The 71,824-nt window shown below is 41.0% G+C and overlaps 1 protein-coding gene across 7 annotated transcripts; it reads left to right on the forward strand.

Annotated features, from left to right (window-relative positions):
• Positions 1-3,326: 3,326 nt before the first annotated feature.
• U2SURP (U2 snRNP associated SURP domain containing) lies at positions 3,327-50,557 on the forward strand. Of its 7 annotated transcripts, none has more exons than XM_080349308.1 (28): positions 3,327-3,479; positions 10,896-10,943; positions 15,817-15,915; positions 16,989-17,103; positions 17,508-17,641; positions 18,783-18,824; positions 19,587-19,654; positions 21,195-21,289; positions 21,377-21,412; positions 21,520-21,602; positions 21,921-22,086; positions 23,190-23,401; positions 24,342-24,385; positions 27,661-27,765; positions 28,840-28,910; positions 28,999-29,158; positions 30,254-30,416; positions 30,916-30,995; positions 32,036-32,123; positions 33,475-33,597; positions 34,697-34,853; positions 35,186-35,281; positions 35,865-35,931; positions 36,966-37,128; positions 44,402-44,512; positions 46,934-47,052; positions 47,915-48,091; positions 49,295-50,557. In XM_080349308.1, exons 1-28 carry the CDS (start codon positions 3,435-3,437, stop codon positions 49,431-49,433), a joined length of 3,006 nt encoding a protein of 1,001 aa, XP_080205434.1. In that variant the 5' UTR covers positions 3,327-3,434; the 3' UTR covers positions 49,434-50,557. The 7 variants fall into 7 exon arrangements, with proteins under 7 accessions (XP_080205434.1, XP_080205435.1, XP_080205438.1 ...); XM_080349309.1 differs by having other exon boundaries at positions 21,377-21,409; XM_080349312.1 differs by lacking the exon at positions 44,402-44,512.
• The last annotated feature ends 21,267 nt before the right edge of the window (positions 50,558-71,824 follow it).

Raw genomic sequence — 71,824 nt, forward strand, 5'->3', positions numbered from 1 at the left:
GCTCTGGCCTGGGTGAGAGCAAGGGAGAGATCTCTGAAAAGTGGGGAAAAAACAGCCAGAAAGACACGTGTAGTTCACCACAGCATGTGGTTTACTTAATGTAGCTTAGTGTTAATTATTTATGATAATTCATTATTTTCCCTAGTATATTGCCTAATGATATCTGTCATTGTAACAAAAGTTAATAAACAACTCCCAGGTCTGCATGCAACCAGACCTACTGCATTATAATGAAAAATGTCTAATATTTCCTTTTTAATATTATGATTAGCTTACACTTCCCAGCATTAATTCTCCATAGATCTCTGCATCTTGCTTTGTCCTTTCTTTTTCTCTTTCCTCCCTCCCTTTCCTCTCCCATTAAGCCCAAGACACAGACGTGTTGTCACTCACTAATTGTGTGTGTGTGCTACTGTGCTATTGCAATGTGTTATAAATAGCACAGATGCAGGGATACAGTTCATTCTGAAAAATTATCTTTAAAGATGACCTTTGAAACTCTAATTGTATCTTTCCTGTTTTTCACAGCATGCTCTGGATCATGGTGCAGTTAATTTGGTGCAGTTTATTAATTACAAAAGAGTATAGAGGCTGAGCAGTAAGCAGAGGATTTAAACAATGAAGTAGATAATTAAAAAGGATTAATGAGGTGGATTAAATAAAAGGATTGAGGTCAAATGGAGCACAAATTTTCTAAACAAAACTCTAGCATACAAGGGTATGTTCCTCTTTCCAGCTAGATGTTTGCTTTTTATCCAGAAGCATCAGTCTTTCTTTTGTACCAGCTTTATTAACGCAGTCCCAGGAGAACTGACCAGCATCTACTGTCTCCTTGCATGGCCTTAAGTGCCCCTTCTATCCAGTACAACTTCCCCAGCTGGTTTACTTCCAACTCATTGCTGCACCTGTTCTGCTACCATGTAAAAAAAAATTCCGAAAGCAGGTCACAGATGACGCTAATCCTGTGCTTCTGTAAACTGGTGAAGTGCTTCTCAAGAAAACAGTGAGAAAGATGGGGGAAAGCGGGGCCTGACTTGAATTCTGAAACAATAAGATCCTGCCTAACCCATCTCTAACGCTCCTTGGCCAACATAATTCCTTCCTGGGGAAGGGCTCTTCTATGGGCAAGTTTGGAGCTCTAAAATTCCTAAAAAGATTGATGGAATTGTCCCCAAATGAAGTGGTGGGCTTTATTTCTTCCTCCTTCCCTCCAAGCCAGCAGTGACCCCACTTCACATCTGTGCAAAGCCTTGAGGTGCCCACAGAAAGCTGTGCAGGTGGTTGCAGAAATGGAGAGCTGTCCTCCAGAGTGCAAGGTGAGATCCTAGACGGTAAATCATGGCATCAGCTCTAAGTATAGAAAATGCTTATTGTTGTCATTGCTTATTGCTGAAGGGAGCTCAATAAACATCTAATCTCTCTTGATCCTTAGCTGCCAATCCATTACCAGAAAATTTTTTCATCGTTATTTTGCAAATGGTGGAAGGAGGCTTGAAAACTAGGGAGAAATGCACATTTCCGCCACATTACCTGTCCTCGCCTACCTCACCTTTTTCTATATTGCAGCCGCATTGTCTGGCCAGCCACTTATTTGACTGCGGTGTAAAGCAGTTTGGAGAATGAGTATTATTAATTTGCTCTTTTTTGTGTTACTTACAAATCCCGTCACGAACGTGACCCCGTGCGGCGCGGAGGGCACGCGCTGAGGCGCGCGGCTAGGGCGCGCCCGCCCCCTGCTGGAGCCCGCGCGCACGGCGCCGTTCCCGCGCCGCCCCGCCCCGCGGCGGGGGCCGCTCCGCGCCGCGGGAACGGGAAGTGCTCGCAAGGGCTTGTATCCGTGTCCGCGCTGCTGCTCGCACGGATTCATCCCCGTTTTCTGGCTTTGAGGGAGACGTTTCTCCTTCGCTCCGGCTCCCGACAGGCTGCTCGTTTTCACACGGCTGTGGCGTTGCTTCCGCTGACCAACCTGCTCCGCCCTGTCGTGATCTACGTGACAGCCAGTGTCAGGAGCCGCACGGTGACAGTGGCCGTGAACACTGACAGCTAGACTGTCCCCCTAAGGACAGCTGCAGGCAGAGCCACACGCTCTGTCAGCACATCTCCCGGCAGAGCTGAGTGCAGGTTTCCTGAGGGTTTTGCCCTCCTCTCTGAGCTCCCAGACCTCTGCATTTGCCCCTGCCGTTCTCACTCGCTTTTTGCCTCCTTTTTGCCCCTTCTGGAAGCTCCCACTTCCTCCTCCACTTAAAAATGTGGCTGTTGGCATAGGCCCCGCTCCCTCCTGTCGCTCACAGGGCAGGAGGTGTCAGGAGTTGGTGGATTTAAGCTTTCATTCTTTTCTGTGTATCTGCTGTCTTTACCTCAAGTATTACCTCAACCCCTGCATCTTCCATGTTATGATGAAAATCCATAAAAGCGCAGGAATGCAAGACCCGTGATAAATGTAATGTGACCTCTGGTTATAACGTCAATAAAGAAAGTGGCTGTGGTGGTATGCTACCAAACCCAGTACCAGAGAATTCTCTGTGCTGCCCTTTTCATTATTTATTCCTGGGGTTTCTCTCCCTGATGGAACATTTTGATGTTGTTTAAGACAATGTTCTTTCCATTTCACTTTGCTAGGTTCAGGTGCAAGCCTCCAAACTGCATGACCATGCACTGCTCGGTGCCCGTGGGAATGGACAGAGCTGTGCAGAACGGCCGAGGCGCGGCACCCGGCAGCTGCACAGCTCTGTCCGTCCTGCCCAGCCCGATCCCGGCTGAGACTTTCCCGCCTGGAACACACTCTGGGCCCATGGCGAGCACACACAGGACACCCACCCCGCAGCCTTCCCAGTGCCACACGCCTCTGCCGACAGCGAAGAGCTTGTAACTGGTTAACTGGTGGTGAGCCTGAGCTGTCCCCAGCTGTCCCCTGCTAGCGTCTTGTAGGAAAACAGGCACTGCGGCCGAACACCGGCCCCTGGCGCCGGGGTTTCTCTCGCGGGGCCGCCTGGCCCTCACACGGACGGCGGTGCCTCCTCACGGCCCGGGCCGGGAGTGCGGGTGTCGGGTGGGCGCGGGTTCCCGCCGCTGGGTTCCCGCCGCTGCCCGCCTCAGCGCAGCTGGTTGCCAGGCAGATTTGGGTCGCCTAGCGACTTCATTTGAGTTTTATTCTGCTAATGTGCGAGCAGGAGGCCCAGGAGGGACGCAGGCCCCGGCCAAAGCGGGGGACCGCGCAGCCGATGTCCCCGGGGCTGCCCCCACCGCTCCGCTGAGGAGAGGGCACGGGCACGGGCACGGGCACGGGCACGGGCACGGGCACGGGCGCACGCCCCGCCCCGGCAGAGGCCGCCCCATCGGTGCCTCGGCCATCGGCTTTCCGTCCTCCGCTCGCGGGCTCGGTGGGATCGGCGCTCGCTTCCTCGCCGCTAGGGCTGAGCGAGGGGAGAGGCAAGATGGCGGACAAGGCGCCCAGCGGGTCGCAGAAAGCCAGTGGGAAGGTGAGGCCGTTCCGCGGGGCGGTCCGGGGCCCTCCGCTCCGCCGCCGGGGGACGTGGTTGCTGCCCGCCGGCGCGGCGGCGGGGCTTGGGAGTGGCGGGGCTTAGGAGTGGCGAGGCGCCGAGGCGCGGGCGGTGCGGCCTGCTCCGTCCCTGGTCTCTGCTCGGGGTGACTGCGGGCCCCGGGAGGGGGTGGCGAGGCGGGAAGGGGAAGGCCTTGGGGGATCGGGCCCCTCCCGGGGTATCCCCGCTCCCCGGGCCCGCCCTGGACACGTCTCTGTCCCGGGCTGGCGGCAGCGGCTTCCTGGCGTGCCCGTGGGCCGCGGGGACGAGGAGCGGAGTCCTGGCGGAGCGCGCTGGATACGCAGCGCGGGCCGGCCTGTTCCAACCGGCACATCACCGGAGTCGGGTGGGTACGGTTCGCTAACGGCCAGGTGTTACCCGTGCGCGTTTCATTTCTCCTGTGCTGGGAGCCCTGATCGCCCCGTGGGCTGGAGCCCGCGTGGAGTTCCTTTCCAGCCTGCGAGTGTGAAAGAAAACGATAATTTGAGGCCGAGTCACTTCTTTTGATTTGCGATGAAATTACCAATTTCACAAAATCTGTCGTGGTGTTCTCCGCTCGTTTCACTGTACCAGCTCTGCTGGGGTGGGAGCTGGGCGAAGTTCTCAGGGCCGCGCGGGGGCCGGTGGCTGCGGGGGGAGCAGCGCGGGGCTGCCCCGCTCGGAAACCTCCCGCCCGGAGCAGGTGAGACGTGGTCTGGGGGACCCAGCGGCAGCTGACGATTGAGGGTTAGCATAAATGGCACTCGCTTTCGCTCAGCCTTGTTGCAGGTGCTAGGCCAGAAGTAAATCTTCCAACTTTTTAAACTTGATTTTGTGTGTGAGTGTGTAAGTCAGTCAAGGGAGAAGCCACGTTTTGGCTCAGGAATTTCCAGTGCTATATAGATTAATGATCTTAACTCGTTTTTGTATTCAGCTAAAACTGTTTTGTTTTTTTTGTTTTTTTTTTTTTCCCTGTTTGTTTTTTTGGTTTTTTTTGTTTTTTCTGTTAGGAAACTAACTGAAATGTAGTTACCAAGAGCCTTTGCATGTTTGCCCAGTTGGTGTTATTAGAGTAGGAGAGTTTTATTTTTGTTTCCATTTTATGGTCTATTATAAGTACTGCCAGGAAACTTTGGGGTTTTTTTTGCATCTTGCCTTTGGCTTGGAGCTGCAAATAAGAGCTGGACAGAATACTTTAGTAGTAAAGTAGGTCTTAATTTATGGAGAATGTTTTCCAGGGAATAAGACATTTTGGGATTTCAAGAATAATTAGACATAAGATAATAATTAAATTGTCGATTACTGCAACCGATAACATGGTACACAAAATCAACCCAGATGTGGTCTCTTTCTTTTCACAGTTACATCACAGACTTTTTTTTTTGGTCACTTACTGTTTCTGTACTGATGACATTACTTTTTAAATATACAATAATAATTAGTTTATAATAATTGTTTTCTGTCCTAGTTCTCAGTTCTGCAGAGGTATGTGCAGACACTTAATTCTTCACACTAAGTCATCCGTCCCACTGAAGTCAGTGGGACTACCAGAGAATGTAAAGTCAAACCTTAGTCGAGGCCTAGTGAGGAGGTTCTGTGTTTTGCCATCTTTGTGCAGTTGCCCCGCACCGCTCCAGTTCCCATTACTCTGGCTGTATATGCTGTGTTTCCAGTAGTCTTTTTCCCTTGATTTACATTCTAGATCTTCGTATTGTTTCGTATTGTCAATATTATTTTATGTACCAAAGAAAATAATGATAGTATGTACCTGGATCCATTAGAATGTTTTTTCTGGAAAGTGAAATAAAATAAGACATGCCTGGCTCTTGGGATTTATTTCCTTCAACATCAACATTCTCGAGGGGGGCAGGGTGTATGTGGTGTCTTTTTTTTTGCCATTTTATGAATGTTTGTGAAATGTATATCCATACAGATACATCTTTCTGCATACATCTGAAAAATATAGCATAGCAGCACTGAAATAAGTAATATTCTTATTTTTTGTAATGAATTTATTAATGCAAGGATAAAAATGTGTATTTTTAGTTGAGCCTTTATGAAAATGTTTATGGTTTAATAATCTAAGCAAATAACCATTTTGCTCAATTTTTAAGGTTAAATATAAAAAATTCTGATTTTTTTAATCATTTAAGATTCATTTACTTATCAAAATGGAAGTTTTAGGCTCAATTTGTTTTGGTGCATTGTATTTGCAAGTTGTAAGAATAATTGTACTTGCAAAACAAATATATCTTGTAGGCTCCATAGGTTATGTTTCAGTGGCAGTTCCAAGATGTGCCTTTCCTGGCTTCTAGCCTTCTTCCTGGGAAGAATCTGATTCACTATTTGAAAACTTGTTGGAGGTGATCCAGGCCCTGGTCCAGGAGCACCCATTGCCTGTGTCACTGTGGTGGTAGCTGCTTTTTATGATACTGGCAGCTTCTGAATAAGATTGAGAGTCTCCGATGTGAAATACGTTGCAAAAGCATCATCTGTTCCTTTGTCACTTTGAGATTAGGATTAGGATAGCGAGATACATGGTTGAGATTTCCAGAAATCTGAATAGGAAAGAAGGGCAAAATTGAGGAAGAGAAAGTGGAGATTGCTTCAAGACTGCACTGGGGGTCAGCGTAGGGTATGATTCTAAAATGGCAGATACTGATGATATTCCGTTATTATCCTGATGTAATGAAATATTAGTTGCTTGATGACTCTGACATTTTCTTATTTTAGCTTCTGAGAATAGTGATTATATTGCATGTCCACTGCTCTTACATATTATACTGTAGAAATTTGGTACGATGTGGCAGAAGAGATTATCCACTGTGACCAAGCTGTAGCTTTCCCGTTTTTCATTCTAAAGCATTTCTTAATCTTACATGCATTTCTCAGACTTTTGAGTAAGTTATGTGTTAATTAAATATTGAAAAACAGTGATTGCTTGCTTATGAATGGGCAACTTTCCTTGGTAAGTTAAAGTGTATGAAGAGCAGCAATGTAAAATCTCTACAGGTTGTGAACTCCAGTTAGATGTAGCATTCTGCAGGATCATGAAATTCGTGATCTTTAGCTTTCCTTGTATTGTTCAGCTGCTGACCAGGAGGAGAGGCTGAAGCATGTTCCTCTGTCTGTTGAAACATAGAAGATGTCTTCCTTGTTTCCTCTGTAGCAGTACAAAGTTAAATGTTCGCAGCTCGTGTTCATCTGAATTTAAGGATATAATGGAATAGCATTCCTTGCAAGTATTTTGAAAAAAAAAAAAAAAAAAAAGTTTGCATTTACTTTGATGCCTTCAAAGATGTCTATTTAAATAGTGAATAATATTATGATGCATTATTCCAGTGAATTTAAAGAGTAGGTGGATTATCTATAGAATAATCTGGAGGTGTTGCAAGCATTTATTTTCTGGAGAGTCTGATAGGGAATGGAAGAATAAAAAGGACAAGTTAGGCTGGAAACCTCCCTGCTTTTGCTGCATTTTAGCATCTTAATTAAGGCTGTGATTCCATTTGCTTTTCCTTGTTATCAGTGCTGGAACAAACCAGTCCCAGCCTTACCTACTTTTTCCTCGCAAACATTTTGCTCCTTAGTTGATTTGGCATGATTTGGGGTGGGGGGAGCCTGCTATGAATTGGGAACTGGTTTGGCTGAACCTCCTCATTGCTGTCTTTCCTGGGTGACCAGTTAGATTGGGAAAAGTGATCGAGTTCAGTGTGAGCAGCTGCCCACTATGGGAGCAGAATCAATGGAAGGTGTTGAAACAGGGCAAGAGTGTTTTACACAAGAGTTTCTTGTAAACTTTACCCTGAAGCTATTGCTTTTTGCAAAGGAAGGGCTTTTATTTATGTTTAACTTGTAGCCATTACAGTTGTAAAAATAACATTCAGTATTTGGAAGGCCATGGATTATCTCCTGGATTTTATTGGCAGGTTTTGTTGCTCTTTTTTAAAAAACAAAAATGATGCTGTTTAGTAAAACAACAAAGATACTTGATTATGTCATACAGCACATTTTAAATACTTATGAAATAATGGCATTGTGTCAGTTTTACCCTGAGATTGTTAAATTTGGAGAAACTATGAAGAGCTGAATTTGTGGGCACTTGCGCTGCTGACAGGAAGGAAGATCTGGGAGAGCAGTCATCTCTTCTGTGTTTTCTTTGGAAGTTGCCATGAAGCTAAAAGAAAATACAAACATCAGAATGTGCTCTCTGCCTTGGCTTTCTGATAGGAATTTGTCATAAATCTCAATAATTTGTATAGTCCTTTGGTGATTTTTTTTTTTTTTTTTTTTCCCCCTCCTCTCAAAGACTGAGTAAACTTGGCTAGACTCAATAATGGAGCTTTGAGCGACCTGACTTCCAAGACTGTGGTTTGACAGGGCTATATTTTACTGGAATGCCATTTCCACAGCCTGCATTGCTACTTCAGTTGTGCTGGCACAATTCTTTGAGGGACCTCTGAGGTGAAAGAGATTGGGAAAGTGATCCAGCTGGAAAATAATCTGGTTTAGAAAAAAAAAATAGGTTTCGCGCAGAGTCGTAGAGGCAGTGAATTATGAACAAGAGGACATTTGTAGATTGTTTATGCTGATGATCACTGAAAGATGGATCCATTGCATTTTTTCTGTCAGTGTTTTGAGCATGAATGAGCTATCCTTATGTCTTAAGACATCATCAGGCGCAGGACAGAGCTTTGCAGATGTTTCTTTCAAAAGTTAGTTCAGTTGAGCTGCTTAATATGATGAGGAGAAAATAATCATGTTCCAGGTTTCAACACAGGTGAGCTCCTCCGAAGTGCTCCTCTTTGTGAATGTTAGAAAGACACTGTGATTGTGCTGAGCCAACTTGGCTGGTATTAAGGAATCAGAATCGTAACAGAATTGCCCCTTTTGCCGAGGCAGTGCAGATTGATGTGAAGTGCAGTACTTTGAGCATTAGTTTTTTTAATAATTCCTATTTAGAAACTGGCAGATAGTGATGCGTAATTTTGTCAGGAATCATTTAATGTTGTGCTTCATGGTGCAGTTTCTTGGATGGTCAGAAGCAGTGTCAAAGGTATGAACTAAATTTATAGATGAAAAGACCTTAAAAGTAAGGGCTGTTTAAAAAGGGTAATAACGTGGCTCTGCAAAGCTGCTCGTTGCTGTGCGATAAAGTTGGTCGGAAAGGCAAAACTGCTCTTAGAAGTTTTCAGAGTGTACCTTAGCAGAAATTCTGTTGATTGGCTAAAGCTCAGGATGGGTTGCTCCACAGTGCTGTCGTCTCAGCAATGTGGGTTGGGGAGCTCAGGGACCTGCAGACATATTTGATCACTGGCTGCTTTCCCGCTTTTAGTCAGCAGAATCTCTTGCATGCCGCCATGCCTTGAAAGCCTTTCCAGGCAGTATCATCTGCTCTGTTGCTGGAGAAACGAATTTAATGTCTGTTACTTTTTTATGTTCTTCCTCAGGATATTATGTCTTAAGTGTCATTGTACTGAGCATTGGTTCAGTTTGTTACGCTATGTGATGCCTTGTTTTTTGTCTTCCCTGTAAGCAGCTTCAGCACCCATCCCTGTTGGAAGGTGTCGCTTTCCAAAACCTCTGTAAATTAAAAAGATATGAAGAATTGAGAATTAATCATTTCATTCTGCTGTTGCCAAACAGCCTCCTTCCCTCAGGCAGTGCTGGTCTTGACTCTGTCGGTATGCTAAGGCGGATGGTGTTATATCAGTCCACCTTTGAGATTTTTGATTTTTCTTCTTAACCGCAGGTCTGTTTTGTGGCAGCTTTTTCTTTTTTTTTTTTTTTTTAAGGGTGGAATTGTAACTGATATGTTGATTGCCACAGGGTGGCACCTGGCAGCAGGAAGAATGTAGTTTTTGAACTCTGAAATGCTTTTGCACAGTATCTATCTTTTATCTGTGTGGTGTGCTGTACATCCATAAATTCTGTGGGGGAGGGCAGGTTTCCCTAGGCTACATTTTTGCAGTATGTAAAGCTGTGAGTGACAGATTTGAGTGCCATAGGCAGTTGTGAATCACAAAAAATCCAACACCAGATACAGAGGACAAATTTGCAGGAAGTGGTATTAGTAAAAGATGCTAGTGATATTTGCTTCCACGTGTATTTTAATGAATTGGTATTGGTACACGTGAACTGAACTTTCTTTTAACTTCTATGCAAAGATGTGCCTCGTGAATGCTGTATAGTGTTGCAGGTAAGTGGATTTGGGAGGTCTTTGTAAGTAAGGCATATTTTTTTTTTCCCTGTTTGTTTTTTCCCCTCTTTCTCATTTTTAAGAACACCCCAAGCATATATTCTTAGGAGTCTTTTGCTTGTCCCTTTTAAGGGTTGTATCTTTGTGTCTCTTTGCCTTTGTGGACCTAGTTCTGGTTCTTGAAGTGCTGTCTACCATTTTTTCCAAATTGATTTGACTGCAAAACATAGGAATATACTTGTCCAAAGATAAACGTTGCTATCTTAGTTGATGAAAAACTATTATGTGAAATGAAAACAAGGTCTAGTAAATTATCTTGTAGAGTAGCATTTGGTGCTTGTCTGTTTTGGAAGACTGAAGATGAGCACCTTATATTACTATTTCTGGTGGAGGCTATAAATTCTTGTAATAAGGAGAAATGCTAATGTTCTGTAACTAATGGACAGATTTCAGCTAATGCTAATGTTTTATTTTGAATGAAATTTCAATTTAGATATGAATCATGCATCATATAGTTGTATCTTTAATAGTAGCTGTTATGTCAGTGAGGATTTCTGGAATTTGGGCATTACATAATTTAAAAATGTGTTCAGTCCTGGTTTTTGTTTGTTTTTTTTTTTTTTTTTTGAAGCCTGTCCAAATTTTTATATATATTGGTTTATGTGTTAAAGTTCAGTTACAGTTTAAAGTAATAAGGTTAGTTAGTACATACAAATTGGACTTCAATTAGTGTTCTTGTGGTGGCCAGCTTCCACCTATGCAAAACATACTAAGAGCAGTTTTGGAAATGAATTTATAGTAAGGCAAATATTATCAAGCACTTTATGTGATCCTTAACAGGTTTTGATGAAAATTCCTGCAGATACAGTGTGACAAATTTAATATTTTTTGCTTGCAGTGGTGTTAGTGGCATGTTTATAAAATCCAGCTGTGGAAATTCAGATGTTTTTAGTGGTGGCAAGAACAGTCTATCCTTAATCCCTTGTTTGCCTTATTTTGACATTGTTCATGCTGTGACCCTGTTCAGATATATCATTAAAATACATTACATGTATCCTTGTGTATTTGGATGTTGAAGTTGAAATAAAAATCACATTTGAAGAACTGAATTAAAAAAACAGAGGTTATTTGACTGTTTCTTTTTTCTGTGCCTTACCTCCTCTTCATTCGCTCTTCAGGTCAGAGCATCAGATGCAGTACACACCACTGGATCTGCTGATGCACATGTAAGTCCAAAATATTTAAAAACAACAAAAGAAAAACCCAAGCAAAAAAATCCAGCCAAACCCACAAACTCAAAATACGCTTGTTCTCTAAAGAAAACTACTTGCTGCAGGCAGAGTGATGTATTGGGTATCTAATCTGTAGGTGTTTGTAAATGAACCATTGATTTTCATGTTTAAAAATTTTCCTTGAATCTTTCAAACCACCACAACTGTAGGAAGCTCTACTGCATGATATTGCATTCATAATAGATACTGGAACAGCAAGAAGCTGTAAGGACTCTGTATATGTTTGTCTCTTAGACTAAGAAACAGTTGAAACTACAAGGTGATTATCACAAGAGTCACTGAATATTAAAGTGTCTTTTTGTCTGCAGTTGGCTTCTCAAAAATGAGATAGTGCGGCCCTAATTTCATCCTTTGTATTTGTTTCTAATAGAATATCCTTAAAGCAAGAGGTAAAATAATTACTTAGTTGGTTTTTTTTTTACCTCCCACTGAGGAGACCTTTGTGTGGTCATGTGGTTGGTACGTTGCTTGACGGTCCACATATTCTGAGCTAAAATGAAAACAGGCAGCAAGAGCCAAATAGTGTTAATACCAGACAATTCATTCTGTGGTTTTGATTTTCTTCAAGATTTCAATTTGATTTTTGTATATGAAGAAGTCCATTAGCAGCTGTTAAATTGCTTGTAAGATAACATTATTCAAGTTATGATAGCAGAAGCTTTTAACAAATGGGTAGGTCCTTTTATTGATTTACTTTACTTGCTACAATTTGGAAAAATTACTCTTAAATTTCTTTTGAATATTTTGTGTTGTTCATGGAACTGGGACTTCAGTACTTTGTGCCTTCTTATAGTCAATACAGCATTATGTTTAATAGGAGTTTGCTTTCATACAGTCATTTCATTACTCAGCTAAATGTTCTCTCTTTGCTTCTGTCATTTGCTTTACCCTTGTCGCTTGTCCTTTTCACTGTATTCTTTTCCATCTTTTGAAGGAGGAAGGCCTTCAAGTTTTTTATAGCTCTGTTGCTAGGAGTTCTATGAAGCTACATGTAGTTAATAATAATGTTATAATTGCCTACTGGAATGTAACTGACAGGCATAAATTAGTTCAGTTCTATTAACTTTATATTGCTCCAGCCACTTCAAACGTGTGTGTGTGTTTGTTTGTTTATTTTTCCTGAGACCCTTTCTAAACTGAGGAGAACTTAGTGCTAGAAGTCTTGTTATCTTACAGCTGCTTCCCTTGTGTCACTAGAATACATATATTCATGTGGCTGATCTGCAGGTATCCTGTAACGCTACTGTGAGATATTATTTCCTGATGACATGATAAGCCTTGGGTAGGAGTGTGGTGTTTGTTTTGTCTGCATTGCTGTGCCATAGCAATATGCCCACGTTTTGCTAAGATTATATATTGTTTGTCATGCTGAAATATAAATTGTCTTTCAGACAACAGGAAAAACTGGATTTTATTAACTTTAAAAACACACATATGCATGAAAAGCTCCTGATAACCCTGTCACAGCAGCTGATACTGACAAACATAGTGCCGTAAAACAGATAACTCCACAGACAATGCTGTATTCATTTGTAACTGATAGTTTTCCTTTTTTATGATGAAGTAGGGAACATTTTTCAAAGAAATACGAGCTGTTTTGGTCATATGCATGGCACAGATGTAAGAGGTTATTTGTGATACTAAACAAGGATTATAAACTGAAGGTATTTCAAACAGTTGTTTTTCACAGTGCTTTTTTGTATGTAAAAAATTTTGAATATGAAGCTGATACTAGAAATAAAACCCTTTACAAAGAAAATTGCTGCTAGAGGAAACTCTTTTTGCAGTTGGCATCTGAATTTTTTTAATAATAGGACAGTTAAGTTGTTCACCTTATTTGTCTTGATATTTTGCCAAATTGAGCTGATTTTTATTTTTTTTTAAGAACTGTCATTGCAAAAGCGATAGTTTTAAGCACCACTGTGCCCTTTGTAAGAGCATCCAAAATATTTTGAAGATAAAGGCTAATAGCTTATGTTTTGGTCTTTGGGGGCTTTATTTTCATGGTCTGATTCTTTATGAATTACTGTGTTAAGCTAGGAGTTCCCAGATGAGTTTCTTGTCTTTGCTTTCCTTTCCTTACCATTGCTCATGTCTTCAGAATGTGGTCTTCATCCTGCTGTCTTCTTTATGTTTTACTGTCTGTCAACTACCTAAATAGAATTTTAAGAATTCCAATTCCATATTCTCAAGAAATGACTGTTATGTGAAGTCCTTCCTTCATCAGGGTTTGAAGAAGGGAGGAATGAAGGTTAGGTTACCTAAAATAGAAAGAATCTAGGAGCTAAATGTGAGATCTTTTTGTTTTATTTATACCTCAAGAACACATTTTCTTCCTCAGGGAAAAATACTGTATTTAACCTTGAAGTACAATTGAAATTTAGCATCCATTTTGTTCTTCAGTTACACCTGTTCAACTGTGCACAAACATTCTTCTGGCCAAACAGTCAAAAGAGCTTATAGAACATTTTGTTTTTTCGTCTTGAAACTGCAGTGATCAAAAGGAACTGTAGTGCAAAGCATGTATTTCCAAAGGTTTAGGAAGTGTGTGTTGTGTAGCAGTAAGATCTCCAGGCTCTTAAAACAAGTACCCTTCAGATTTCAGCTGTGTTTGAATAACTTATTAAAAGCTTTCTCATTAAACCAAGTATGATTTGTTTTTAAAAAAAACATGGATTTAATTTTTTTGGTTCTGTTAGATAATGGTAAGTTCACAGAGAAGTAGAATCACAGAATCATTTGGTTGGAAGGGACCTTAAAGATCATCTAGTTCTAACTCCCCTGCCACAGGCAGGGACATCTTCTTCTAGACCAGGTTGCTCAAAGCCCCATCCAACCTGATCTTGGATGCTTCCGGGGATGGAGCACCCACAACTTCTCTGGGCAATCTGTTCCAATGCCTCACCACCCTCAGTGTGAAGGATTTATTCCCTGTATCTAATCTAAATTTCCCCTCTTTCAGTTTACAGCCATTACCACTCGTCCTATCACTACATGCCCCTCCCCCCGCTTCCCGCTCCCAGCTTTCATGTAGGTCCCCTGTAGGTACAGTAGGCTGCTGTAAGGTCTCCCTGGAACCTGGAACCTTCTCTTCTCCAGGCTGAACAACCTCAACTCTCTCAGCCTGTCTTCAGAGGAGAGGTGCTCCAGATCATGTTTGTGGCCTCCTTTGGACTCATTCCAGCAGGTCCATGTCCCTCTTACGTTGGGGGCCCCAGAGCTGGATGCACCACTCCAGGAGGGGTTTCACCAGGGCAGGGGGGCAGAATCACCTCCCGTGGCCACGCTTCTTTTTATGCAACCTGGAATATGGTTGGCTTTCTGGGCTGCAAGCGCATATTGCTGGGTCATGTTGAGCTTCTTTCCAACCACGTCCTTCTCCTCAGGGCTGCTCTTCATCCATTCTCTACCCAGCCTGTATTTGTACTTGAGATTGCCCCAGCCCAGGTGCAGGACCTTGCACTTGGCCTTGTTTAACTTCATGAGGTTTGCCCAGGCCCACCTCCCCAAGGCTGTCAGTGTTCCTCTGGATGGCATCCCCCTTCCCTCCATTGTGTTGACCATACCACACAGCTTGGTGTTGTCAGCAAACTTGCTGAGGGTGAGCTCAATCCGACTGTCCAACAAAGATGTAAAACAACAGCAGTTCCATTACTGACCCCTGAGGAACAGCACTCATCACTGGTCTCCGCTTGGACATTGAGCTGTTGACCACAACTCATTGACTGAGACCATACAGCCAGTTCTTTATCCACTGAGTGGTCCAGTTTAGAGACAAAAATGTTTTATGGGACAGTGTTAAATGTTTTGCAAAAGTCCAGGTAGATGACATTAACTGCTCTTGCCTTATGCACCAATGCTGTAAGCCCATTGTAGAATGCCCCCAAATTTGTCAGGCGCGATTTGCCCTTAATGAAGCCATGTTGGCTGTCACCAGTCACCTCCTTATTTTCAACGTGCTTTAGTATGGTTTCCAGGAGGATCTGCTCCGTGATCTTGCTGGGTACAGGGATGAGACTGACTGACCTGTCGTTCCTGGGGGCTTCTTTATTTTGCTTTTCAAAACTGCGGGTTGTGTTTCCCCTTTTCCCATCAGCAGAAACTTCACCGGGCTGCCATTGCTTCTCAAATATGATGGACAGCGGCTTAGCAACTTCATCTGCCAGGTCTCTCAGGACCTGTGGATGCATCTCATCAGGTCCCCTAGACTTGTGCACCTTCATGTTCCTTAGGTGGTCTCAAACCTGATCTTCTACAGTGGGTGGTTCTTCATTTTCTCAATCCCTGCTTTTGCCTTCTGCAACTTGGGTGGTGTGGGTAGAGCACTTGCCAGTGAAGGCTGAGGCACAGAAGTCATTGAGTACCTCAGCCTTCTCCATATCCTGGGTAACCCTGTCTCCTGTTTCTTTCTGGAGGGGGCCAACTGTTTCCCTCGTTTTCCTGTTATCACCACCATACCTCTAGAAGCTTTTCTTGTTGCCCTTGGTGTCCATGTCCACATTTAATTTTATCAGAGCTTTAGCTTTCCTAACCTGATCCCTGACTGCTTCGACAATTTCTCTGTATTCCTCCCAGGCAACCTGTCCTTGCTCCCACCCTCTGCAGGCTTCCTTGTTGTGTTTGAATTTGTCCAGGAGCTCCTTGTTCATTCATGCAGGCCCTCTGGCTTACAGGAAGCCTTTTCTTTATTTTGTTCAGGTTAAGTCACTTGAGGCAAACAGTTTCTGGTCTAGACCAAGGTAAAGAGTAACAATATTTTAGTTGTTTTGTAAGAAGTCTAATGTTTGTTTTCTTACACCTTTTGCAGCCTCTAATGGAAAGCAAGCTTAAAGCATTCAGTATTGGCAAAATGAGTGCTGCCAAACGGACTCTGAGCAAAAAGGAACAAGAAGAATTAAAAAAGAAGGTAATGGTATATAATGAAAATTCTGTTTTGTATGCAGAACTGAAATGTTTGCTTTTAGATTACAATGCGCTTTATCACGGAATTGCATTATTCCAATAATTGTAACTGTCTAAGAATGAAAGTGAGTTGTATTTTACATGTTTAATTTGTTCTTGGCACCCATGGCATTAAGATTGAGAGAGGATTGCTTCTTTTTCTCTTCTGTGTGAAAAATCAAGTTCTTGGGCATCCGGAAATTCTGAATTATGGCAGTCCGTTGGTTGTTGTATTGCTCAAAATAAAGACAGCCATCACCTTATGTTATTTTCTGTTGTTTGCCTTATTATCATTGGATTTCAGTAATTAAAGTATCTATTATCTCTGAAATTCTTTCCATATGCATCCTTGTTATTCTGTAAAACGTATTTTTGTTTAATGGCTTCTCTTGGAATTAATAGCAACATTAAAATTGATATTGAATTTTAGGATACTCAGGAGCATCCTAATTTTAGGAAATATGTAGCTTATAGTTGATAGGTAGAAGTTTGAAGATTTTGGCCTTTGAACTTAACACACACAACTCTATTTCAGTGGGATATCTCTTGCTAAGTTGTTGGGAAGAAGTACTAGCCCAAAGAAACATGGTAGTGGTAAATTTAGTGCCTCAGTCCCTCATTGAATTAACTTTATTCTCTGAGAGATGCATGAAGGTGATCCTGTTGTTAATCCCCTTCAGTCACGTGGGTTGATCGTAACAGGTAAGATGTCGTATGTGCTGTTCTTTGATGCTTAGGTCAACAAAGCTCCAGTCTCACAGTACTGGTCTTTCACATTATCTTTCCTATTAGACATTTTTTGAATGTGAATGAACAGTCATATTTGAGCATACAGGCCTTGTTTGTTTTACATGTTACAAGCTGCGTTCTTCCCACATTTCTCAGAAATCTGAATTCTTCTGTCTAAAGCTGAAACTTATTTGATGCAGTTTGTAGCATGAACTCTAGAAAAGGAATGTCACATAGCTAATTTAAGAATAGCTGTCTAGTGAAGGTTGTTCTGTAATGATAGTAAATAGATTAACATTTGCTATGTAGGAGGATGAGAAGGCTGCTGCAGAAATTTATGAAGAATTCCTTGCTGCCTTTGAAGGAGGTGATGGTAATAAAGTGAAAACATTTGTAAGAGGAGGAATCGTTAATGCATCTAAAGGTATAGCTAACCTTTTTTTGTGGGTGGCAGTGGGTCATTTGGCTTTCAGTAAAGATTAGGATTGGCTTTGAATTACATTTTAAAATTAATATGTTGCGTTAAAAGCAGCAAAAGAGACTTGGTGCTAAAATCTACTTTTATGATTTGACTTAGTACTTAGTGGCATGATTTGTCTTTTAAATTTCAGAGGAAAAATGCTTTGTTTCAAAATACCTGATATTTTTAGTTTTTCTTCATGTTCAAAGATGTTAAATTATGGAACATTTGTATTGTCACTTCTAAAAAATGAAATAACATATTGAGTTGAATGAACAAAACTAAAGAACAGAAGCGTTCTTTCTAATAAACAGTATTGTGTGGTATTAGTTAAAATAATTTGTTTTTTAATTTGCCTTTAATTTCAGAGGAGCATGAAACAGATGAAAAACGGGGTAAAATCTATAAGCCTTCGTCACGATTTTCAGATCAAAAAAATCAACCAAGCCAACCATCTAATGAGAAGCCTCCATCCCTCTTAATGATAGAAACCAAAAAGCCTGTAAGTTTCTTACTTGAATATTAACCCCATACTTAGGAAGTGCTTAGAAAAAGGTCTGTGTGATCTTGCAGAGTAGTTTTATCTGCATTTATCACATAGTAAAAGAAGGTGGAAATTTTCATTTGCTTAATCCCATAGCAAATAACAAGATGGTGAAATGCAGAGGTTCAGTAGCCCTGTATCCACCATGGGATACCAGAGCATCATGTACTGCACTTGGATCTGGCTCTTCTATGTTTTTACTATGTTCCTGCTAATTGAGACAGGCTTCTCATGGATGCAGATTTAGTGACTGTTGCAAAGTAACAGTATCTCTAATCCTGAGAATTTGTGAAGTTTTAGAAGCAATTCTTCTTGCTGCCCTCTGTTTTTATGTTTTTATATTTTTTTTTTTTTTAAATTGACCTTTGCATTGAACCAAGTTTTACTTGTGTTTTTAATTTTTTTTATTTTTTCTTTTGTGGTGATGTTTGCGAAGTCCTTTATTTAGCTCTTTGAGTTATACTAAATGATTTGCAGGACTTGCACATTTTTGAAGCTGAATACCTTGTTTTTATTTAATTTATTTGAACTTCTGCATTGTTTAATAATTTTTCGTTGTTCTTAAAATGGGATTTCATCATAAAAAGTAATGGCAATATTATGAACAACCTTAGTCTTCAAGTCAAGTGATAGTTACATATGATTACTGTTACTACTAGAAATATGTAATGAGTAATTAATGTCTTGGTTGTCTTTAAAAAACCTTTTAATAGAGCTTACTACAATTTTTAAGCTTAAGTGAAACGTGTTACTGCCTGTTAGGGTGGGAAACAAGATATAATGTGGTAATTGTGGGTAATCCCATGCTAGCCTCCCTCCAGCTTTATACAAAACTCTAATTTAGACTAGTGGGGTATTACTGGATGGCAGTTTTCATTTTCATTGTATGTAAAGCTCTACAGTTACAGAAGTGAATTGTAGCGTTTTTTTGTTATGCTGAGCTCTGTTCTGTCATGTGCAAGTATTTGTACTGTAAGAATATTACTGCTTTTCAAATTTGTCAGAAATACTTATCAAGTAATGCAATCAGTTTACTCACTTGCCCTGTCCAATGGTGATTGAAGATAATGAGGTAAAAATGATTTTATTTATTTGGCAGACCATCCCCAAAAACAAAAACAAACAAACAACTTTGCCTGGGGTGAGTAGGAAGTCCAGTTTTTCCAAAGCTGTAGTGTGTAACACAAATATTTTGTATGTCTGCCTATTGGAAACGTTTTCATTTAAATTTGATTATATAAAAGCAATGTGTTGAACTTAAGAGTTCACATGAGTTAGTTAAGGTGCATATATTACAGTAAAAAAAAAAAAAGTAGTAGTACATTATCCATATTTTTGTCATTCAAGAGTTTTTTTTTCTGAGGACCTTGAACTATTTAGAGTAACTGTTTCTTCAGGCCTGTATTTGTATCCTGAAGGAAGCAAGAGAAGGAAATTCTTTTCACATAGAATGTTTGTCTGTGGATAAAACTATTCAATATATATATGTAAAGTACATTACATATATATGTACACACATATATCAGTTTAATTAGAGCATGGGGGTTTGCTAGGGGTGTAGTCAGCTTCTAAGTGGAACCAACTGCGAAAATACATCACAGATATTTTAAGTTTGTGTGTTGTGGAGAGTGTTTGATCACACATGCATTGTAATGAGAAGTAACAAAGTTAAGTTTAAGCTATCTTTAATTTTATATTTTCTAGCTTTGTGTTTGATAGCACTCAGTCTTAATGTTTTCAAGTCTGTTTTTTTTAATTTTTTTTTTCTCCTGTAGTTCATTGGTTTGAAAGCTGTGGGTAAAATATGCATGGAAATTATCTACAATTTTGTGATATATGTATAATTTTAATTTTTGTTTCATTTTATCTACTGAAATATTGCCTGATATATCTTTAATTTTAGCCTTTGAAGAAAGGAGAGAAGGAAAAGAAAAAGAGCAATTTGGAACTTTTTAAAGAAGAATTAAAACAGTAAGTTTACTATAAATAAAGAAGATGCAAGGTTTTAAACTTGTATTTGCAGGCAATAATTAGGACATTGTTGCTAAGCTGTTTTCCAAAGTAGTGTGGTGGTTTGTTTTCTGTGTGTGTGTCTTTTGGGTTTTTTTTTCCTCTTTTTTTCTCCTCAAATGTTTGTGGAGTGGTATGGTTTAATTAACAGTAACAATGATAATTAAACATAGTATGAACCCATGCTGGTAGATGCTCGTTACAGGTATGTGTGATTTGTCTGGATAATCAGTTGCCATCTATAATAATGATTTTTCTGGTGTTTCCTGATACTTCTACCCTTTCTTATGCTGATTGATGATAGAACGTGTTTACCACTATTGCTGGAAAGAGCTTCTGTTTTGAAATGTACCACCAACCAGAGTCTATAAAATTATTAAAAAACAAACCAAAAAAAACCAGTATGCTCGCTTAAATCTTTGTCTGTTGAAATGATTGGATTTCTTTGTATGTCAGAGATATTTGATTGTGACCTCTGAAGAGGTTCAGTACTGCATTCCTAAGCAGAAGAATATCCAGAGCAATTAGCCAAAAAAACTGCATATAAATGCCTCAAGTATTTGAGAGATCCCAGTAAGTGGATGGCTGACGATGTTTCCAAAGCTACCTAACCTTTGATCACTTTGGTGTGACTAGAAGCTTTGATGATTGAATCTACCAGCAATCTACCAGGATAAAAAATGGAAACCTAGGTTTGTTTCTCTGACAGCTGCTGTCAGTATGTTACTTAAAAGTGGAACTTGGGATGCAATTCTGTTATAAATTAGCAAGTGTGAGGCTGTAAATGAGAATACTTGTTAAGGTGGTCTCACACATTGTTAAAGTTAGTGAAGATACAGCAAGACAAGTAGATACTGTAGTGGTTGAGGATGTTCAGGTGTTTGGTGTTGATGTAAATGTATTGAATTGACAGCCATGTATTCTTGGCACATGATATCTTTGTACCAGGATTTAAGGCCAAACTATAAAGAACCACGTAATTACTTGTATGAGTACTATACTCAGCGGTACAAACCAAGGTGAGGTCCTATATGTTCTGGAAATGGTCATATGGGGGTGTGTGTCACCTTACAAGGTGACAACCCACGTGAATAAGGCTTAGAAAGGGTAGGAGGAGAAATAGACACTAAGGAGCTGTGTGCGTCTTGAAGAATCATCTGAACAGTCAGTGGGTCTCTGCCAGTTGGATGTGGAATTTGGGTCACTTTTTCAGAGCAGAGTTCTTATTTCTGGTCTTGTGAACTGCATCTCAAACTAAGTCAATTCTGTTTGAGATTCAAACACCCTGACAGTGTGAATGAGGAAGCATGCAGCTAGAGTAATGGTGGAAGCTATATTCCAGTCGATTAAACAGAAATTTGAACATGCTGGCAATTTGAAAGTTTTAACAAGTCGATTGTTTAATATTAAAATTCTTATATTTCTTATGTCAATTGAAAATTTTAGAATAAAAACCTCAAAGTAGTGTTAAGTTGTTACTTATGTTAAACTTGTTTTACAGGATACAAGAGGAACGTGATGAAAGACATAAAACAAAAGGTAGATTGAGTCGTTTTGAACCACCCCAGTCAGATTCAGATGGCCAGCGTCGTTCAAGTGAGTAGATGCTTTTTTTTAATGTTTGTTTGGGTTACAAAATTTGCGGACTAAACTATGTATCTATATATTTTTCTGTTTATTCAGTGGATGCGCCTTCAAGAAGAAACAGATCATCTGGTGGTAATATAAATTCTTTTCTCATGCAATATAATATTGTCACTTAAATGTGTAGCAAGTATTATGACTTCTTTTCTCTTGTTGCTTTTTTTCTTCCTCCATCTTCGTAGTTCTGGATGATTATGCCCCAGGGTCACATGATGTTGGAGATCCAAGCACAACAAATTTGTATCTTGGAAACATCAATCCTCAAGTAAGTTTGGAGCCAAGGAGTAAAGTGCAGTGTTGGTGTGTTTGAGTCCAGCTGAATTGTTTTTCGGTGGCAATTCCCCCCCACCCCTCCTTTTTATTTTAGGCCATACACACATGTTTAAACATATATACTAGGTACATCTGGTGACTGTGTTCATTTGAATAAATGCTCTGTATGATGCTGCAAAAATTAAGGTATCAGCAAAGTGTTGTTTTTCAAGAAAGTAAAAAAATTAAAATCTCGACATTTGGACAATAGTATGAATTGGTATCTTAGAAATACAGTAGCAAGATGTTAATTTTACCCTTTTCTGTGTAGATGAATGAAGAGATGTTATGTCAAGAATTTGGACGCTTTGGACCATTAGCAAGTGTTAAAATTATGTGGCCGAGAACGGATGAAGAAAGAGCAAGAGAAAGAAATTGTGGCTTTGTTGCCTTTATGAACAGGAGAGATGCTGAAAGAGCATTAAAGAATTTAAATGGTAAACAGGTTTCTCCGTTTGGAATTGTAATTATCTTTGTAGGAATATTGAGGAATGATTGTAAGCATATCTTCAAGTTGTTTTATCAGGCTAGGGGTAGATGTGCTGTAACTCCAGCAGACACCATGCTGGCAGTGATTTTGGTTTGCACTGTTTTACTGGCAGCTGAATGTCATCAAACTACAGCTCCACCAGGGCTGGGAGCAGTGCTGGCTTTTGCTGTGGGTAAAGATGTGAAATTTCTGACTGTTTTGAAAATGTGAGCAAGAGGTAATGTTTGAGAATATCTTTTCTTTAAACAGACCATTTTAATAAGGAAACTATTACTTGCGGTAGTTTACCAGCAACATTTTTTGTGGGTAAATTTTAACTAGTACACAGTATATAATCAATAGTTGGTTATAAATATATTATTTTCAATGATGGCTAAATTCCTAATACTGAAGAGGTAACTGTACTACACCAGACATGCAGTTTTACATGTGGGTTATCTTGTCTGTCTTTAACTTGAAAAAAAAAAAAAGAAAAAATCTTACATGAAGAAGAAAGCTATGTCCTTAAAGTTCAGGAAGAGCCTGAAAATCAAAAATCAGCATCCTTGGCAAAAATAATAGAAAATGAAAGGTTACCCTTGTATCGCTTACTCAAAATGGTCCTTTACGAAGCACTGTTAGTAAGTAAGCTTACAACATGTAGAAGTCTAATTGGTTATTACATTCTGTTTGAATAGCATAATTTGAAATCCGTTATTATGAACAAAACATTTTGAAGAATTGAATTGCAGAAATAATGTCATTTAAAAATTGTTAATTTTGACGTGCTGTATATCAAAAGTTTTATATTTTTTTCCCACCAGCAATACAAGTAGTTGTAGTCTTCTGAAAATGTACTTTGGGGAAGATTAATAAAGTATTTCTTGTAATAGGCTTTAATTTGCACATCATGTAGTCTGATAGATGTGATACACTAATCAACAATGTAAGCAAAAAGTAAATGGTGGCAGGCAAACCTAAATGCTGTGCTTGCATGGAGAAATGTTGAGTGATGCAGAACCAATTTATAACAGAATGGTGGTTTTGGGTTTTTTTGTGTCACGTTTTCAGGCAAGATGATTATGTCGTTTGAAATGAAGTTAGGCTGGGGCAAAGCTGTACCTATACCACCACATCCAATATACATTCCACCTTCTATGATGGAGCACACCCTCCCGCCTCCTCCGTCAGGACTGCCTTTTAATGCCCAGCCTAGAGAGAGATTGAAGAATCCTAATGCTCCAATGTTACCGCCACCAAAAAACAAGGAAGATTTTGAGAAGGTAACTTACAGTACCCTGGGCCATATCGCATTGTTAAATGCTACATCTGTGACAGTATTTCAATGGCTCCATATATTTGCATTGCTCAGGCTGACTTTGGCAGCCCTTAGTGTACAAACTCGCTGGCTCCCTGCTGTAGCTCAAGGGAACCTGCCTGATTCCTGAAGCTCTGTTTCATGTTTGTGTTAGGGTACAGTATATCGGGTCTTGATTTATTTTAGTGCTGCTTTCAATCTGGCTATCATTTTCCCCCTCCAGGCTCCCTGGATTTTTTTCTCCTACGTCCCCCCTTTTGTTGGCTGCCATATTGCAGTATCTAAATTGTTTCCTTTAGAGAAAATACTACATTTTAATTTGGGTAGCATTATTTTTTTACACTAGGGGAGTTGATATATTTTGTGTAGAAGCTAATTAGTCTGGACATTGAGTAAGTATTTTATGCTACTTATGGAGTCAGTTTTCAAACTTTTTTCTGCAATATTAGCTGTTTAAAAGGGTAAGTATCTTGTAATCACAAACCAACTTGATTTACATTTGTAAGAATTTGTTGATTCTTTGAATAACACTTAAATATTAGGGCTATTTTCGTAAGACTTGGGAATAAAGTAATACCAACTTGATCCAAGTCAAATAGTTTACAATCTTTTCATAAATTTAAGAAGCTCTTTCTTAATTATATTCAGTGTAGTACCTATTCAGTGCATCAATGTACATTCTGACAGGAATGTTCTGATACTTTGCAATTAGTGAACCTTTATGGTTCACTGACCAGCCATTTGCATTTTGTGTAATTGCTTAGTTGTAACTTCACAGCAGTGATTGCCTGCAAAACTTGTGATAGATGTGTAGTATTTTCATTGCATATGTATATTTTTGCTTGTTACTTGTTAACAATACTCACATATTCTATGTTTATTATCTGATGTGACTTCATATACAGACTCTGTCGCAAGCCATAGTCAAAGTGGTTATCCCAACAGAAAGGTACATGTTTTTCTTTATTATTACTGATCTAAATATAGAAAATTTCCACTTCGGAATTTTAAAGAAAAATGGTGATGTTGAGGAAAAGGTAATGGCTTGACTGAGCAATGGTTCTTTCATGACGCTTGGGAGAAATGTGTGTGTTTTACAGTCTTCTTATCCTTTCTTATCTTAATAACTCTCTTTACTGAGGATAGGTTTAAGTAATTATCTTTTGCATTGAACTTGAGCGCTAGTTTCAGTGTAATGAAGTCACCTGGTGAATGCCAGGGTGAAGTTGCTCAGCTTAGACACTGTGTAAGTCCTGATGTAAACCTCCGAGTACGTCACAGCTGGGATGCAGCTGTCCCTAGTGTAGTCCTGTGGGGTCGCTTGTGGTTTTTTTTTATTTATTCTTATTATTCTTATTTGTACAATTTGTAACGAATTCAGTTAAAAACTGGTTTTGATTTTTTTGTGTGTGGGGTTGTTTTTTTGTGTGTGGGGTTTTTTTTGTTCGTTTTGTTTTGTTTTTTTTAATGTGGAACAGTTAATTATTTTGGTTGCTGAAAAAGGTAGTTCTCTATTACAAGGGTATTTTTTACATTCTGGTCCCAATCAGTGCTCTTCCCTTCACACTAGTCTGAGTACACTCTTGCTCAGTTAAGCTAAAACCTTTTCCCAAACATAGGAACACAACACTGTTTTAAAAGTAAATAAGCACAAAAGACTACCAAATTCTCTTTGACATTGGCCTTGGTGAGCAACACCAGCTGAACTGTCTGCGGCAGCGGGGGACCAGGAAAACATCATGGGATGGATTGGGAAAGTATACAGTTTTTGACCAGACATTGGTACGATCGGCTCCAATAAATGTGGTTTTATTATAACTGAAAAACTTTTTTTGTTGGCCAACTTAAGCTAAATGGCATTTTAAAATAATGCACTTAAAACTGTCATCTTTTTTACTACACTTTTAATTGTCACAAAGTCCCTTTTTCCTTTTTTTTGCGTGTGGGGGGGAAGTCATAGTGAAACTAGTCATGGTAGATAAATTTGTCAGTAGATACTCAAGTGCACTAGTATTTTTGATGGAATTCGAGGACAGTACAATTTTTGTTTGGTAGAGACATTAATAATTAGGGTGACCAGGAGGAATCTTGATTTGAGAAATGTGGAGTAGTAGAACAAGTACTTGTAAAACTGTACAGTGCATACAGAGCAATTAACTTTCAGAGAGAAACGTGTTTCCATTTTATTTACTGTAGCATTTTGAAAGCTTGTAGGATAAGAAAAGCTCATGTTAATTGAACTGTATTTGAAAATACTTTTAATTTTTCTTTCCTAGCGACTTCCAAAGATGCTAATGACAGCTGCTAAGGCTATTATTCAGTGCATCACATTGTGCAAAAAATTCACTTGATTTCAGTGGGATAATACGTTTAATTCTCCTTTACTGGAAAATTTTCAATACCAGTTTTTAACATCTCTTGCTTCTTAGCATTTACTAAACAGAAGACCTTGTATATACACAAGTTTTTTTCTGAGAAATTAATTTTCAAGTAGTCATGTTTTATATACTGAAATGCATGTAACACCCTCTTTCACATAGAGAATGTACTGAATCTTTTTTCCTACATCTGAGATCTTTCCAAAGCAGATGTTCATGTTAAAGCATAAGCTGCTCTTATGCAACTTAATTGTACTTGGTGAAAGAAAAATTCAATGAAAACCAATGGCATGGTTCTGCAGGAAGCCAGAAATGATCACATTGAACTTGCCTTAAAATAAATGGAAGATGTAACAACTCAGAGGCTTGAAAGCTAATTGCAAATTGTTTTCATACTGATGTTTACAAATACAGTTCGTATAAGAACAATCTTGCTATTTAGACTTTCAGAACACTACTTTAAATAAAATGGCTACAGTATTATTGTGACTATGTCCTCTTTACAATGTTTCTGGGATTATAAAAAGCAAACAGGAAAACTGAGCTGTAGGTAGTTGTGGGGTTTTTTGTGTAATATTTGAGGCAAATGTAGATTTAATGCTAGCTGGTATAAAAGAGAACATTTTCTAAGTTTGCAAATGGCAGGGGCAGGTTTTTATCACTGTTTTTAAGTTGAATTTTTTTTTGTCTGCATTATATCTGTGGCAGATCATTGAATAGTCATGGTAGAAAATTATCACCTCATTACTAAGAAGTAATAGAAAGTTCTGCAGCTTTTCAATGTAACAGTTTTTGAAGTTAAATCATTACAAAATTGCTAAAAGGAAATCTAATGCAAAGAACCAAGATCCATTTGTTAGATCTAAGAAAATAAGTTTTAAAATGTAAAAATCTGTATTTTTGTTTGCATCACATTCAAAGGACCCAGGCTGTGAAGCTTTTGATATATGTATGTAATTTATATTTGAAAATTCAGGATCCCGTTTCCAAAAGAACTCCAAGAGATTGGAAACTGAAGATCACTATTTTTCATAAGCTTAGATGACTGTCTCCTGTTAGCAAGCTTTGCATTTTCAGATTTGGCTTGGAAAACATGCACTTCACATCTGCTTCTTGCCTGTCTCAGGATGTAGTGCTGAATGAAACGAATACAGATTTTTAGTTTTTTTTTAAATTGTGATTTGGTTCATCTGAGTGTATGAAGGAGGAAACATTGGATGATATGACACAAAATGATGGACAATTTTGTTCTATGCCTGTAGTTGAGTCTTGACTAAAAAGAGTTTATCTAAATTAATAAAACTGTTGCCTGCTTTGGCATCCAGAAGGCTATTTGCTTTTCCTTTCATACTTGAATAGTTTGAAAGATGAATGCAGTTTCTGTTGAATATTCAAAATATGTGTGTTTAATTTTGAGCATAATATTCAGCCACTTCCTTGTCTGTAGAACTTCAGCTAACACTTTGGTCTTAGTTCTAGACAATTTAGATGAGGGCTTAGTTTTTGATAGTTAGTTGTACTTTGGTGTTCTGTTGCCCATTTTTAAGCATAAAGACTATTAAGCTTCTGCTAAGCAAGAGATGGTTGTAGGCTAAGCCGTGGAAATTCGGGAATGAGGTCTCCTCTTAAATTCTTACTCCACCACTCTTAGGCATGTCGTTATTTTAGAATGCCCGTGTCTATGGTGCAAGGCTATAATATGTTCCATGTTACCTTATCTTTTATACTGTTTTCTTAACAAGGCAGCAAAATAATCTTCTGCACAGTTGTAGTGTCTTAGGTGGAGTGTAGTTTTATATAGTGTTAGGTCTGAATCAATTTTTCTTTAACTGTGTTGTTGTTGTAGGAATTTGCTCGCTTTGATACATCGAATGATAGAGTTTGTGGTACGGGAAGGGCCTATGTTTGAAGCCATGATCATGAACCGAGAAATCAACAATCCAATGTTCAGGTGCTTATTACTTTGCTTCAATTTGAAATAGTGCTAATATTCACTACTGCTAATATTTTGCATTTTACAACTGTACAAATACTTATCCTATCTTTTTATGAAGACTGCACTTTTATTCCAGTTGTTACTAGTGTGTGCGTGCGTGTTAAAAAAATACTATATACCCACTATAAAATACATTTGTACATATATAAAACTATATAACAGATAAATCAAGTAACATTTAATATCTACTTTCTGAGGGATTCAAAGTCATCAGTGGAAGCAATAGCATAAAAAAAGAAAAAAATTTCCTCCCCCTTTACCACCCCCCCCGACAGACTATCTCAATATAAAGTCCAGTCTTCATGGAGCCTAATTTCTTACCTTCAACAAGAGCTGGGAGTAATTTTTCTTTGATGTCAACAGGAACAATAGGAATAAGGATTAGACTTCAGCTGACACAGTGGAGTTGTCAGAATGTCTAGCTCTTGTCATTAATGGAATAAAAAAGGAACCAGGGAAACACTCAATGAACTTTTAAAAATGTATCGCTTGCAGTAAGGTTAAGTGCTTCGTTTTGTTTTCTATGTCCAAATTGAGAAAATATGCAGGCGAAAATATCCTGTCCATTAAAAATGGGCTGCTGGTCCCTCCCATCTTGTTAGAGCTCTGACTGACAATTTACTGGTGGAAAACTTGGAGTCATTTAGATCTGAGCAACCCAGGTGTGTACCTGTGAGTTTCTGCACCACTTGTGCAGAGGTTGCAGTTGCTCCCATAGTGATTCTTTGTACTGATGATTCTTCTGCTTTATGGTGGGGCTGCACAGTTGTTCTTTTTCTGCTTATAACTTCTGAGAGATGCGGCACCTTGTGCCACTCTGCTCTCTGCTTTGCAGATTGGATGTGTATGTGCATGGAGCAGTTGCTCGTTCTGCACAGCGATGCTGGATGTGTACATGATTTTAGCTGTTCACCAAGTTCCCTCGGTAGCTGATGTGGGATTCTGAACAGGGTTTTGTGATATTTTTTTGTTACTTCATTTAAATAATGTGTAATATGCTTTGTGCCTCTTCTTTGCTCTTTGGTTTAGGTTTTTATTTGAAAACCAGGCTCCAGCCCATGTGTATTATAGATGGAAGCTTTATTCAATTCTTCAGGCAAGTAGAATTTTAGTGACAATTCGTAACTTGAAGCATAATGAAAGAAAAAGAACACCAACATAAAAATACTTTTGTTTCTTTGTAGGGAGATGCTCCAACCAAGTGGAGGACGGAAGATTTCCGTATGTTCAAAAATGGATCGTTCTGGAGGCCACCACCACTGAATCCGTACTTGCATGGGATGTCAGAAGAGCAAGAAACAGAAGCATTTGTGGAGGAGCCGAACAAGAAGGGTGCACTTAAGGAAGAGTATGAACTCCCATCACTTTATAGTCCTGTTTTAACTGATAATATGCTTGTTGTTCTCCTTTTGCGTTTTTGTAGTTATAATACGTCATCCCTAAAGTGTTATCAGGCTTGTCATAATATTACTTAGAAACTCAGCACTTTTTAGTTGGTCTTTTTTTGATGATACTTGCTGCTAAATATGTTGGGGATTTGGTTCGTTTGTCATCATTGAATAACAAGTCTTTTCATTCCAGTTGTTATTAACCATTTAGCTGAAGGGGATTGGGAAGATGAGAGTTTTTTGCTATATATGTTCCTGTCTGCTGGTAGGGGTATATAGCACCTTTCTCAACATGGTTGACATCTCATAATATCTAAACAGTTATTACAATTTCAAACTTACTGATGCTGTTCATCAGAAATTAAAATTGGGGGCAGTTAATAAGCAGGAAGAGACAGATCATGAGTGTTCTTTGCTGTGAATTCCAGGTGTGGTAGGGATGGCTATGGCAGTGGAAATACATAAATGATTTTCTTGATTTTGCTGTTATTGTTTCAACTGTGTGCTTAGCATGGGGATTTTTTTCTTGTTTTATTCTTTTCATCGTAGTTATGATACCAGTCATGGTTCTGGAGATTTTAAATACATAATTTATTTCTTATATCTTTTTGAAAGGCTCAAAAAGTTGCTCTTTTGAGAGTGTTCTCTGTGTATGGAGGTCAGGGAAAACATGAAATAATTGCTTCATATTAGCTTTCTTAATCTAATGTTTCTTATTCCACAGCAGAAATTAGTTGCATGCTTTAGATTTATCCATTTTCATTTAGTCTTAAACTAAATCTAGAAGGAGGTATTGATCTGCTTCATTAAGTATTTCTGTTATTTTTCATTGATTTCAGTATGTAGTCAAGATTGAGTGGGAATTTTTTGCACTTTATTTATATCACGTGGATGCATATGTCCATGAGTCAATGAAAAAACTCTGGCAGCATAATGTAAAATATTTAAAATTACTTTTGTCCTTAAGGTGGAAAAATCAGAAACATCTTTAAAGGGAAATTCCCCAAAGTATTCTTAATTTTATATTGCAAGTATTACAATTCCTAACATTTCAGACAGAGGGACAAGTTAGAGGAAATCTTGCGTGGATTAACACCCCGGAAGAATGATATTGGTGACGCAATGGTTTTCTGTCTAAATAACGCGGAAGCTGCTGAAGAAATTGTGGACTGCATTACAGAATCGTTGTCCATTCTGAAGACCCCTCTGCCTAAGAAGGTGTGGAGATTTTCTATAGTCTTGTATTTTTGGGGAAGAGCTCACTTAGCAGCCTGTGCATATAGTTTCAAGCAGTATTTCGCAAGTTTCAGATAGCATTGAGGTTTTGTATGAAAATGTGGGCTTGAATTTAAGGATGCATTTTTCCTGTGGGATTTTGTTGTATATTTTTACTCGTTTGAACCTGCTTTTGAAACATGTTCTGCCTTACTGTGAAGTTGAAAGCAGCAGGATAGCCTGTTCAAACAAAGAAATAAAAATTGAAATGCCCTGATCTGTCCTTTGTAATACTGTGTAATATCATGTTACAGTGTCTGTTACACTGTAGTGGGCTAATTGCCTCGTAGCATGTTAATTAACAATATGGTGGCTGTGTTATGCTTTGTTCTAATCTGGTACTTTTAGGTAGTTTGTCTTATATTCTTTCTGGACAAATGCATATAGTTTAAGGATAATTTAAACTCTAGAGTTAGCTTAATTTAAACATTCTCTATTGCAGATTGCACGATTATATCTAGTGTCGGATGTGTTATACAACTCTTCAGCCAAAGTTGCCAACGCTTCCTACTATAGAAAATTGTAAGTGTAATATTTTAGGTTATTGATGATTAAAAAAAAGAATATCCTTATATTCAGTTTTGTACGTCTCTGCATGCATGTGGTTGTAGAGAAATTCACACTTTTCTGTGAGGATACTGTTACAACACTGATATTTATGTCTGTTTTCATGAAAATGTATAAGATGTAGCATGTTAGTGCATGGGATGAATTACTTTGTAATGCCCTATGCAAGGGACCACTTTACTTGGAACTTCAGAGAGGTGAGAATCATTCATGAGCCTCTTTACAGAAAGAGACTCTGTAAATAATATTCAAGCTACAGTATAGATAATAATCCATGTGAAGTTGTCAGTTTTTGAATATATATTTTTTTAAATTAAAATATGTTTTTATAGTTCTCCATCAAGTTAAGAGAACTCATAAGGAGATTATGTACTTTGTTTCTAGGGTGTTGAGCAGAATTTAGGAAAAATGTCCAAGGGAGAGTGTCTTTGTCCTACTTAGGTGATTGTGTCTGTGTCTCGGAGTCTCTCTAAAGTTAGGGTGGCATGATGGGGAATATTCAGCATGTTACAAAACTCTAGCAATTGCACATGTTTCTCATTGCAGCGTGTCTTTGCTGTGACAGTTTATTTTTTGCACATTGAATGAAACTCAAGAAAAGCTGGGCAGCTGTTACTGTGCTTTCATGGAGGGGCTCATTGAGTAAAATACAATGGAAACATAACTAAGGATTTTTTTAAAAATACAATTTGAATTTTGAGACAATTATTCCGTTGTATGTAAGGTTGTAAAACTCCTTTTATCCTCCTCCAATCTTTCCAGGCTGTATAAAGAGACGGCAGCAGATGTGAAGATCTCCCTTCACAGTTCTGTTGTTGTCCAAGGTGATTTAACATGTAGTAATCTTATTTGCTTTATAGTTCAGTTCATGGCTACTATAGGGGTCAGAACTTGTGCTTTTGAGTCCTGTGTCCCAGGTATTTTCATGAATTATGTATGTCCAGAAAGCATACGTTGCAAAGTTTAACTAAAGAAATGTATATGTTTAATTCTAGTTTTGAAACAAAATTATGTCAGATATTCTCTGATCTCAATGCTACCTACCGTACAATACAAGGCCATTTACAGTCTGAAAATTTCAAGGTATGTATTTCATTGTTATTTACATGACATAGAAGTCGAATAAATAGATGTTCCTGCACAAGAGATTGCATACTATGATAGGTGGTTTAAACCTCAAGCTTCCTAATTAAGCCTTTTTTTAAAAACCTAAGTTTTTCTGTCTTGCAAAGATAGCCTTGAAATTAAGGAAGAAAATGAGCATCCAGCAGCTGAGGTGTGCTGGTAGATGTACCCCTGCAGAGTTGAGACGTTATCTATCAAGTACTTGAATTGCAAACAAGGCCTTCAAGCTTTTGGATTATTTTTGGACCACCCCTATTTCAGTGTCAAACCTAAATTTGGTCTCCTCGGTGTGAAAAGAAACTGCTGAACATAACAGCATAAAGTTATTTTTAATATTTTTGTGATAGTTAGGCTTCATTTTTTGAGGTCTAATAAGCTGCCTGACCGTGGGTAGTTGAGAGTGATTTTTGAGATCAAGGGCTGGGCTTCTCAGCATTCTCATGCTCAGCCTGGCTTTTCTTTCTTCTGTTTAAAACAAGGGTGTCAAACTCATTTTTGCTGGTGGCCACATCAGCTGCTTGGTTGCTGTCAAAGGGCCGAATGTAATTTTAGGACTGTATGAGTGTAGGAGTAGTTTAAAAGATGTCTCTACGTTTCTTTTCTTCTTTTATTTTAAAGCAGAATCTTCAAATACAGAAAAACTAACTATACTGTAACCTTTGTATTAAGGTCTTTATCCTGGCTGTCCTACCTTCTCTGCTCCCAGTAGCTCTAGACTGAGAGTCATTTGTAGTTTTCTGCTATTTTAAAACTGTTGATTCCATTATATGGTAAAGACAGGCAGCAGATTATTTTTATAGCTACTTCTCCAGCTACATTTAATGTGTCAAGCTTGAGCTGAAGGCCTATCATTTCAAATATACTTCTACCAAAAAGTGAGAGCAGGAAGATAATTTCACCTGAATAATATGAGTAAGCCCATGTTAATTTTAGTTACTCTGTTTTAGAAAAGTAAAGATATTTTCTGTTACGTTTAGTAGAGACACCTGCTTTGAACGTGTGGGCAAAATAAAATTTACCATTGGGATAGGAATTGTTTACAGCTGAAATTGATCATGTAACAGGAATTTAAAGGGAAAATGGAACTAAAGTATGATTTTTTTATTTTTTTTTTTAGAAAAAAGTACTTCCTATAGACCTAGGTTTGTAAATTTACTAGTCTTGCCCAGTATGGTATCATTGTAATATACTCTACTATGGATCTACTTAGGAGTAGCTGTCTACAGTAGTAGTTCTCTGTGGTGTATTTCCGATCACTTAAAGTTTCTTAGTACAAAGTTTTTAGCATTTTTTGTCCTATTGCTTCTAGCAACGGGTAATGACATGCTTCCGAGCGTGGGAGGACTGGGCCATCTATCCAGAACCATTTCTCATCAAACTACAGAATATTTTCTTGGGGCTTGTAAATATCATGGAAGATAAAGAAACAGAGGTGAGTGACCATGGCAGTGGTGGCATCAGATGGTGAGGACATATGTGCAAATACAAAATAGGGCTGGCAAGCATAATTTTGATAGCTCTGTTAGGGTGAATAAACCTTTTTTTTCCTCTGAATCGTTGCTCTTAAATACAGGTGTAACAGATATTTTCAGATGCAAATACTGTTTAATCTGCTTATGCATTTATTGCTTGTAAATCAGGTGCTGTGATGGAGTTAAATTGTGAAACCGTTTTGGAGCAAGGAGTAGTGCAGATCAATAGGTATTTCCTTTGTATTGGAAAGACTGTAGTATGTGTCTGTGAGTTTTGAGTTAGAATTTCAGGCATTAGTTTTAATTCCTAGATAGCTTGAGATCTGGCTATCTGAATCATCCAGTTCTTTTTGTGTGTGTCATGCTTGGCTGCAGTAGAGCCATCTGAGCTTGCCTCGAGAGGAAGGTTGTGACAGGTCATTTACACTGGTGATATTCTACTTGGACCTTGGCTGTGTTGTATTAGAGCAGTAAGTTGCAAACTTTCTAGTTGTGCTACAGCATTTATCTTAGTTTGTTTTGTTTTGTTTTTTGTTTTTTGCTAGAGGTTATTTTAACCAGGGTATGTAGTGACTTTTAATTATTCCATAGTGACATGTATAAATTATTATTCAATATTTTGAAGCTCAATGCTTAAAATTTCTAAAATGCCATTAGCACTGAGTGAATGTGTACTGATCTGTTTACAGTTAGGTATAAATATTGTTTAAGAGAATTGAGACAGTGAACACTAATAAACAGATGTATGTTTAGGATAAGTTCTCTTTTTTTGAATATAGTTATTGCAAAGCTTCCAGTACATTGTGGACAAATTCCAAGTTCTTGCTTATAACTTTTGGTAGGAGGATATTGTCATATTTTTCCTCCGCATTAAGCAATTGTACTAGATAGCAAAAATTGGTAAAGTTGAGGTTTTTTGGATTGTAGGTATTTTTAAAACTAAAATGATAATTTTAAAAATTTAAAAATGGTAATTTTAAAAATGACTAAATTAATAATTGGAGAAGTAAAGAAAAGCAATGTAGCTTTGTTATTGAAATAATTATTATTTGCTTTCAGGAAGTACCAGATGATCTCGATGGTGCTCCCATTGAGGAAGAGCTTGATGGTGCTCCGCTAGAAGATGTGGATGGAATTCCGATTGATGCTGCTCCTATTGATGATCTGGATGGAGTCCCAATTAAATCGCTGGATGACGATCTTGATGGAGTTCCTTGTATGAAATGTTTCAAGTTTACTTTCAGTTTGAATCTTTAATTTTTGATGATGCAGCATGTAGCTTTGCAATATGTTGAATTGATTCATTTCAATTTGTTCTCAGAAGAGCTAGTTTAAAAACTGCTTTTAAATTGTTAGTGCTTCAGGGACACAGTAGGTGTCTTCTGGTGTTTTGCACATCAGGTTCCAAATCCCAATTTATTTTCTTTGCAAATAATGAAATGGTATGATGTGCTTCAGTATTTAAATCGGGTTGGTGTATTATGATTTTTTCATTTGAACTTTTGAAGAGCTTTGGAAATTATTTCTCTGTCTCTCTTTCGATAACAGTGGATACGGCTGAAGACCCAAAAAAGAATGAGCCGATATTTAAGGTTGCCCCTTCAAAGTGGGAAGCAGTGGATGAATCTGAACTGGAAGCTCAGGGTTAGTTTTCAAACTATATATTAAAATAAAACACTTCCCTAAAGTAACCCAAAAGCTTGAAGTCATCTGTTTCGTGATTATATTAAATTGATCTGTTTAAGAGTGTTAATATGATTTCTGTAGTAATACAGTAGGATTTTAAGTTGTAACTTCTTTTTTTGGCTGTAACTTCAGTGAAGGAAAGAATGTATTCTGGTTTTGTTATTTTACTTCAATAACCTACCAACCTTTAAAAACAATTTCCAGTTCATTAAGAATAAATATTGAAAATAAATCTGGGTATGCAGTTGGCAGTCTTTCTCAATGTTTGTTTGGAGGATAAGATTTTACAAACTGACAAGTATTTGGCTGCTTTTGAAGGATTTAGTGAAACATGAAATGCAGCGTAGGTTAATAGCTCTGTATAATAGTAAATATTTGGATAATGTGCACTTTTGAGTACTCCTATGAAATAGAAAGTCTTTATTAAGTTCTAGATGTTTCTAAATATTATCACATTGTAATCTTTATATCTACAAGTACTACTTTTCAGGTTAAGCGACAGTTTTTTCTGTTCTTACAATTATCTTATCGTCTCTTCTAGCTGTTACTACTTCTAAGTGGGAGCTTTTTGACCAACATGAAGAATCTGAGGAGGAAGAAATTCAAAAGTAAATACTTTTTCATTCTGATGAAAACATATACATTTTCTGCTTCTAAGGTTGAGTGTCTGTGAAGCTCCCTGTAAAAGAGATATTTTTTTATAAGAGCAGAACAAAAATGAAATTTTGAGAGTAAGAAAATAAGAAAATAGAGAAAAATTGGGTTTTTAGTACAGCGTGCTTTCAGCCCTCATAGCTATTTTCTAACATGATGAATTGCACCTTTTGGTAGAGTTGTTAACCATAATCTTTAAATTGATGATGATTTGTTAACGTAATGTCAAATAGTAAGAGCTCAGGTGGTATTTTACAGTTTAGAAATCTTGATGTCTGATATGTATGAATGTATCTAAACCTCTGCCTTTTGCTTTTGAGACAAACACCATGGTTACTTTTCTCATGTAGATATTTCCTTGGAGGCTCATAAGCTCCACACCATCTGTTGATTTTGGGCAGTCTTTAACTTTGTTCTTTAGGCGATTGAGAGCGTCTGTTAGTAATGCTGTAAATATCTTACCACATCGTATATAGTACGGCAGCACTCTAGTGGCCAGTCTGGGAATATAATTTTGAATATCTGCCATGTCTCAGGTTTGTCTCCAAAATCCAAAAATGCAGTAAATTTTATTCTTTTATAAAACTTACTGTATCTGAAAAGCTCAGCTACAGCTCCTAAAGAGATTTTGATGAGGCAGGGGACTTGTTTTGTAGCAGAGTTAGATATGGATTTGGTGACTGTAAATTTAAAGAATTCTTCTGCATGCTGTATATATGAAAAATATATATATCATCTGAGTAGGAAAACCTAATGACTTAAGTTAACGAAATTACGAAGCTATCTGTTTCACAGATGGAGACTGTTTTGTAGTTTCAGACTTTTACATAACATCTTAATAGATTTCAAATCATAGAAACTAAGCTGGAGAGGTAGCAAATTTTGTAACAGATAATTGTCTTTTATATATATATATATATATATATATATATATAAATATATATATATATATGTATATATTGGTTAATTCTTCATATTTTCTGTAAAGTCAAGAAGAAGAAAGTGAAGATGAGGAAGACACCCAGAGTTCTAAGTCAGAAGAGCAACACATGTATTCCAATCCCATTAAAGAAGAAATGCCTGAATCGAAGTCATCAGTCAAATATTCAGAAATGAGTGAAGAAAAGCGTGCCAAACTCCGAGAGATAGAGGTCAGTATGTGGTGTTCTGTGCCACCCTTCAGTATCTTTCCAGTCCTCCCACCCCTGAGTTCTCTACATGTAATATGGAATTATTTTTACTGAAATAATTATAGTCCTATTATATAGTGTGTTTTTCAGTTCAGTGTATTTTTATAGAGGTTTGTTTGTTTACAGCCGTGCTTTGCCTGGTTTTGGCTTTCAAAATAATGCAGGAAGAAATGGAAAATTGAGTTGAGGGATGTTACATGGTGAGGATTATTCTTCTCTTTCAGAGTCCTTTTTCAGTACCACTGGTAGCCTTAGATTTCTTGGGCTCCTCTACGCTTCCCTCCTCTGGGCAAGCAGGAGTGACTTTTGGATGTGGCCATAGTCCTATGCCTTTCTTGTTCTCTCTGTCTCTTGCCTCGAAGTGTCTGTGTTTTATTGCATTTAAAAGTTGCTCCTTTCACTGTGTCAACCATCAAATGAAGTAGATGCAACAAAACTGAGTGGTCCTGGAAATCAGGCATTTTAATTGGAGATGTACGTGCAATGTACAGGGATCACTTGTTCTTTGATCCTTTCTCCAAGCATAGGTGTTAAGGCTGATGAGCGCAGATTCTGATGTCTTCATGCTGGCTTCTGAGCTTGTGGTTGACTGAGATGGTAACTGTAACTTGAGTTTAGCATGAGCTGGCAGCAAAGCCTTTTTGTCACACAGTGCCATGCAAAAATTTAAAATTGCATGCAACTTTCCAGCTTGTATTCATTATTGAAACTCATGATACATTGAATACTGAAATTCTTATATGTTCTATTCATTGCATTAAAATTATATTAAGAAATGCTAAACTACTTGTTGCAATTGTAGCATCTCCAAGTGACACATTATAATTGAGGTAATATTTTGAAGGTGGAATTGTGGCTGCCTACCCATTTATGCTATAATGTGCTGGTTAGCTGAAATCAGACATAGCAAAGGCCCATAATATTATTTTAAAATATTATTGCTTATACATCTTAAAATGTCACAACTGTTGTTTCTCCCAAATATGTTTCTGTTTAATAATGCAGATTATTAAAATTAATGGACTGTAACTAAGCAGTTAGAAACATCTTGTTTTGTGTAGCAGTTTGAGAGTTCACGATTCATACCCATTTGAAAAGAGTAAATTCTGAATTTGAGAAGAACTAAGTGGGATTTATGTCTGACTTGACTCACGATGGCAGTAGTTCTGTAGCATATATTTGATGTTAGACTAACGGAAGTGAAACTAGTTTTCATCTTTCTGTGATAATGATTGTAGCAGTTATGGAAAGGGCTCCTTTCAGATTGAGTATTTGTTTTGTAGATGTGATCCTGGCAGTCATGGAGGCAGATTAGGAAGTGATTTACTTGAAGCATTGTCAATTTTACACTGCACAAGTGTTGTAATTTGTTTCCTAAATGTATGCCATCTGTAATTGGTTTAGGTGGTAAATATTTCAGGTTTTCAAGTACATGTTGCCATCTTTATTCCTTGTGGTAACTGAATTACCATCTGAGTTTCAGACTTTTAGAATCACCAGAAAAGGATTGTAGTTTTTTTTTCATTTTCAGAGTATTTCAGACACTATGTAAAAGTACTTAAAATGTAAAATTTCTCCTAAAGTCTGTCATCAACTGGAAAGTACTCCCTGTACTACTTTAAAGCATTCATGCTCAAAGGTTCCTCTTAGTACGTAACCAGTGCCTGCCAAGGAACACATCCATTATTAAATTTGAGGGGAAGAACTGAGGAAAAACAAACAAACAGAAAAAAAAAAAAACCCACAGCAAAAAACCCCAACAGTTACCAGCTTTAACAATTATGCCATCTAATATACACTGTTAAAAATGTCCTGGAAAATCTTTGGCAAAAAAACCTGCAAAGTCTGATTGTCAATTTACACAGTGACTACCAGGGAAGCTGAAACACATTTTTTTTAATGCATTTTTTGGAAATCCATGCATGCAAACAGCAACTCTTTCTCTTGGCACACTTAGCAGTCAGCTGGGAAAGGAGGGTGCAGTAAGAAACAAGCTTTGACTAGAGCCATGTGACCGGAAGGCAGGTTATTAACGCTTTGTTCACCTGCCCCCAGACCCCTGCTAACCTTGCTGAAGTGTGAATTCTCTCTGGAACTTGGCAAGAGCAGAGCTTTTCTTAACACCAAAGAACAGTGATTTCTTTAGTGTTCTTTTTTAAATATGGAAAGATTAGCACTTTGTTTTTCATTATAACTCAAATCTCAGAATGGTCTTTACCAGTGCTGTGCATGTGTATCTTCTCTTTCCCTGCCCCAGGGACTTATAAAAGAAATGTGTGTACCTCTTTGTAAAGAGACCTCAGTGCCATGAAGTGTTAGAAAAATGGGAATTTTATGTTGCCTAAATTATTCGTCAAGCGTTTGTCCTCAAAGTGTACGAAAACTCCTAGACAAAATGAAGCAGCATTGTCCTCTGTGTGTTCTGGATTTCAAGGCCCTGTATACCTTTGTCAAGAAATTGAAATTCCATACAGTTTCCATTCTTTCCTTCTCAGATTGTGATGCTTAGTATGCAGAATACTCACTGTTACATATTTGTTCATCAAGTCATAGGAGATATCTGAGGCTTGTAACCATCACTAAAAGAATATAACCCTTTGGTCTTTATAGTCTGTGGAGGTTTCTGTACCTTGCTCATTTGTGGCCACTGCAAAATGATAACAAGATGTCTAATTAAATATCTTACTCATCGTGGCTTAATGATAACAGATGAAACAAATTTGCTCTTGCTTGGCCAATAGTTTTTTTTTTTTTATAGTAGTTGTTCCTTAGAAGATAATAACTATCTTAATTCAGCAGTTTCTGGTCTATTTTTGAATCTACTTTTGTTTTACACGAAGAAAAAAGCAAGGAATCGCTTAGCTCCAAGACACACGCCATCCTGCGAGTGTGGCGGAGCATGCCAGATGTCCGTTACCGCTGAAGAGGTATTTCACATGTGTACACCAGTGTCGCTGTCATTTGTTGTTGATAACACCGTAGCTGCAGAAATTCCACTGCTCATAGACTCACTGGAAAACTCAGGCTTTCAAATAAATACTTTGCTTTTGGCAAAATCTAGGACTTGTTGCAGTGAGGCTGCTTTAAGGAAAACCAAAACACTTTGGGTTGCTTGGAAGTCTCTCCTGTCTGTAATCAGTCCAGATTTGAGTGCAGTTACATACAAAACAAATTTCTGTGTTTCATCAAGCATCTGGTGATATCTTCCTAGTTAATCCTAGTATGTAGCATGCAGCTAATTTACCTCAAATAAGTTGTGTTTGAACCTGACCGCTTACGTTCTGACCTGTGTACATGTGGAATAACCTCTTTTTTTTTTTTAATTTCCCCTGAAGACCACTGTGTGTGGACTCAGACAGTATCAGCAGAAGTTTAGAAAACCAAGAACAGGTTTTGAAAATAGATTCATTTTGAGCAAGGGAGGCTACCCACAGCAACACCTGCTTCTGTCAAAATGCAAAAAGCTATGGGCAGGGCTTCAGTTTACATCAGTCTTTGGTTTCCATGAATCATCCTAGCAAGATTTTACTCTTGTCTGTAGCTTGCTGCTTGCTGGTTAGTCTGTAGTCAAGACCTCAGCTTCTAGGAATGGCTGAATCTTTTAAGCTCTCAATGAGATGGGGAAATTTCAAGTTGAGAACCAATAGACAATAGGCATGTTGTAGAGCTGTTTATCTTGAACTTACGAGAGATACCTCCTCATGGTTAGTGAAAAATATGGTCCATGCATTGGAGTGTTTAGTTGAGATTGTTCACGGGAACTCCAGTGGTATTGGACAGTTCTGCATTGCAGTCTCTGAAAACCTCTGAACTCTCTAGCCTGGGAGGCTGCTGTGTCTTAAGAATTCAGTATTGCAAAGTTTTGGCACTAGGTTTTGAAAAATTTTCCCCTTCTATATTACTAAGTGTATTAATGACTCCGAGGTAGCCTAGATACAATGTATCCACTCCTAAGGATGAACAGGTTTAGTAGATCTTGTCTGTTGGACAGGAATAGTTAAAGAATAATCAGTTTAATGAGAATATATTAGTTCTTTCTAAAGGCAAGTTTATGAAGTGGAATGCTTAGAACATTAATCCCTAGATGCTTAAGCAGATTTAAGCCTAAGTTTTAAGGATCTCTTTCTCCTCAGGGTGCATCTGGAACTGCATGATAGGGGTATAAACATCATATATTCTACAGGAAGAGATCAATAGAGTGTTCACTATGGCAAATATGCTATGAATGGTAATGTGGTGAAGGGAGATAGCCAAACATGTGAGTTTATATAGTGATTCTGAGCAGTAGAATTCTTTAGAGAATTCTTTCCTGGACTTTGGGACCTAAGTAATTCCTTTTCTTTTAAAACATAGTTAGAGTGGTGATGTTTTGGAGCATGTAGCAAAAGCTATTATACATGACGGCATAGGATGAGTGGATCTAACTGCTCACCTCTGCTGAAAGGGAACATCCTGATCCTGCTTGTGAGCTCTGGCACCTGCTCTTTCTTCCCCTGAGCCAATACATTGCACAAATGCAGGAAGAAATATTGAAGGCAAGGAGTATGATTCTGCTGGATTAGTGCATTGATCTGGCTTGTGGAAGGCTCAGCCAACCACAGCAGCTGCTGAAAGGGCAGATGAAGGGGAACTCCTTGTTTGGACTGCAGGAGTGGGGAAGGAAGGTGGAAGAGAGTGATCTTTCTGTAGTGAGCTATTGATACCATTTTGGCATTCTGTAACACTTAATCTCCTTTTCCAGGGGATGTACTAAAGCCCATTTCCTCTACCCACAGCATCTTTCTAAAGTCAGCCAGTTTTCATGGGTTTGAAGGGTGACACAGGAGTATGCAGAAGAGAGATCCACTGATAATTGGCATGTAAAAGACCACAGCTGTCTCAGGAGATCATATGGTGACAACGTAGTTGGAGCCTGGCAAGGTGTTGAGGCAATGGTTAGTGTACAGGCTTTCCTATGGTCCTCTCTAGGCATGTGCTTATGACCACCTTTCCCCCACCTCTGCCCACAGGTATTGGAAAGGTGACATGCAAAGAGTTTCTCTCGGCATTTTACGTTTCATGCCAGCAGTGGGTTGTGTGACATGCATGGAACAGGCTGCTAGAAGTTCAGCTTTTCTTTGCATCCAGATTAGTTTATTAAGTCAAGTAAAGCCTGTTGATCGGATTCCTAGTTTTCCTTAATTTCTTTGGGCTATAGACTTGTGGATCCTTGCTTTCAAAATATGATTAAACAGAGATAGTGTCACAGCTTTGTTGGCTAAAAATGTCAAGAAATGAAAATGAAATCTTGTGGGGGTGTGGTGGGGTTGTTTTTTCCTTTTTTTTTTTTTTTTTTTTCTGGTGGTCGTTTGTTTGCTTCTGAAATTATCTGGTTGATTTAATTGAGAAAATGAAGTCGAAGTTTTGTGAGCATCATGGGCATGTTCATACCTTCTAGATCAGTTCAGCCTCCTCTTTACTTCCTCTGTTCAGAATGAGCTATGCAAGCAGCTAGTGGCCTTGGAGTTTACATGATGGTAGAGAATGGAATCTTGATTTCTTACGAGAACAGGTGGTGCAGGGAGACACTTAATATATGGTTCCAAGAGGTATTCCTGCTTTTGAAACTTCTGCATTTGAAGGGGGGGTGGGGGCATTTAAAAAATGCCTTTATAGAAGCTGGAATGGTATGTGAACAGTTGATGTCAGTTTTCCATTGGCTGCTATATAATTGGCTGAATTATAAGCAAAAATGAAAAATGCTGAAGCACAGATAGAACATACTCTGTAAAGGGGGGAGGTAAGCAGAACATTTGTCATAAATTTACCATGGTACAAGATAGCAGAGTTATTCCACTGTGTTTGAGAATAAAATGAAAAATATGTTGTTGGCATAAGCTCTGTAAATGAAGCGGAAGTGGATCCTGTTCAGAGTAGTGCTTATCCCTGCCTGGGTTTTCTATTTCATAACATATTTCTTCTTGTGATTAGTTTGTTTTTGTGAGCAAAATGCTCAGTCAGTAATTGGAAGGGCTGATTACAGTATATGATATCTTCATATGCAGCCCGGCTTCCTACTTTTGAGAAGGAAGAAAAACTTTAGGGTTTGATTTTGTGCCTACTTCATAATTAGGGAATTGAGGACGTGGAGAATAAGAATCCTTTCAGATAATCAAAATGAATGCAGTTGCAAAGTCTTTTCCTCTGCGTGTTTTCAGTGTGAAACAGTTAAATATTTCTAAAGAGAAAAATGTTTTGTGTGTTTGCTAAAAATGAAACCTCAAGCACTGGAGAAATATACTTGTATATACGACTTCGTAGGTCATTATTAAACCAGGAAATAAAAAGAGGTCAGAGCATAAGCATTTGGAAGAGGACTGACAAATACGGTGTGACTTATTACCAAGGTCCTCCATACCACCCTGAAAAAGAGACACCTCCTCATATGAAAAAATTGAAGGGTAGTTTGTAAAAGGCTTTGGCAGTAAGGATAAAGAATTGACAAATGTTAAGAGATGTGAGTGAAGTTTTATAATGAGAATCAACTTGGAGAAAGGTTTTAGTTTATCTAGGCAGAAAAAATACCCACATACAAAAATTCTGACATTTGCTTAACTTTGTAACTCAGTTGAGGATATTGTTGTGTTAAATTTAGTGTTACATTTAGCAACACTAGTGAACTGAATTTTGTTGCGAAGCTTGACAGTACATGAAAGAGTATTATGGTAGTAAAAACAAATTACTTCAAATCATTCACTCTGTGCAAACAGCCCTGAAGAGGAGATGCATTTGCTTTATGTAGTAATTATTTCAGTCATTTGATTTTAATATTTGGGGTTGAATGGAAAAAAGTCAGTTTCTGAAGTAAAACTTGGAGTAGGCAGGAGAAGTTGAAACGATGTATTAAGACACCTGCAGCAAATGATCTCATTTTAAAAGAAAAAAATGGGTAATGGTCTGAGAAATATAAGGGTTCGATGTTCTAATGATGGAAACAAAATTTAGTAAAATAACAGACACAAATCCCTTTATTTTTATTTCTTAACATGTCTGTAAACAACTGCAGGTGCCTGGAGACAAGTGTGTGGTTTTGTTGCTTTGATCCAGTTTAAATAAAGTTAGTGTCTTTTTGTGCACAAATTTGTATTGAAAGAATGAAGAAGAGACTATAAATCACGGAAATTTCATTTTCAGCCACCTGCCTAACTGGATAATCATAAGCCAAATAACCTAATGGTCAGTATTATTTTCACAGCTTAAGGTGATGAAGTTTCAGGATGAGTTAGAGTCTGGGAAAAGACCCAAGAAACCAGGCCAGAGTTTTCAGGAACAGATTGAACACTATAGAGACAAGCTGCTCCAGAGGGTAAGAAATGTTCTTTGTTTGGCTCTGATTCTGTGATAGGCTTCTGTTGAGTTTATCAAATGTAAGGTGGCATTAAGCGTAACAACACATGCTTCTTGTTAAAATTCTACTGCAATGTCAAAGTGCATGTCTAAATCCAAATGCTTTCTGCAAGGTAGATATAATCTCTCTTTTTAGTCAAAATAATGTATTTCACACCGTGCAGATGGATATCATTAGAATGTATTGAAACCTTGAACAGGTCACTTCAGGATTTACTACATAAACTGACCTGTTAGGTGTGGGAAAGGAAAGGGAGAGCTGTCAACTGAAGATGTTCATCAGACTTTTCATTTTGCTTTTAGCAATTGATCCATTGTGCTAAAGGCGTCCAAAGGAAGAGAAAAAAATAGTATTAAGCAGCATATGTGCTCCTGATTCTCCAGTGTCTAAGATTTCCTCAATAATTCCAGCTCGCATTGTCACCCAAAAGTGAATAATTCTGTACCATTTCATTGCCGTTTTCAGTAGTCCTCTCTGGACTGTGAAGTCAGAGCAGCTTTAAAAGTTATCATCATATAAACGATGTCATGTGATCTTGAATCTTTGAAACATAAAAAAAGAACATGTAACCTGTTTGGACAACACATTTAGTGAGACAGACTAAGTGGCAGTTGCTTCTCTAATCTGGTTTCAGGCCTGGCAGATGAATGATGAAGTGAGATACCCATGTAGGTTCTTGGAAGCTAAAAACAAATAGGCAGTTTTCACCAGGTGGTTTTCTGTCATTTGTTGTTTGCGTTATTGGGTGCTCAATATCTGACTAATTCACTAAAGTAATTTTGCACGGTACCTTGAAGAGAGAGACTTGGAAAAATTAAGAAAGCAGATCCTTCATGGATTGGAGGTTGATGTTAACAGTTAAGACTTCAATTTTTACAAGTAACTTTTATAAGTAATTTTTAACTGTAGTCATATCCTAAAACTTCCCACTTACCCGGTGTTTTCTGTAGTTGGAGAAAGAATTGATTTGTGCAGTAAGCACGGAATGTTTAGTGAGACAGTAGCTTATAAGAACAGAAATCATAATCCTGATACTTGTTAGATGCCATGTGTTGGATTAGTTCAACCAGATTGCAATATTTTAAGATTTTTTTTTTTTTCTGTTTTCATTTTTCACTAATGAACATAATATTTAGTTAAGAAAAATTTTAGTGTAATCTTAACAGATCTTTAAAACAATAGTAACCCCATTGTTAAGGGAATAACTTTATATTTTGCTTTAATGCCATAATAATTTTGGTTTGTATAACGTAATACTAGTTCTGATTGCATTTCCCACAAACTTGGTGATTGGTCGTTGGTTTTTTTTCTAATTGACTATAGAATAAGCCTTCCAAGAGTAAATTTCCTGTTAGTGTTGTATATTGTTAAGAGAGTTGGAATTCATAGCTACTTAAAATACTGTTTAATCTTATTTATCAGGATGAAATAATTAGTTATGCAATGAAATAAGCTAGGCACATCTGAAGAGCCCATTGATTTTAGTGGAATCTAACAATAGTTTGCAATGGTAGGTGTAACAATAAGGGAGCCTTTAAAATTTAATTGCTGAGTCTTACATATAAATAAAATGTGAGACTAGATTAGTGCAGCTGTCCTGGTATTTCCTGCACTTGTGTTATTATCTCCCTCCGTCCTTTTCTTTTTCCCCTCTTTCTTTCATTTAGCTGAATCGCCCCCCTTTGTCTTTACGGCATATGCAGGGAAGCGTTTATTTTTTGCCATAGAAGGAATTAAGCCAGTACTTAAGGAAGCACATTTCCTCATCTCTGTACACAGACTTGCTGATGGTTTAGGTTTATTTCTGCATAATTAGTTTTCTAACTATTTGACAGACAAATGAGGTGTGCACGGGGTATATATTTTCTTTCAGAATGATCCTGCTGGTATATGGAAATGGACCATACTTGTGGGAGTTTGGACAGAGTAGATGTTATTAGAGAATCTTATATTTTTGTTTTGTCTTTAAATGTCTTGTAGCTATGAAATTACCTCAATTTTCAATCTGGATTAATGAAGATGAATGCATATGTTTTAACTAGAAAGGTTCCTGGTATTCTTTCATGTTTAATTTAGTTCAGAAAATCTGATACAGCTGTAATGTTTCCCTAAACATTTGTAAAATTGAAGACTGTTCGTATCCAATTAGATACTCCGACTTTCTCACATAAAGTGACATCTTTGATGTTGTTGTCAGTGTTTATGTCAAAATAAATGTTTCTGCTGTGTACAAAGCAGTAGCAACAATTTGGAGAGTGGGTATGGCATGACCATTTGTACCTTCACTACTCAGTGCTTTTATGCTGTTTGTGATTCGCTTGTCTTTACTTAATAATTAGTCAAGCTCATCTGAAATCATGAATGCTTCTAATAATTCAGGAAAAAGAAAAAGAGTTGGAAAGAGAACGGGACAGAGACAAAAAGGACAAAGATAAATCTGAATCCAGGTCCAAAGATAAGAAGGAGAAGGAGGAATGTACACCAACAAGGAAAGAGAGGTATGGCTTCCCTGGGAGTAAAGTGGATGTGAGGAAAAACCTCACAGTTACTATCTTTGTATTACCTTGGCAGCCTTGAAATGACATGGTATTACACATCTGGTTTTGAAAGAAAAACACAAACCCACCCAAATCAAACCAAAAAACCAAAACAGTCCCACCCAACAAAAACAAACAACAACAAAAACAACTAAAAAACTCCACACAACAAACCAAAGCACAAAACCCCGTGCTTTGCATATTAAAACATGTTTCAAAATTTTAAAGGCATTGTTGATTTTATCCTGCCCCAAGTGATGTGCCTTTTTGAATGGAATTCCCTTTTGGCTCATTTAAGCCAAATATATTGACCAGTTGAAAACAGGTTATTTAGCTCTCTTTAGCAGTAAGTTGACTGTAGAATATTAATCAGAAAACTATGCTGAGATCACACCAAAAATTTGCAGTGACCTAAATGTTATTCATCTCATCGTGAAAATTCTTCAAAACAGCTAGTTTTAGGATAGTTGATTGTACACTCTGATCTTCTAATACTTGTATAGCCCAACCCTTCCATGACATTAAGTGTAGGTATGGTAAAATACTTTGCTTTTCAGGAACTTATGACAATGTTTTACACTGCAGTAAACAAAAATGAGTCACTGGCCTTAATTTTTTCAACCAGAGAAAGTCTGGTGCACATGCTGAACTTGATTTATTTTTTTTAAAGTCATAAAAAGCCTACTACTTTTTAATTACTTAAAATGATCTAACGTTATGTTGGCAAAAGAAAACATCTGCGGAAAGGAATCAGTTTTCTTAATATACAGTTTTACTTCTAAGCACGTATACGTACATAACTGCATTTTCTTTCTTTACAAAGGAAAAGACGACACAGCGCTTCACCCAGCCCGTCCCGCAGCAGCGGCAGCAGACGAGCAAAATCTCCATCACCAAAATCAGAACGCTCAGAGCGCTCTGAGCGGTCCCACAAAGAGAGTTCGCGTTCTCGATCGTCACATAAAGATTCTCCCAGAGATGTCAGTAAAAAAGGCAAAAGGTAAGCTGGTATCTTCACTATCTCAGGTTGTAGAAAAGTTAAGTACATAGGTGTGGCTTTGGTTGTTTTTTTTGTTTGGTGTTTAGCAGAGCCTATTTGATAGGCAAAGCCTCCTCCTTGCCTGCTGTTAACAAGGCCGTTCACTTCTGTGTTCTCGTTTACCCGTTTGCTGATAATTTTGAGAAACAGTGCTTTAACCAAAGTACCTTGCTTCTCCATTAGCTTTTTATTTTCTAAGGGCAAATCTTCTGTAGCCCGTAGAACTTCTAGAATTATAGTGACCATGCAGCCTTTCAGTGGTAATTTGCTTACATTAAGCTCCTGTCCTATGGTTTGTTTTTTAATGAAAAGAAATCTAGATTAGATAACGCTTATGGTTTTTCATTTCCGAAGTAGATATTGCCTATTCTCTAGACTGACACAAGTATTTGTCTCTAGTTAATGCTAAACTCAGGGTGAGATTTTATTATTGTATTGATGCTTTTGTGGCTCAGAACTCAGAAGTTCAGCTTCCACTTCTTTAGAGGTGTAGAGTATCTTATTGATATAAGATTCCTCAGACATGCTGAGAAAAATTCTTTGCTGTTGAGAAAATCATAGTACATATTTATAGTAATTGGATTCTTGTGCTATAAGTTAGGAATTCAAATAGAAGTAGAAAAGTATTTGAGATTCTTTTAAAGTTAATATGATGGTCATTCAATTTAGATTATATCTGATTAATGTATTAGGTGTGGGTTAGATGGCAGTAATTTTATTCAGTTTCCATTCTTTTTCTGTGGGGTTGCATCACAAGCTGAACATGCTTAATGAGAATCAGAAGTATTTCAGCATAACACAATTCGGTGTCATTTTTCATTTCTGTTCTCTTCTGTATAGATAGAGGCTGCTATTAATACAAGAGCCAAGGTGGTTGGGACATATGTGGAAGGCTGTGAATTCCTTATGTTGGTTTAAGAAAGATATGAACTAGTGTTATTTTTCTTCTGGATTCTAAGCATCGAAGTTAAGCCCAAAATGTATTAAAAACCTTATAAGGCAAAAATTGTCTTTTTGTCAAAAGCACGATACCGTTCTTCCACTTAATAGAGAAAAAGCATTTTCTACCTTGTTTAGCTCAACTAGTGAAATAGAAAATAGCCAAATAGAAAAAGTTGGTATTATCAGTTAGTGTTTGACTTTTATTGTTTTCTTCTTTGGCAGGTCGCCATCTGGCTCCAGGACACCCAAAAGATCGAGAAGATCGCGATCCAGGTCCCCTAAAAAGTCAGGGAAAAAATCCAGGTCTCAGTCACGTTCTCCTCACAGATCTCACAAGAAGTCAAAGAAAAGCAAACACTGACAATGTTAATATTTTTTATGATGCTGTCACTTACTGGAAATGCGGTTTTGTTTTTGTGCCTGAACAGTCTGTTAAAAAAAACAAAAAAGCATTCCTGATTTTATTTTTTTTTTGTGAATGCACGTGTTTACTCACGAATATTGGCATCTGTAGACCTGTCATTGTTTTATATTGTACAAAATATCTTCATCGTGACTATTTCCCAAATGAAACATTTTTGTGTTTAGAAGTTTCATCAGAAATGTGTGTAACTGATCTGCTGGCAGTAGTGATATTTTGTTTTAGAATGTTGTGACATAGCAGAAATAACTCAAATGTTCCCCCTTTTTGTAGCTTTGACAATTTGAATTAGATTTCAAATAAAATCTGAACAGAAAATGAAGGTGTTGTTTTCTTGCCCCACTGGTGATCCAGATCTCTGGAGGAATTGATAGTTTGTTTGGAAGTACTGTGTATTTCAGACATACTATGGTGCTTGGAGCTTTCAGCACAGTGGTAGCTCTGTGCCAGTTTTCACTAGTTTGACTATCAAGATAAAAGCACCTTTGGAATCCAGTGGATGGGTTTTCTTTCCTACCGTGTTATTTTACTGTAAAAAGAGTTGGACAGTCTGGTACCTACCATGATAAGCTTTACAATGAAATCTTTGCTTCATATTTCTCCATTTTAATTGCAGGGAATATTTGTGACACCAGAGTGATGGTTTTGTTTTTTAAAAAGGCCTCTTGCAGAGATGCATCATGTGTATGTATAAGATATATATGTGATGTATCAATAACAAGCCATATTCATGGCATGCATGAGGAACAATAAAAGAGCAGCAAGCCTGACACTCTGTGACATCTTCCTTAAGTGTAGGTGCACTAATTGCAACCTACAGTTCACTAAAACTGGTTTTACTTCAAAAAGACACCTTTTACATGATTTTACTGAATTTATTTCTCTGTTGTGGAAATTCTTAAAAATGGGGAAATTTTTTTTCATGTCTTACTTTATTTATTGCTATTTTTGAACCAAGAGGCTGTTGAACTTTTTGTTCATGTTAGGCATTCCCTTCTCCAGACCTGTTCTCTGTGTTAGGCATTCATTGATGTAGCTTTAAATCGCTGCACCTTGGTCTCTTATCATGCAAATTTTCTGTGGGTGGGAGGCGGGGAGGGCTGAGAAATGGGGAGGATACAGTGTTTATACTTGGAGGTGTGGGCAGATTGTAATAAAAACATAAAATTAAATGGGATCTGGCCTCCTGTGAACTGTTTCTAAAAGCAAAAGCTGTACTTAACTGCAGGCAGAGTGTGCTGGATGATGGCCTGCTGCTGTACTTGCGTTAGATACAGGTTTTACATTAGAATTTTGTAAATATGCTGGGCAAAAACTTATGTGATATATTAATATAGCCTAAGAGGCAATGCTTTCAGAAGCAGGATCTAAAATGTCTATTGAAAAAGTACATATTTAGCTTAAAAAATATATACCTATTTTTTCCATGTTTTTCTTGATGGGAAACTTGGTTATGAGATTATATAAATTGTTGCAAATGTGAGAATTAAGGGAGAATTCTGTTTGCTAATGAGAACTGAATGATAATCTGGAATATAGAGAATGCATGTGTACTGTAAAGACTTCCTTAGAATGAGTATGGAGTAGATGCATTAAGGATGTCTGTTTATATTATGAAGAATCTGTTTTAGAAACCTGCAGAGTTTATTTTTTATATTTTTCTTTCTCCCTGTAACATAAGGTGTTTTCAGATAAACAGATTTTGTTAGCTTTGCTATTAGAAAGTAAGTTGTTCTTTTCTCAAATGCTGTGTATTCACACCTGGCACAGACTAGATAAAGTTTTGAGGAGCACAAAGTAGGTACTAAAATCAGTTGGGGACTGGGAGAATCCTAATTTTACAATAGGAAGAAGATCACTTCAGCTCCTATTAACTTCTCTGAAACTATTACTTTTATCTTGTAGCTGTTTATAAATGGAGGAGTGAAAAACAGCAGCGTTCTGGGTGAAGTGAGACAAAAGAGAGAATATTCCTGTGGCAAACTATCTGCATAATCCATTGTGTATTTCATGTAATAGATAAAAATCCTCAAGGTAAAAAATCACTTAGCATTGTGGGTTAGCCATACTTTTCAATAATTAATTTTGATTTTAGCTTTTATAAAATTCCTATTGGTGATTATAAAAGGCTCAAGCCAAGTAGCTAGAGAGCTAAAGGAGCACATCCATTAGATTTTATTTTGTAACAGCTTTATTATGCAATACCCCTTTCAGTATCTTTATTCTCTAAATGCCATTCTCATACCTCTTGTAAGCTGTTTTGTGCCTAGTAGTCTTTTAAGAGCAATTAAGAATCTGTGTACTTAACTGGATGCCTGTTTTTTTCTCCTATTGAAAAGGACATCTTTGATCCTACTTATCTTTTAATTTTCTTCCCTTCTTTTATAAATAGTTTTGTTTATACCTTGGCTTTTCTGCAAAGGATGGGTGAGAAAGCATCTGGTAACAAATCTTTCGTAAAAGATGCAAATTCACATTGAAAACTGAAAATTAGACTGTCTATGAAATTTATTTTTCCTTAGGTCATATTGCAGTGACAAGCTGTAGTGGCAGTGTGTCATTACTGTGTGACTTGGGTTTCTGCAGCTTTTGGGGGTGAAATGGTGAAAAATCATCTGGTATAGGATAGGGGTGATTTAAATATTGATCCTGGGGTCCAGAAAGAAGCATTGAGGTGAGTCCCTGTGGAGCTCCAGCCTGCGGAGGTGGGGTCCAGTGTTTCCAAATGGATTTTGCATTGTGCAAGAGGAGAATCCATTCACTCCCAGCCAGGGAGTGCCCGGCCCTCTGCTGTGGGAGCAGGAGGAGGCACGAGTGGGTCAGGGGCTGCTCTGTCCTCTCCTGTTCTGTGTTACGGGTGGTACCAGCAGTGGATATTCATGCTTCAGTGTTTGGTGTATCCAAAGCAGAGAAACTGGAGTGTAGGCTGCTACAGCCAGGCCCTGGAGCTGCTGAGTGACCCCGGCAGCCTGAATCCACAGCTGGTGGGGCCGATCTTGGCGTGGGATCCCAGGGGATGGAACTTGTGTGGTACATTTCCAGGTAGGTACCAGACGCTGCTGTGCCGGTATGTTTTGGTGAAACCTCCCCAGCGCTCTGTAGGATGTCCAGATGTTTATGTGAAGGCCTTGTAGGTACAGAGTTGTGAGTTCGTCTCTGATTTTTTCTGAACCAGTCCTGACATCTGTGGGTGCCTGTAAGAATCAGACTCTGCTCTGAGCACCCAGGCCCTGGGTCAGTGGAGAAAAGCTACTTGGTCGCTTGGAGTTAAAATCTTTCCTTTACAGTGTTAGAGAAGTCTTTATAATTGAACTGCCTTTTTTAAACTTTCTGACCTCCTTTGACTTCTCTGCACACCAGCTGCATATGTTTGGTGTAATACTATTTGAGGAAGAGTTGGTTTCTGAAAGTCAACATCAGGTTATTATTTGGGCACTTGGCAGGGTGCATGTGTTCTCCTCCTGCCTCCCCCTTGGTGGTTTTGAAGTGTAAGAATAAACCACTGATGAACAAGGGTAACAAATTGTTTTCCAAAGCATATATTTAGAATTGTAGCTATTGCTAACATGACTTCAGCTGTCCCAGTGACCCTGAATGTACCCCTGCTTTCTGCATTTACAGATCACGTTCTGTACTAAGATAGCAGCTCTACCTAAGCACACGTGAACCCTTTGAAGTTGCTGGATTACTGTATTCTTTGTGTTTTTCTGGTTATAAAACTGTTCCTATGCTTTTTCAATTACTTACAATTATCCCCAGCATTGGGATGGCTTTCAAACTTGTATTGGTTTCATGTTATGAATTTCTGAGACAGATTTTGTAGCTGAAACTGTGTAAAAATTGTATCAGACCTGCAATCAGGCCTGAGTACTGCCTGAGCCATCTAAGTTACAGAGCACTTAAATGGGAAATCCAGTTTTATCTTTGGGGGTTCTTGGGGATCAACCAGTGTTTGAGGCATGTTCTTGGCACGTTGAAATGAAAATAGTGCTGTCTCTGAGATGTGCCTGGAAGAGGGAGGTATCCTGAGGGAGTTCATGTAACATTGACTTACAAACTAGAATCTTGTTCTGAGAAAAGCAAGCTTGGAGAAGTCTGTTCCGAGCATCTTTGATCACTTTAGGCAGCTTGCTTGTGGGTTTTTCCTCCACACATATTTACAGTGGTGGAATTAATATTTTTAATAAATAAAGATTGGAAGTGTTGCATTTCCGCAGAAGGATTAAGGTCTGAACTTTGTATCTAGTTTTAGGTTTCTGGTTTGCTCTACTTTACATGGTCGCTTGAGGACCTTGGGGTGAGGCATTTCTCAGCTACTGTGGATCTACTCTGAATACTTATATGAGTATGCGTACGTTTGGCTGTGTTATGGTGAATGTAGTTTTGAAGGATATTTGAACTGCTGCCTTTTTCATAAAGATTGTTCTACTTTCTGTGCATTTTATTTGCTGAAGAATCTAGATTTTGGGGCAGTTAGGGTCCAATAAGAGGGGTGAACTCTACAGCTGAAAACAGCAGCAGTGGAATAATCGAGATCAGAATTTTACTGTTCTTTTAAAAATGAACGGTTCAAAATGAGATTTATCAAATTACAAACCTGATATTAGCAATCAGTCCCTGAAAATTGTCTCAGAGTTGACTTCTGAATAAAGCTGTTGAGTTCATAAACATTTATTAAAACAGCTCATAGTGCTTGAAAATTTCTTTTCTCATTGCTGCATGAGCTAGTTCAAGACTTTCAATATACCACCGTTTCCATGCTGCTGCTGTAGCTGCTCCTCCTCACTTTGTAAGCCAAATCGTAACTAAAACGCTAATTTAATTTTGTCTGTGTGAATTGTTCACATAAAGGATGCAGAAGTCTTAAGCAATTGCATACTGTCTTTTCCTCCACCTGCTTCTGTCAGGGCAGTCAGTTTTTATGGGTAAGCCTGTTCCATTTGTCATTTCTCAAGTCTCATCTTCTGCAGGGATGTTTTACTGTGTAAATCTGTCATAAGCTGGAATGCTTTCTGTTTGCGGTTATTTAAAGGGGAAATGGGAGTTTCACATTAACTTTTTGGTCTTACTTGCTTTTGGTTTTGTATTTTATGCAGAAAATTTTCCGAACGACATGGTGACAATCAAACTGTGCGTTTGCCAATGTCCAGAAATGGTTTTATTTTAAAACTGGAAAAGAGCACTGTTGGTGCGTGTTATGCTCAGAGCAGGTCCCTGGCCTCGCCGGCTCTGCTGCTGGTGGATGCCCATCCTGCCTGTGGTGTCGAACTGTAATTGCTGCTGCTGTTCTCCTGTCAGCAGTGAGCTCTGCGCTGCCCAGAACCTCATTAACAAGACATGGGCTGCTCGCTGCACAGTTGCCTGTAAAATCCTCTCTTGAACAAAAAATAGGGTACTAAGACATGAACTAACTCTGGGTTGTGCTGTTGGTTGTAGGGAGTTCAGAGATACGCTGATGTGTGTGGCTCTTCCATGTGACCTGCCAGGGGTTTTGGAAGCTCTTGACATGACACAGGACATCGCCCATTGTGTTAAGGGACATGGTTATAGAAGCAGAATCTCTTAATTTCCTTTAGGACATAAAACAGTTACACAACAGTTGAGAAAAGATTTCTAATTTTAATAAAAGTCAAACAGAGACTTAACTACACTGCAGTGTCCTCAGGACATTCATAAAGTTCTGGAATTCCTTCAGCTGTACAAACAGGAATTTATAAATATTTATCGAAATTAACGTTTTGAAAATGTCATTTGTGCACCTGGAGGTGAATGTAAAGGAGTAATGGGGAGTGGGGGAACAGCTTTCTACAGATATGTTCTCCGGTTTGCTATTTATTTCTGTTTAAGACAAGCTGGTTTAATTTCGGTCCGTGCCAGCTGCTTCTCCAGCACAGGTTCTGCATGCACAGCTCAGAAGGAACGTCCAAGAGGAAACAGGTGCTTTAGGAGGCAGATTGCTGCACCTCTTCCTTAACGGAATGGCTGTTGAAGACTTGAGCATTATTGGAAAGTAGTGTGTTTTGAGGGAAGTCAGCTGCCACTACTGTGTGAGACTTTGAGTACGCTGTTAAGAGTTATGCACAGTATGAAAAAGAAGGGTGCAAAATAGAAATATGCAATTCTAAATGCTACCGTTCAGGTTTTTCTCACCCATCTCTAGTGGTGATACCAAAATAACTGTTGTAAACAAATTCATACATCTCCAGGTTTGGACAACTACTCAATTTTATACAGATTTTATTCACATTTTGCAATCTATAACTTGTGCTTTAGTTTTAAGAATATGGCTTTTGAACAGTGTTTGAGGAATTCAGGATCTATATTTACCCTGCATAGATTAGGCTAGATACAGGAGTTTTTAATCAACCCCCAGAACTTATCACACGTTAGGTGTATGTAACAGCAAAACCCTCCATCTTTCATCCAAATATGATTTGTTTTAAGATAAAAGGTCTTGCTGATGTTGGACTTCAGGAAGAGCTTCTTCATCTTGTGCCCAGTCCGTCCTTGTGAATGTGAGAAAGGCAAGTCTTAAAGCATAAAAAAATCAAGTCAGGAAGTGCGCCGGTAAGGAGCGATCAAACCTTTTGCCCCATCACTTAAACGAAGGGATATGAGGGTGGAAAATCTTGGAGAGTTCTGGCTGGGATGGTGTCACTTTGGGACGGGAAGAAATCATTCAACTAGTCAGGATTTGGGTTTTCTAAATATTCTGAAATATTACATGTAAAAATCGTACATAATTAATATATAGCTATAATAAATATAAAATACTAAACTGTAACATTTAATATTTAAGCTTTAAATGCATACAATGAGTTTTTTCCTCATAGTTGAAATTGGGGAATTCTAATCACAGTTGCTTACTCCTTACATTACACATTACTTGCTGCAGAGTTTGGGGTAGATGCAGCCACAGTATTTATATCTGAGGGGTGACTGGGTTGCAGTGTGCAACAGCCCATACAGGAAAAGATGCATTATTTTCTGCTCTATCAAAGCAAAGAAGATGCAATGTTTAAAAATTGAAGCTGGCCTATAAATAAATGTTGAGGGGATTTTAACTTTATTTTTTAAGGTTGAATTTTACTTCTTGAGGAAAGTTTTGTTGTTTGACATAAGTGGTCTAGTACACTGAAACTGACAAGCCTAAATTAGACTGGCATGAAGTAAAATAGAGGGTGGAAAATATACACTGAGGTATCTGAAAAAATTTGTGAAGGTCTGTATCTGTACAGCTGCGGAATGTTCCTCTTTCACACACTTAAGTGTGGCTCTTACCACTTAAGCTTTTATTCTTTTGGTTTTGCACACAGCCAAGATGGTAAGACCCTGCAGAGCCTGCTGAGACACCTCCTGCCTGCGCTCTGCACTGGCTTCGGGAGACTGAGCGGAACACTTCACCTTAGAAATTATTGCAACAGGTATAAAACAACTCTGTCACTATGGTGCTGATTTTAATTCAGTTTTCAGTTGGCTACAGTAGTGTTTAAGCCCATGAGCCAGTACTGAAGTATTTCACTGACCTGGGGCTCTATTCATGGTAGTTTTTACAGCTGCCCTCAGGCTTAAAAAAAATCATGGAAGTAGTTCTGCAAGTGGAGTAAGTTATCAGAGTCCTTGGTGAGGATCTTGTCCCCTGGACATATTGTTACAAAACCCTGCCCCGTCACATTATTTTATTATTATTATTTTTTAAAAATCTATGATAGGCTGCACATATGATAGGCTACATCATTTTTCTACATTTTCTACATTTTTCTTACTTAAGTGTAAAAAGCAAGAGAAGTTCTGAAATGCCAGCTGCCTGATGATGACTTTTGTTGGCACTTGGCAATAGATGATCGATGCATTGGTACAATCTCTGTACGTTTTTACAGATCTTTTAAACTTGGGGAGTGTGTATGAACTTTTCAGCTACTTTTTAGAGTTAAAATTACTGTTAGAGGCCATTGCTGTGGTCGTACACACAGCACACCATACCACAGAGCTGACACCCAGCAGCTCCTATTCTAGAAGATCAGCAAATACTTTAAATCCTGGTCTGCAGAAGAAAAAGTAAAATTCAGAATCCCTTTAAGGAGAGTTCTTTGTATACAACGACAATGGCCCGAAACAGTGTCTTGGCTTCAACAGATCTGCAGAGCCAGTGATCTCGTGTTTTACTGTCTGTCTTTGTAATACTTTCCATCAGATGTGTAGATGATTAAAACAAACAAAAACCAAATCAAAACAAAAAAACCCAAAAACTTGGTGTGGGTTGAAAGCTGTCTGCATAAATCTTTACATATAAACTTATTAAAAATTAATTGATATTGAGTTGCTTAAAGTGGTAAGTTGACTACCAGGTCTGAAACTTGTTCCAAGAGGAGCAAATATTGCAGCTGCACTGAACCTGACTGATTTCATGGGTGCTTGAGTCCACCTGCACAGAATAAATACATATGCAACTCCAGTTTTGAAAAATAAGATGCCATTTTGCAGCGTGTGGGTCGAATTAAAGATCTGCTCGGACCCATGTTTTCCTAGGTAGAGGGGGAGCAGTGTATTAACGGCTGGGTTACTGCCAGTGCTCAAACTCTCTGATTCAGAGAGACGTAACTGCTGCGGAACAGCAGGGAAGGTGCAGAATCCAATTACAGCTCTTAACGTTTGGGTTTACTGATTAGTTTCACCATTTCAACTGTTATACTTGCAGTTCATGTTTGCTTGTATTTATTTATATAACGTGCTAAATTTTAAATTGTGTAAGAACTGGAGATAGCTTTGTAGGTTTTGTTGTTGTTGTTTTGTTTGTTTGTTTTACAAAATTTCATACCTGTATTCAACCAAGTGAAATGGAAAGAAGGGATTAATTTGAACTTCATGCTACTTTAATGATTTTTCACTGCTATAAATTGGTTTTGCTCCCTCTGGTCTGTCCGTTACTGCGTTAGTGCTGCAGTACAATATTGGTGGGGGATACTGTTTTATGAACTGTGGTGTCTCAGTACTGTTCTTGTTATTCATAATTTAATATAGCATAATTGATGCTATTAAAGACCATTCCAAAATCAAACATTTCTGCTTTAGCTGGGTGAAGATCACTTCATCTTCAGTGAGCATGTGAAGCCAAATAAATATTTAATCCATGCTTTTATAAAAGCAATACAAGCAGTGTATGAAAACTCAAGGATTAGGACTAAGGAATAAAATAACTGCGAGAGTTTCATGCTGCAAGGTGCTTCAGAGGTATGTATATCTCTTTTATTATATACTATGTTTCAAAAGTTACACCTCAATTGTTTTATGCTCATCAAGTTTAAACTTTGAATGTATTTTGCCCACTAGATACACATTATTTTTGCAGAATATGACTTCAAATGCTTTCTCTGGAGCAGTGTAGCTAAAAATCAGCTTCCCTTTCCCCCTCATTGTTTAATGAAATATGGATTTTTCTCAAATGTTAGTAGCAGAAGTGTAAAACAATCACTAAATAAGTTACTTCTATACGAAAAGTCACAGTAACATTTGAATACCGTGGGCAGCTTGTGAAACGAGTCGCCTGCCTTGTTCCTGTGGTTTGGCTGCATCTCCTGCAGGACAGCAACTGGGGTGGCAGCAGCATCTCAAACCGGGGGTCACCCCTGCTCCCCTCAGCCCTGCAAAGCTTCGTGGCTCAGAGGGGCAAGCGGGGAAGAGTGGAGCCCTCCTCCTATGGATGTCACTCTTCACTTTGGGGCTGGAAGGGTCTCACAAGCTTTTCCATACAGGCAACTTGGCTGTTACCATCTGTGTAGAAAATCTAGGAGGAGTACAGAAATTCTTTTCATACGGGAAATAAATATTGTTTACACATTCAGCTCTTCCACCAGGTAAGGCAAACACCTGATGAATTTATGTTTTGCCCACTGTATGAGTGTAAAAGTGTGTTGCTATAGTGTCAGATCTGTGCATTCAGAAGAGGTGCAGAAGCTGCTGGTTCCACCCTGGGCCTTCTGGGACGCTTTAGGCAGATCCCCGCTGTGCCGTGCACTGGGCTGGCAGCACCGCTGCTGCAGGAGTCCCTCTCCAGGGTCTCAGCATTCTCCCCACTGCCCCTGGGCTCCTGGCTGGGGATGGGCTCCAGCAGCAGCTTGGGTGAGGTAGGTGGCTGCTTGCTCTCCCAGGAGCTCTGCCAGGACAGCTCTGCTTTGGCCCCACTTGTGCTGCTGCTGTTGCAGGAGCTCTGAACTGTTCTGGGCACAGGAGGCAGGTGCAGGTGGGCGAGCAGCTTTTTGGGCCTCCAGGCTGAATCACTGTGCCAAGGACACAGGGTGATACTGCAATCCCATCCCCTCCAAGCTCACACAGCAACCCTTAACTGAGCAGGATCCTTCCCGCAAGTCATCCTCCCTCACCCCTGTCCACTGGGTACAGTGCCTGCCTCCCTGCCAAGCTGCAGCCCACCTGCCCTCGCAGGGCAGGCAGAGGGGCAGCAGCTCCTGCAGCTCTGGCCCAGAACAGCCTTCAGGAATCACCTGGCCTGTCGCTGCTGAAGACCTGGGGCTGTTGGTCTCAGCTTTTTTCACCTGCTCAGAGACACTGGCCCCAAGAGATAAAACAGAGCATGAGCACAGGGCCACAGGCTGCACCAAACCCCTGAGCCTGCCCCGAGCCAGGCACTGGCCAGCCTGCCATGAGGGACGGCTGTACTGTCCCCAGTCCCATGGAGCCTCAATGGAGGAGTCGTGGCTCATGCTCAGGCAACAGGCTCTGCTCTGCCAGACAGAGGCAGCACAACAACAGAAGCTGCTTCCCTCTTGCCTGCACCCTGCCTGACACTGGCAGTTAAGCAGCCTCGAGAGCAGAAACGGTGCAGCTGCAGGAACATCCCCTGTGAGAGCAGAGCTCCCCCACCCACACCCTGCCCCACTACCTGGTCTCCAGCACCAGGTCCAGGAAAGGGTCAGAGCTCTCCCAGATGCTCTTGCACGCTGAGAACTTCACTGCAAAAGCAAGAGCAGGAAGCACACCCTGGCACAACACCTGCACCCAACACCACCCCAGCACAGCACAGGCAGCTGCCGTGTTCCCCCTCTCCAGCTTTGGGCTCTGGGATGTCGGCACCAGGATTCACAGCGTGCAATTCCACTGTGTGCTGGGACAGCAAGTGCTGCTACATAACTGCCAACATGGGTTCCTCAGCTGGTGGCAAAGAGCTGGGGGCCCCCAGCCAACAGCTTTTTCCATCACTACAACACACGCCACAACCCACAGGAACCACAAGACTGACCAGCTGCACCTCTGGATAAGTTACACACACTTAGCAGTTTTCCCAAAAGATTTGTACTGCAAGGCTCTCAGGGAAACCGCTGCCCTGAGAGTCACAGGCCCAGGACCTGGCAGCCAGCGCTCACCACGGAACCACAGGGATCCGCCAAAGATCTGGTGAACCAGCATGGTGGCCTGGGTCTGGTGAGCCAACCTGGAGACAGCAGCACCAAAGCTCACACTGGCCCTTCGCAATGGCCACCCCTGTCACCCACCGCTGCATCCTCAGGATCCAAACCCATCCCAGTGGCAGCTCCTCTCTCCCTTCCCGGCAGGAGCATCTTGCCAACATTTATGCAGCACTTGCAGTGGCCACTAACCAGGCCTGGAGCTGTCAGGAGAAAGGACTCCCTGGAGCTCACCCAGCTCTAAACTCAGCCCAACCTGCCGCTGGCTCGGCAGCCGACACTGCGAGCAGCGCAGAGATGGAGCGGTTGGCAAAGAGCTTTGCAAGGCAGAGCCCTCTGGGGCACAGCACTGAGGCGGACCCACTTCCCCTCTGCGTGACCAAGCGTCAGCCAAGAAACTAGCAAGCTAAATTTCACAGGAACAGAAAATTAACATGGAAATGCTCATTTGTTCCAAGGTCGTAGCTGTGGGATCGCCCCGAGGCTCACGGACAGACTCAAGAAGTCAAGTAGCTGCTGCCTCCAGGGACGGCTGGAATCAAGGAGAAAGGAAAAGAGTTTCCATTTCATGTTCTGATCTACCTTGTCCTCAGTGACCTGCAGTGCCTGGACGGGGGTCAGGCAACAACATGGGACCCAGACGCATGCTGAAATTTCCAAAGCTACAGAGGGGCTGCAGACCCCTTGGCTGGGACCTGGCAGCTTCCAAACCACTGTGTCCAGGCCACATGCAACACCCCTCAAGGACCAGATGGACAAACATGAGGCCTCTCAGGGCCTTCTGACCAGGACACCTCTCACCCACACAAAATGAAACCCACACTAAGGTGGGAGCATGGAGCACCAGGGCAAAAAATGATCATCCATGTTTCTTCTAGCAAAGAGCCTGCTGGCTACTGCAAGGCGCAACTATTGCAGGAAAATGTTAACAAATAATAAACCAAATATTAACAAATGCAAAAGGCCAGCGACCAATGAAGACTGAACACTTACCCCTGGGATTGCCCCCAGGCTCAGGACAGGATTACACCAAGAGGCTTGATCACCATGGACTGCAGGAACCAAACAGGGAGTCAACCACGGGTGAGGAGCTTCCATGGCATCTTGTGATCTCCTTCTTCCTCAGTCACCTGCGGTGATGGGAAGGGGTGAGGTAATGACACAGGACACATACAGAGGTGTATGTTCCCACAGCTAGAAATGGAACATGGGTGACCTTTTTGCTGAGACCTAGCAGGTTTGCAGGCAAAGGAATATTCATTACTTGACTGTGTAACACCACCAAGGCACAAAAAGCGTTTGGAAAGCCTCTGAGATTATCTTGAGTACAATCACAAATGAATAACCTATTAAAACATGAGTGTTTATTCCCTTAAGCAGACAGACAGTGACAATTTACCCCTGGGACAGCCCAAGGCTCATAACCAGGATCCAGCTGAGAAGCTCGATCAGCTCTGCCAATGCCATGGCCTGGAGTCATCACAGATCAGAGAGGTTTCCAGGCTCACAGAGCAATGCTCCTGCATTTCGGGTAAAAGAGGACATAAAGAAGAGAGAAAAAACAAAACAAAACACAGCACAACATATTTAGGACAACAATGCCCATATATTGCAGAGAAATAGCCGTATTTGGGGAAAAAACTGGAAAAATGACAAAATATTCCGAATATTTGGGGGCTAAATTGGCCAATACAGGCAAAACTATCTGAGTATTTGGGCAAAAAGTGGCCAAAAGAGGCAAAAACATCCACATTTGGGTGCAAAACTGTCAGCAAAGGTGAAAACATCCCATATTTGGGAACACAGCGCCTCCAGTAGGGGAAAAAATGGGCAAAAGCACCTGAATATATCTGGTAAAAAGAGCCAGAAATAATGAAGCAGATTTGGATCAAAACTGGCCAAAAAGGGGTATAACATCCCCAGATTTGGGGTGAAATTGGACCAAAAAGTCAAAGTATGCCCAGATTTGGGTAAAAAATGGCCAAAAGTGGCCCAAACACCCCCAGATTTGGGTAGAAACTGGACTGCAAAGCCAAAGAACTCCCAGATCTAGGCAGAAACGACCCCAAAGGGCACAAATGTGCCCAGATTGAGCTCAAAACTGGCCCAAAGGGCCAAAGCAATCCCAGCTTTGATTTGAAACGGGCCCAAAGGCTCAAAGCGTGCCCTGGGATGGGGCCGTGTGGCACGAGGCTGGGGGGCAGGGAGGGTCCCACAGGGACTCAGTGCTGGTTTCTGCCCCTGTGCCACCACTCCCAGCCCCCGCTTGCCCACAACTTGCCCCTGAAGCAGCCGCAGCCCCTCTCCCCTCCCTGCGGGGCGTCTGCCCCCTGCCCACACCCTGGTGCTGCCTGGCTCGCCCTGCCCGGCCCAGCCCGGCTGCTCTCCCGGCCCCAGCCCCAGCCCTGGCCCCACTGCTGCCCTGCTGAGCTGCTCGGGGCTGGGTGCTGCCCCTGCCCGCCCACCTGCTCCCTGCGCTCGGCTGGAGCAGCCTGGGCCTCCCGGGCTGGCAGGGACACCAGCAGGAGGAGGAGGGTGAGGACCATGGCCCCCACGCTCGCACCATGATGCTGCTGCTGCTGCTGCCAAGACACAGCACAGCACGTCACCGTGGGGCTGTGACCTCATAGTCACATTGGAATCACCACATCTGCACACGACTGCATGGCCTTGTTCTACACGAGCATGGGAGGAACAGGAGTGGAGAAGGGGGCACCTATTTGGGAGGCAGCGCTGCCTATGGGAGTGCACAGGCTCTCACTTCTTGCTTCCCAGAAATCAATCAATCAATCAATCAATCAATACCAAAAGCTCCATATTAAGACTAAATTAGAAAAAAAAAGCCAACTTCAAGGGTCTTTCGTTGTAACTGTTTTTGTCAGGCAGCTCTCTAGGAAGAAATGAGCTTTACCTGCTAGTTTTACCACAGCTTCAATGCCTTTAAAGCCACCACTTCTTACCTCTGCTGCTCCCACACAGCCTCACAGCCCAGCAAAATCATAGTGCAGGCAGAAACCTTCACCATACAAAGAGGGAGAGTCAGGAATACGTTACTCTCAAAAAACAGACACTGTCAACCACTCTTGCTCTCACTTACCAAATTCAGACAGTGTAAGAAAACAACAACAAGGAAGCGAGATTCTTATTTTATGGACCCCATTATATGGACCATTCAACATCAAGTCCAACCAGAGTCTGAACCTCCAAATAAGAAATATCATCTTAAAATTTCTAGGAAAATTAAGGGCTTTGGAGTGGCAAGACCATAAAATGTTCATAAAAGCACCGCCATGCAAGTCCACACCCCTGATCACAGACCACCTGCCCTGGTACCTAAGGCAGTGATGTTCTCAGCTGATTTGCAGCCACTGACATCCGGAAAACAGCACAAACTCTCATGTTCTTCAGTGCTAAACATGTAGTTTGGAACTGAAACAGGCAAGAAAACCATCTACAGTCAGTCTGGTTTCATTTGAGGCCATCAGGACAAGTTGAGTTCACATTCACCAGGAACCACAGCAGGTCCCACCCGTCCCTGCAGACCCCAACACCGCTCCTGCACAGGGTCCCGAGGAGCAGGAAGCACAGAATAAGAAACCTCCCTTCCAAAGAAGGCCCACAGCTGCTCTTCCAACAAGCTGCATAAGCAGCAGCTGAGAACAAGCTCTGCTGTAGGTGCCCCCGGCTCTGCCGTCTGCAGAAGCAGACCAGCTCCTAAATGATGCCCAGCCCTACAGACACAGATCTTCCCCAGGGCAGGGATGAGGAAACACCAGAGTGCATGGACACCTGGTCATTCAGTTGAAGCTGCTGGGGAGAAGGACAGAGGACTAGAGAGAGACAAATGAGACAAGAGAGAAGACAGAGGAGCCCAGAGAGAAAGAAACACACAGGGGAAAGGATGGAGAGATGGAGAGATCAAGGCAAAAAGGGACAAGGAGCTGTGAAGAAACAGGGAGGAAGAAACAGCAGGGCTGATGAGCAGGACAGAGGGATGGGGAGGGGGGAGGAGGAGAAGCAGGAAGAGGGTAGAGAAAGACAGGGAGGGGGATGTACAGATGGAGAGACAAAAAGAAAAGCAGGGAACAGAACAAAGGGACTGAGAAATAAAGCAAAGTTCAGATCAAAATGAAGAGATTGGAATGAGGAAATACGTAGCAATGAGCTGGAGGAAGAGGAAAAGAGGGCTGAGGAGCAGGAAAGAGGAAGAGAAGACAAAGAAAAGGCAGAGCCAGCTGGACAGGGGAGATATAGTGAGAGGGGATGGGACTGGGAACAGACCAGAAAGGCAGAAAGATGAACAGGACAGAAAGACTTTGAGAAGGAAAAGGGGCAGTAATCTGGACAGAGATGGAGAAAGAAGCAGCAGGGAAAGGGCAGACAGGCAGAAAGACAGAGAGGGAGCAGGAGAGAGAAAGAACAATAAGGATTGGAGGCAGGATAGAGATTGGGAAAAAATCCTGGGGTGGGCAGCAAGATGGAGAGGGAGTAAACAAGAAGAGGGGCAGGAATAGGCGCAGGGAGCAGGACAGAAGGATACAGTGAGAAATGATGGGGCACGGAGCAGGACAGAGCAACAGACAAGAATGTTGACAAAGAGAAACCAGGGATGGTGAGAACACAGAGGGGTGGAGATGGAGATGGAGAGGGAGATACGAGAAACCCTGCACAGAGACGGAGAAGGGTAGGGGAATAGGTGAGGAAGCAGCAGAGAGGAACAGAGAGAGAAAAGATGAAGAGGAAGAAGGACACAGTAGGAAAGAGGAGGGAGCAGGGAGGAACTGGAGCACAAAACAGGGTGAAACGACCCCAGGGGCCCAGAACTCACTGCAGTTCCTGCTCTCTGCACTGCCAGGCAAGCTGTGGAGTTCAGGCACCTCTGTCTGTCTGTCTTTTCCTCCCCTCCTATTCTGTAGCTCCAGTCGCTCGCCCATCCTGCGCCTAAGAGAACACATCGGTGTTTGACAGCTCTTACAGCACAAGGCTTCCTGGATACACACCACATACACACACTATATGGCCGTACAGTAATTCTCCTCACTGACACAGACCCTGCGGTGCAGGTTTGTGATCTGCTCTGCTGAGGCTGCTCACAGGGACTCTTCCTCACCCAGAGGGGCAGCTGTCTCTGTGCAGCTGCAGCAGCAGCTGTGGGGATCCTCTGCACTCCACCCTCCAGCTGCTTTACCTTTTCCTGCTCTCTCCAGCTCCAGCTCCAGCTCCAGCCCCAGCAGCTCCTCTCCAAAGCCAGCAAGTGCCCTCCTGCTGCAGGAGCTCCTGCAGACCCCGCTCCTTCCCCGCACCCATGCTGCTGGCACCTGCGTTAATGGAGGATGGAGCAGCCCCAGGCCCAGCTGCTGCTGCCAGGACAGGCCGTGGGGTGGCCTGGGGCTGTGGGACAGGTCAGGGAGGTGCTGGGCTGGGACAGCTGCAGGGGGAGTGGGCTGGGGCGGCTCTGTGGGCTCTGGGAGTCGGGGTGCAGGTGCCTGTGCTCCTCACGGGTGACCCCGTCCCCCACCTCACCTGGGCTGCAGCTGCAGCAGAAACTGTGTGTCCGAGATCAAATGTCCACCCAGCAGCCCCGTGCCCAGAGCTGCAGCTCCCCGCATGCCCCGGGAACCAACAGGGCTGCCTGGAGCCCCACATCCCAGGTCTGCAGAGGGACAGAGGGACCAGGAGAACAGGGGGAGCTGGACAGGGGCTGGAGGAAGGAAAATCCAGGTGAGGAGCCAGCAGAGGGACTGAGCGGGGAAGAGCTGGAAGGGACGGGGACAGGGTTTCTGGTGGGGTGACCCTGGCTGGACACCAGACCCATACAGATGCTCCAGCCCCATCCTGGCCCTGACCCACAGGGTTTGTACAGCATGTGCAGTACAGCCTCCTCTTCTCCAGGATAAACACCCCAGGTCCCCCAGTCGCCCCCATCACACTTGTGCTCCAGACCCTTGCCAGCTCCGTTCCCTTCTCTGAAGTCACTCCAGCACCTCAAGGGCTTTCTCTTCATGAGGGGCCCAAAACTGCCCCCAGGATTTGAGGTTTGGGCTCCCCAGGTCCCAGCACAGGGACGGTCACTGCCCTGGGCCTGCTGGCCACAGCATTGCTGGAACCAGCCAGGATGCTGGTGGCCTTTCTGACCACCTGGGCACACACTGGCTCAGGTTCAGCTGCTGTCAACCAAACAAATCAGTTCCTTGAAACAGTGAGTTGTGTTTGTTCCATCTAGAAATTCTCACCTATCATGTTTTTGGTATTTAGTATCATAGTGTTCCTAACTCGTATTAAATACTGAGAAAACACAAAGCACAAATTTCATCACAACACTTTGTGCTGTTTTCCCCTTAGAATTTGCAGAGCTGAGCCAACATGTGAGAACACGTCAACTTGAGAGAAGTTCATCTGAGATAACATTTCCTAAGTTTCATAAAGCATATTTAGGGGGTGAGCGGGGTGATAGCACATGTAACTCAAAGTACTTTTGTTTGACATCTAATGTAGACATTTTGCAAACAGTAGTTTTCTACTAAAAATATTATTGTTTATTTCTGTTAACATCTATGTTTTAATTGTAGATGCCAACAGCTTTCTTGCTGGGTCCTCAAGAAATTATCTTAGAATCTCTCACATATGTCCAGTTGAAGAGCTTGTCAGAGGAAATAAGGTGAAGTGGGTGCACTCTGATGAAAACAAGGTTTCATACAAGTTTATAATTGTTTTACTTGTCTAGTAATATTATATAACAGATTTAAAACAGTACAGAGGATGCCACATTGTACATCTCGTGTTGCAAACATCGTCACTGAGCGTATTTCTGATATGAAATACAGCTGGATGCCTCTTGGAAGATTTTTGTTTCTTTATAGAATCTTTTTCCATTTTTTTTTTTTTCCATTGTCTGGAATGCTTTTTTCTCTTTCCCTTTTTTTTCCATCCTAGGATCTGAATGTAACTTCCTACAATTGGCTCTTTGGGAAAGAGAGTGAAATCCAGGTGTTGACTTTGCTCTAGTTGGGAGGGGAGCAAATACAGCAGTTTTGACTATTGATGTGATTCAGAGCAGCACACCAGACAGATGTGCTGAGTGCAGCTTTTTAATGTGATACTTGCAGAACCAAGAGGATAAAAACCTCCTCTGCTGAGGCCATGACATGAGGGGCAACGTGTCGGGCAGAGTGACAGAGAGGACCCAGATGTCCGGGCACTGGCACAGCAGTGGGAACATGGACACAGACACATACATCCACATGCAAGCGTAGCTTTGCTGAAGGAATTTACTGATTATGAGAGGGAAATGGTCCAGGGCTCCCAGGGGATCAGATGGGGTCATCCAGGGATGATCATGTCCTCATGCCGCTGCAGGGGGGACATCACACAGCTGTCACCATCAGTTTCAGTTCTGAAATCAGAGCCCAAAATGAGACCTCCAGTGTCAGCGGGGACATGAGGGGAGGCTGGTCCCCACTGTCTCTCTCTGCAGAGACCCAGGGAAGGAGACAAGAGTTGGAGCGCTCAATCAACCCAGGACAAGACTTGGTTCTCCTGAGATCCATATGGCACCCAGAGCTCTTTGGCCAGCGTGTCATTTAGCCTTGGATGTCTCTACATCTCCCAGAACCCTGCCCAGCCCTCAGGGTGATCCTCGGGGTCTGTATGGCCCCAGAGCCCCTGCCTGGCCTGCATGGTGACCCTCTGGGTCTGTAGAGCCCCACGGGGTGCAACAAAAGTCATGGGGGCAACTCTGTCCAGTGTGGCCTGGGACACAGGTCATGGACAGTCCCCTCTCTTTTTTTTCCTAGATCCACGTTCTGCCCACCCAGACAGCTCAGGGATGCCCTGGGGTCCAGGACCCTTTGTGGGGCTGGAGATGCCCTGATGCTGCTCACCTCGAGTTCCAGAGGTCGCAACAGTGTATCCTGCAATTCCAAGTCAACATCTGGAAGATCTGGAACCTGGCGTTTCTGCTGCAAAACATCATCCACCCTGACAGACAGAGGGAGCTGGGGAGAAAGGTTGAGTGAGGGGCACACTTGGGTGCATTGGGAGGCAGGAGAAAGGGATGGGGTCCTTGGGGAAGGTGACTCCAAGGAAAAATGGGATACGTGAGCTTGTGTGGTGGGGCACAGAAAGCAGTGGAGGTCCTGGGGAAGGGGCTGTGTCCTGGGGTATCCTGGGGTGCACTGGGGTGTAGTGGGTTGTGATGGGATGGACAGGAATGCAATGGGAGCCCTGGGCAATGGGGCATCCTTGGGAAAACACTGGGGAGCAGGGATGTTCTGGGGGACTGCGGGGGGTGCATGGGAGTGTACTGGGGCACACTGGCATGTTCTGGGGCACACTGGGATGCCCTGGAGTTTCGTGGCCATGGGAGGGAGGGTGTGGGGCCAGCAGAACTTGTGACACCTACCGCAGCTGTCTTCACTCGCCCGAGTTTGAGTCCTCTCTGTAGAGAGACCATGAGACCTCAGTGGTCACTGCAAGGGAGGGGAGGACCAAAGTGCCCTCCAGTTCTCCAGACTGGATGTCCTCCAAGTCCACCCCACTACTTACATGCAGGAGAGAAACTCCACTTGCTTCCAGCCATGCTCCTGGAAATGCCTATGAAAGAAGAGAAAGGGGTTGGTCTGGATTGGAGAGAAATGGGGCTGTGGGTGGGACACAGGTGACACCAGCCCCACCCAGGCCTGTGGATTCTCCCTCATCTGAGCCTGAAAATCCCTTCTGCTCCCCCCAGCCTCATTCCTCCAAGTTTCACCTGGGATACCTGTTCATGCAGGGACCAGGGCTTGGGTTGGAGAAAAGGATAACATGGGAATTTGGGGCCTCCAAGGAGGACGGTGGTTGAGGGGGACCCAGAGACAGGGCACTGGGGTGAATTAGCAGAACCCAACGGACCGGGCTGGGGGTGTTGGAGGGACAGGACGGTATGGGATGCAAGTGAGGGGTAAAGGAATTCAAGGGGAGGGGACACGGGGAATTCAAGTGAGGTTGTTGGTGGGGGCAGGAGGAAGAGGACAGCAGAGGAACAAAACGCGGGGATCGGGAAAGTGTTTGGGAGGGGGTGTTCAAGGAAGGGGATCTGGGGATACTACCACACTGGACAGGATGAAAGGCAAAGGACGGAGGGGAAAGATGGAAAGAAAGGCATTGGCATCCATCAAAGGGAAAGCATTTGGGGACCCTATATAGGACACAGAGAAGATCCTGAGGAGGAGATACCTGACAGGCCCAAAAGGATGGAATGGAGAGGCCCAAAGAAGAGGGATGTGGGGACACCAAGACAAGAAACTGGTGGGGTCCCTCACTGGAGCCTCACCTGCGCATCCTCCGGGGTGCACAGCAGGATGGTGAAGAGCAGGGCCACGCTGAGCACTGCGACCTTCATCTTCCTCTGCGGTGCAGGGAGTCCTGGGTGATGCTGGAGAAGGTGAGGGCACCTTTATCCCTCCCAGGACGACTCCTTGCCCCTCCCCACCCCTCCAGCCCCCAAGGCAAAGCCAGGCTTGGCAGAGACACCCGCCCTGGCAACCCAGCCTTGGCACAGAGTCACCCCCGCCTTAAGCACTGATCCAGCTGCCTTCCCTGGCATCAGTGCAGCTTCCTGCATGGGGCAGCTGCATGGGGAAGGGCCCAGGCATCCACGGTGGTGAGGGGGGACAGGAGTGTGTCCCTGACAGCCAGACACCCTATGGTGATGACCCACTGCTCCAACTCGAAACCATCCTGCAACAGCCCAACAGCCCCAAAAGCCAGATCCCCCCACCTCCCAGTGCCCCTCACCTCCCAGCACCACCATCTCCCAGCGCCCTTCAACACCCAGGCCAGTCTTTCCCTGTGGAACCCCCCTCAGAGATGATACCAGCCTCAAATCTGGGGCCTCTAAGCACAATTATCTCTGAGCCCTTTCCAGCCCCTTAAATAAATGAGGGGCTGGGAGTCACTCCTCTTCCTGGGGCACCAGGGACCCCAGCATTAGGGAACTCTGGGAGGTGGGAGGACAGCTGGGGCAATAGGCAATGTGGACAGCTGGTGACTGGGATCCTCAGTCACTGGTGGCACTGACAATGGGGAGCACTGGTGAATCCTGGGCTCTGGGAGAGGAGGGCTGGGCTTGGGGGAAGTGCTGGGGTGGTGTCAGTGCCCAGCTCCAGCCCACCCCATTTCCCTTGCACCACCAGCCCCCAACTGGTCCAGTCTCCAGCCACAGCTGAGAACAGAGCAGAGGGAACATCCCCTGCCCTGGCTCTCACCTGCCCCTGCCTGGGGTCACTGTGTCCTCCCAGACAACCTGGGTCCCACTCTGCAGAGCTGATCCTGCATGGTGGGTCCCAGTGTCCCTGTCCCCAACAAGGCTCTGGCTCTGGCCCCATCCCTTCCTGGGACTTGGCCACAGCTCACCAAAGGTCCTTGTCCCCACCGAGTGTCCCTTCAATGCCCCCATCCTCGGCCCAGGCCAGCGCTGTCCCTGAGCAGGACGTGGCCATCCAGAGGGACATGATGAAGCGGGCGCTTGTTCCCAGGCAGCCGCTCGGAGCCAATTGCGGGACGGAGCTCCCCTGGCACGAGGAGGGATGTTTGCTCCCACAGCGGCTCTGATAAGCTCAGTTTGCCCAGGGCCCATGGCACAAGAAACTCGTTCACCAAGATTGGTGCCTCACCACAGTGTCTCTGGACACTGTGGGGCAGCATGAGAGTGAGGGAATCGGTTTATTACTCCTCTCTGAGTCAGGAGAGCTGCTGGTGAAGCTGCCAGCTTGGCTCGCACAAGCCAGGCAAGACCTTTTCCAGCAATCAATCATCATTACATTCAGGCTTTCCTGTCACAGAATCATCAAATCACAGACATGACCTTCAAAGCTCCTCAGGTCCAATACCATCCAGGTATCACAAGTTCTGCTGGCCACAGACCCTTGGAAC

The sequence above is a fragment of the Nesoenas mayeri genome, assembly GCF_963082525.1.
Source record: "Nesoenas mayeri genome assembly, chromosome: 9".
In the NCBI taxonomy this organism is placed as follows: Eukaryota; Metazoa; Chordata; class Aves; order Columbiformes; family Columbidae; genus Nesoenas; species Nesoenas mayeri.

Bases quoted from the DNA above. Each gene is read 5' to 3' on its own strand.
- U2SURP (XM_080349308.1), top strand. From the start codon at position 3,435: ATGGCGGACAAGGCGCCCAGCGGGTCGCAGAAAGCCAGTGGGAAG. The intron at 30,996-32,035 runs GTAAGTGTAATA...GTTTAATTCTAG, and splicing joins GCTTCCTACTATAGAAAATT to TTTTGAAACAAAATTATGTC. The intron at 37,129-44,401 runs GTCAGTATGTGG...TTATTTTCACAG, and splicing joins CCAAACTCCGAGAGATAGAG to CTTAAGGTGATGAAGTTTCA.